This window comes from Schistocerca serialis, chromosome 5 (genome assembly GCF_023864345.2).
Source record: "Schistocerca serialis cubense isolate TAMUIC-IGC-003099 chromosome 5, iqSchSeri2.2, whole genome shotgun sequence".
NCBI lineage: Eukaryota > Metazoa > Arthropoda > Insecta > Orthoptera > Acrididae > Schistocerca > Schistocerca serialis.
Window position 1 is genome coordinate 566366743 of NC_064642.1, and position 72089 is coordinate 566438831.

At 41.6% G+C, this 72089-nt stretch overlaps 2 protein-coding genes across 2 annotated transcripts in view; both read right to left on the minus strand.

Moving 5' to 3' along the window:
- The window catches only part of LOC126482085 (putative defense protein), a 6818-nt gene extending 2090 nt beyond the window's left edge, over positions 1 to 4728 (minus strand). The window contains exons 1-2 of the mRNA XM_050106061.1: positions 4527 to 4728; positions 1282 to 1412 (exon numbers count right to left, since the gene is read on the minus strand). Of these exons, the coding sequence (XP_049962018.1) occupies positions 1282 to 1412; positions 4527 to 4728 (333 nt within the window). The remainder of the gene's footprint in view (positions 1 to 1281; positions 1413 to 4526) is intronic.
- A 21826-nt stretch (positions 4729 to 26554) lies between these two features.
- On the minus strand, positions 26555 to 36218 carry LOC126480842 (putative defense protein). Its single transcript, XM_050104190.1, has 6 exons — positions 36120 to 36218; positions 35123 to 35325; positions 31485 to 31615; positions 29727 to 29815; positions 27675 to 27741; positions 26555 to 26943 (listed from the first exon to the last, which is right to left on the minus strand). The coding sequence occupies exons 1-6, from the start codon at positions 36185 to 36187 to the stop codon at positions 26908 to 26910; spliced, it is 594 nt and encodes a 197-aa protein (XP_049960147.1). The 5' UTR covers positions 36188 to 36218; the 3' UTR covers positions 26555 to 26907.
- Positions 36219 to 72089: the final 35871 nt, after the last annotated feature.

Genomic DNA, 72089 nt, shown 5'->3' on the forward strand with positions numbered 1-72089 from the left:
ATTTTGCATCTCACAGACAAATTTACTAAGATAAATTTGTCTACATAGAATAGAGAAGAAATGCATGCTGTTATGTAAGACATACTCGTATTTGTGTACAACCTGTGGAAAAACTCAAAAATATTGAAGACTAATTATTTCCGTTTCAGAGCACTCATGGCGTAAATGTTGAATATGTAGGCTGCTGAAAAGCTACTGCTGTCTTTGTATGTAAGTCTGTTCTCCAGTTAGTTTGGTTTTTACAGTACAGTTTCAGTTTCGCATTGAATTAGATGAAAACGGCACGAATCTCTCATTCCCAAAAGGAGACTGCATCTCTTATTGTCCTAACATGTGACCAATAAGTGTTACAAACAAATATTAAGCTTTTGCACTAGTACTATCACGGGTTGCCTATGATCTACCGCTTTCGTTTAAATCACAAGGTGAAAAATCATTTTAAGAATATTTGGTGTCGGTTGAATGGAACTATATTTTGCTTAATACATGGATGGATTACCAAAACTTAAAAATAATATTCGTGTATGTTGTTTAAGGACAAAATCATTGACGCAGCAACAAGTCAAATAATATTTATCTGAAGCAGTAGCATAAATGACTTCTTGCAGCTTCCAGACAGCTGCGAGAGTTTCGATTTTACTTCCACGTCAGCATCGTCTATGTCACTTTCGCTGCTTATTACTGAAGCATCTTGATTTTTGGCCACATGAGGCTGTATAGACAACAGTGACCGTTCTCACACCAGGAAATGCTAATAGTACTTGCAATCGGCCTCAAGGAAGTCGTAATTTCAATTAAATAGTTATTAATCCGTAATTAGATTGTCTAGAGAGTGTTTTTCATTAAAGGAAATGCTGTTTTTTGGGGCAGGAGCTAGCGCTGGTTCCTCTCATTAAGTAAATAACCGTGTATGGAAATATAAAAATATAAACTTGTGTTTCACAGGCAGCAGAGGACGTCTGACTGAGTGATTTAAGGAATTCACTGGTATCACAGCATCCCCACAGTACTCCACAACCGTGAAGGTGCGCACAGCCGGACAGTGTAATACGTCAACCTGCGTAAATGACATCGATAACTCGGCCAAGACTAAAAAAGCCCATTATCTACGCGCGCGCTTGTGTGTGTGCGTGTGTGTGTGTGTGTGTGTGTGTGTGTGTGTGTGTGTGTCTGTGTGAGTCTAGCTACATGTCACAAGTTTCATAAGAAACGGGAAATACGTTATTCTAAAGGCAACGGTCACGTTACGTGGACCAGAGGCTGCTGAGGCTCGGTACTCACGCTTGTCCCTGGCGCGCAGTCGTCCAGAGCGACGCCGGCCACGTCGCTGGCGAGGAACTGCCCCACCGGCTGGTCCCCTTGGCGGGCCTGCACGTACACGCCCCGGAACGTCGTGTTGCCCGAGAAGTGCACTGCAACAACAACAGCATCAACAACATCGGTACTAAAATATTGGTAAGGCTCCATCAGTTATGGTACATCCAAAGCTGCACATTTTAATCAAGCCATATAATGAAAGTGGGACTTCGATCTTCTCACGAACATAAGACAATTGGTGTCTGGAACGCACCTCATTTTATGTATAGTTTACTCGATGATAATCAGTAAAAATCATTGCTTTAGAAGAGAACAGTCATGATGCAATTTAAAACGACAATTCCTCTTAAGATCCAACAATATCTTCAGCAGGCTCATTCTTTCATCAATAACTAACTACGCTCTTGACGCCTCTACGATTTCCAGAAGAGACAGTGGAAGATACCAGACTGCAGAAAAGTAGTTCCATAGGTAACAAGAAAAAATGATACCCATAACGAAAAAACCGTCAAGAAACACAAGTGGAGGCATAAAAAATTCAATGAAGTAGTTCGACATGTCAAGAGGATGGATCAAACAAGAATAGCGAAAATCTGGCTTGAAAAGAAAACTGCAGACGAGAGACGCAGAGGGTGGCGCGCTGGAGTGACACAGGATGTGGAAGGAATAGGAGTGGAACCCACCAAGGTGAAGAGGTGAGAAGTGTACCCGGACCGACAAAGGTGGATACCTCACCCATCCAACTGCAGATGGTCATTTATTTATGTGGCGTATGGCTTACAGAATTATATTTTACAAATGCAAACAATGAACCTGATACAAGATAAACTGATTTGCATCACAAGTATATATAACTAAATATCTGTTATTAAAGTAATACTGAAAGCTGGAGACCTGGCAGTAGCTAAAATCCTTCAGAGATATCCATTTCCCATCATAGTTGGTTATGAAAAGACTCCAGTTAACTCCTGGAGGTGTTGCGTGTGTTCCGAAGTTCCGCAGTCGCATTGGTCACCATCGGTAACCCCCACTTGCGTAGTGTAGCGTTGGTCATTGTGTGGCCAGCTTTGATACGATTGGCGGAGCTCCATATTTTTCTTGGTTGGTTTGCTCCCTGCGGTTGGGTGATCGAATCTGTTTTACGAAACTTTACACCACGAAAGGATGTCCACTAATTTCTCCATTCATCTCTTAGGTTATAGCTTTCTCGGTAGAGTTTGACACTGTTTACCCAGACAGGTTCTTTAGATTTTAATTCGGGTTCATGGTAAGCTGTTCAATGTTTCATGAACTGGTAAGTCTCCGGACCGTTTGAGTTTCATCAATTCATATGTTACTGCTTGTTGTTGTCGTCGAAGATTTTGAGGGTGAATATTGACGAGTACTGACAGCTTTGGTATTGATGTGGATGGGTCCTGTCATAATCCTCAATGCGTCACTTAGATGGGTATCTATTTTGTTTAGATGGCTGCTTCTACTCCAAGCAAGAGAAGAGTATTCGGCGACAGAATATACTAGTGCTGTTGTTCTTAAGTCTTTGCATTACATCCCTAGCTATCAGCAGTCAGTAAACGGACAGTTATGATGATGACGATTTGGCTGAAAACGCCGCGGTAACTTGACTCTTCTTAGTGCGTGCATAGTATTATGTAGATGATGTGTGTATGATTGTATTTTTTATAGACCGGTATTAGTTTCCATAGTACAGCTAAAGAGCTGGTAGATGAAATGATTGTGCTATCTTGACTCGGAAAGAACATAGGTATTGCGAATAATTTTGCTGATAATTTAGAACTGTCGATCTGTCATTTTACACACATCTAGCTGTGTGTTTCAGCTGAACATGTAGAAAAAAATCTGTCTTTGAATTTTACCCAAACTACCGCTATGACCAAATACTCTTCTTTCTTTGACATGGTTCAAAAATGTTCAAATGTGAATGAATTTCTAAGGGACCCCTGCCCGAGGGATGACTCGAACCTCCAACAGGAGGGGCCATGAAATGAATGTCATGGCGCCTCTAACCGCGCGGCCACTCGATGGTGTACTCATTTTACTTTTCCATACTAGTACCATTTTGCGTGTGTGTGTGTGTGTGTGTGTGTGTGTGTGTGTGTCAATGTTTATGGAGATTTTCGCACTTTCTTCCTTGTAATCAACTTCGGTCGCTTTCTATTACACTTATTTCTAAAAATTGTATTATGAGGGTTAAAATCCACGTTAAACTAACTGCATGTTTCTGTATAATTTACTGGGCAAATCAGCACACAGGTCAGAGGAAGACAACAGCATACCACCTCCAATAATATCTTGCATATAAATCACTATCTTGCTTAAAACAGCGTTTGGATGATTGACAGCTTATAAAGAAAATTCGATCATTGTAAATTGGCATCATAGTCGTCATCCCCTCCGTTATCCATATATAGAAACTCACCACAAACTTGTGTATGAAGTTGATCGCTTTGTGATGTCATTTGAGTAGCAACAGTGAGACGCGAATATAATTATTTACATGCTAACGTAAAAACAATGTTAGTTACTCTAAATACTGCCACAAGGCATTGCTATTGGCTGTGATAATTGATCGAAATTGTGCTACTGAAGAGAAATTTAAATTAATTCAGGACGAAAAGAGTTACTGTACGCAAGGTAATTTCTCAGGAAAATTCTTCTAGAATGTTAGCTTTTGAGGGAAAATGTGAACAGTAATGGCATGTCACATATGCAAGCGGTGTTCCTCAACACGTGTAGGGAACGCTATTGTAAAATAATTCCCTTCAGTGATTTCAACGGTTAACCCAGATTACGAAACCCTTGTAAAATTTGCTAATCCAGTAGGGTATAAAACAGGACGTTCTGTAGTTAATTTGGTATTTAACATACCATTGGAGATTTAATGATGGTAATTAATTAATGCACAGTATATGAATTATGACTCCCTTTGAATAAAATGTGGAGTAGTAAACTTTAATATGGTTTTGTAGCAATCTAGCATTCGCTCCACTGAAGTGTTGTTGGGTTAGTATGGTAAAATAGTATGATACGTGATTGTAACCGACTTGTCTGCAATATCGATAGACATCAGCCACAATGTCCAACATGTGATGTAGAAAGAAATTACTTCGGCCAGCACGTGTCTTTCCCGCACTCCGTGGCCCACAGAGTGAGCACGCCGTACTTGACACATGAAGCTGAGGTGCGCTCACCTGTGACGGTCTGTCCCGCGGTCACGGCTGTGGTGGACACGGAAATGGTGTAGGGCGCCGGCTCCTCGCTGGGCTGGTTGTCCCCGTGGATGGGCGCCATGTCTTCACACGCGATGGGCGGCACGTGGTTGCGGTCTGAGGGCGGCGCTCCAACCGCCAGGGGGGCCAGCAGCGCCACACAGTAGAACACCAACAGCTGCATCCTGGACACACACACACACACAACACACTGGCTCCACTCTCGGTATAAAACCTCTATTGCTGTGAGTGCACGTGTGCCTCTATTCCGAACTAGTGCCTCTCTACATTCAAGATAAAATTAATTTTAAAAATTAAATTTTACTTTTCTCCTAGGGTATCTCTTAACTGCCAGAGTAATTCATATATTATCTCGCACAGTTGTGTTTCTAATTTTGTAGTTAAGTCAGAATTATATCCTGTTTTTATATTGTGTGATATAATTAAATCTAATGAAATGGACTTTACATCAAAACCTGTACAAGAAAAGACAAAAGGATATATACAGATACAGACATTAACCGTTACATCACCCCGGATGAGTGGTACGCGTAGATGGAAAACTGTTACTGAAACTCCATTCAGTACTGCAACAGCAACATATTAAACAACGTGAGGACATAGTGTTAACCTATTAAGGCAAGGTGAGGTCAGTGTGCCATTTTGTTTTTATTTTCGTTGCTATGGCATGTAACTTAAGAAAAATAGTCTTTATTCTTATCGTTATCCTAAGGTCCTACTCGTCACAGACCTGTCCCTCATCTGGGGATTGGTAGCCTTGCTACAAACGAAACTTAACATGCTAAATTTGAAATTAATTTGTATAAAGGAATACAGAGAAGACTGCAGGACGTTAGCTACTTGCTTCCCGATGTTGCGAGACGCATGTGCATAGAGCAGCGGCGGCTACTGACCTGCTAGGGTGAGAGTCGTGGGTTGGAAGTCTCGTCGGAGGGTGCAGACGGTATGCAGCACTATTCACCTAAGCGGTGCCTTAAATAGCAACAGCTGGGGTATCCCACGCCACACGGCACGACACTCGATCGCCGCTACTTCACACCGAAACACTGTTTCAGAGATAACTCCTCGACAGCGGTACTCATCACTCATGAGGCACGTGTGTATCACAATCCAAAAGTCGAATCTTTTCAAACAGCCGACTGCTATGAGTGCCTGGTTATCTCTCAGTGATGTTCCAGGATGTTTTTCATTTAGAAAGTATCCGTAGTTCATATCTGCGCACTTCAAATTGTTAACAGCGGTGGTGAAAGTACAAGTGCACAAATAAACGAAATATCATTAATTGCGCTTCAGGAAGAAGTCACTCATCCTTTAGAAAGAAGTGGATAAAGGCTGTTATCTTTTACTTTTCGTAAATGAGCATTACTCTATTAACTTCATTGCATCATTTCTTCTAAGGGTTTGAACACTTCTATTTTACGTTGATGTACAAAATAATATGGAGATAACGGAAAAAACGCTTTTCTAATTTTTTAGTGACGCGCTGGAGCTCTCCTTACTTTTACTCTTGAACTTAAAACATACGAATGTCTCTGGGTCGCCATTTTACCTGAGACTACTGTGATGACGTGAGGATCGTGTATCTTCACACATCACAGATATTTATTATTTTTTAGCATGTTTTATAAAGCTTATTCTTTGCTGACGTGAGATGTGCCTTGTTGGCACAGTTGGTTATGCTGCCAAGGTATAATCTTAGCTTTCCAGCAGCGTTTAGTGCATTATCCTTGTTGTTCGCTGTACATAATATCTGAATGCTTTACAGTTGGTCGGTATCATTCATGAAATGTGGCCAGGTTGATATGAGTAGCAGACCTGTAAGAGTTTAAAGAGAAGTCCCATTCATTATCCTTATGTAAACAATCCAATCTACCATCATTATTTAAACAAACTAGTGTAGCTTATGACCCTAACGTAAACAAACCGCTCACTTGCTCTCTCAGTTTTGTTTTTACAAGTGTTACTTAATGGCCAAATACTTTTCACCTATTCTGATTTATGAACCATAACTATCACCGTAAGTACCAAAATTTGTGATCCAAAATGGCCACCAAGTAGAGCCTTTGCATTATAATGTTTATGCAACAATAATTTATGACGAAATGCTTTTAGCTTAATGATGATTACCTAATTTCTGATTCAAAATGGCTGCCTACCCTGCCTCAGTCCTGTAATATTTTTCTGTTGGTGTTCAACCACCACCAATCCTCAGGGTATCCACCATCGTGAGGTGGATTTAGCATTTGTGCTCTGTACATCAGTTAATCAACTCACCAGCAAATTTACGTGATATTTGCGATTCCATTTTTGCAATTTACAGCAGACTATTTTGCTCAATGGCGTTTTCAAGAAGCAGGCCAATATATGACGCTAATTACAGTTTTGAAGGCATTTCACCGATTTTATTCAAGTATTAGAAAGATGCACATAAATAAGAGAAACTAAATGCGTAACAGTTATCACCACATCGCATTGCTTAAACAGATACACTGACATTCAAGTAGTTTAATGGTTGGCCGACAGCAGATTCTAGTGACGTTTTTCGTTCTGGAGCAATTTATTACAATTTTGTCGATTTTCTCCCAGCATTCCACAAACAACTTTTCAAGAAGCCACACACATATACGAGACAGTTAATGATTCACAACCGCTAGCACAATGCGTCATTTAAACAGTCCATGCTGATATCGCCACAGTAGTCCGCGTCCATAGCACAGCGGTAGCGTTACCACCTAACACGCCAGGGGGCCCAACGTTCGATTCCCGGCAGGAGACTGGGTGTTGTGTGTTATTCATCATGATTTTCATCATCATTGACACGCAAGTCACCGAATTGGTGTCAATCAAAAAGACTTGCAATGCGACGGCCAATAAATGCCAACGATCATTACATTTCCCCACAATATAATGTTAACAATTAACCCACTACAACAAAAATACTGTTGTGACAAAAAATAAAAACACCAACAGCCGTCCTTATGATTTTTTTTATTTTGTCGCTACTAGTTTCGACGCTTCACTGCGTTATCTTCAGGCTGTTTTGATGTGGTACAAGTTGATACGATCCCCATGCATAACCCATCAGTTGCCAGCAATACTGGATATGTATTCGCTGAAACATATCTGTGGATGTCTTATTTGAATGGTTCTCGTGTCAGTTGACAGTTGATGGTTGCAGCGCTGACACATTATCGGCGATTCCAGTAATGCTGGCAACTGATGGGTTATGCATGGGGATCGTATCAACTTGTACCACATCAAAATGGCCTGAACATGACGCAGTGAAGAGTCGAAACTGGTAGCGACAAAATAAAAAAAATCATAAGGACAGCTGTTGGTGTTTTTATTTTTTGTCACAATAGTAAACGGCCGTCGTCCCAGAGACGTCCTGCCAAAAGGATCGACATACAAAAAATACTGTTAGTTCTTTTTCGCTGTAAAGAACTCGCCCCCTACATTATTGGTGTGTTAAAAAAAGACGATGGCACTGTCAGGTCGCCTAAGAGCAGTCTCACACTGTAAGATCATACTAACTGTGGGAAATGCAATTATGTACGTTAAAAGCTATGGCTAAATGACACTATAAAAGAATTTTCCAGTTTCACCTGTGGAACAGGGTGCTGTGCACTGAATTCCTATCGTCTTGGCTGAGGCTGTCTTCACCACAGCTACTCCATGAGTACCGAGCATGCCACTGGCACGTAATTCTTTTAAAAATTTGTTTTTTCTCATCTAAGGTGCAATAGGTATTAAACAAATAGATATTAAGGAGCAGCTACCACACGCAATTCTCCCACTTTATTTTAGCGAAGCACACTCGTTAGCAGCTGGCTAAAATGTGTGCAACACAGATGTAATCCATTCCAGCACCTTAACAGAATATCTGTATTCCGTTTAGAATATCAGTCCCGTGGGGCACACGCCTTCATAGGTATATGACATCAAATGTTTATGAAATTCACATCCGATAACAGTTTGTTCATTGTAGCATTTTTCCCTCATTCCAACACAATTATTGGCGACGAAGTGATAATCAGGAACTGAAGTTACAATTATGGCAGACGGCTCTGCAAGCAGGTTTCATCATGGTCAGAGATACCGTATGTCATTCCTCAGAGTCGTCAGGTACATTTTTCTGTGCTTTTTCGTTACTGAAATCTGTAGCAAGAGTCAACCCAAACAGAGACACTGAAATCTGTCCATACGTCTACTATAACACTATCGCAGTTCTGGTTTTCTGGTTCGGCGAGTTTGAAGGCCCGTCAGAATATGCTCATGCAACTGCGGGCGCTGTCACCGCTACTGCGAGCACCATTGTGAGGACACGCCTGCCTCGCCAGCCTACCAGCACCTCTGGTGGGTCTTTAAACCCAGCAACTCAGCAGTCAGGGGTGATTTCTCTTCACTATTCGATTGATCTCGTTACACATCGTTGTCCTTGTCCTGAATTCGATGTGTCTTAGGTTCTCGGTCTTGATTCCCGCTCGCTATTCTGCTGTGTCGTCTCTGTTGTTTGTCTTCCTCACCTTGTTGTCCACCTGCTGACTCTCTGGTGACTCCCTGTGACGCTCTCTGGCAGTCCACCTGTCTTGTCAGGTTATGGTCACTGTAGTAATGGTTCTACGGGGGTTGACTGAAAAGTAATGCGTAATGGCACACCTGAAGTTACGCTTCTGTTGAAGTCTCCCCATTCAGGACGACATACTGCTCTCTGTTTGTTAGAAAACTTTCTATCCAACCGCATATATCACCGGATATCGTAAGCGTGCACTTTTGGAGCAAGTGACATTGCGGAACGGAGTCGAACACCTTTCGAAAGTCGAACTATACACCTACATTACTAATTATACGTATATATTACTAATTACTGGTGCCAGTGACTCTCTGGCAACGTTAAGTAAACAAGGCGAAGTAAAAATAAGAAACTCCATCCTATTGAAGACTATTCCTACGGCTTCCCAAGATCGCTTCAGGCAAATATAGGTATCGTTCGTTTTTAAGGGCATTACCGATTTCCTTTCCCAGCCCTTTCCATTTCAAGCTTTTGCGCCATCTCTAATGACTTCTCTTTCATTTACCAACTATTCACTTAATTTTGCGAAAGCTGCCATAAAATTTGCAGATTGATAATGAATCATACAGCGTAAGCTGGAAGTTCATCGACAGTTGGCTGAATCCGAGAAACACGTGTCTAGAGAAAAGATACAAGAAAAAGGCGCAACCTCCTTATTCAAAAAGTTTTTTTTTTTTTTTTAATTTCGTAGACAGGTAATCGGAGTCGGTAATACTGCGGATTGCTCTACAAAGCTGACAATGACGATTCGCGCTACGACGTAACTGACAAACCGGTCTTTGATCTCCAAAGAATACTCTCGATAATTCTGCATCCAGAAACTCCTCAAGTTGTTCCAGGAAGATTCATCAGGTTTATCATATCTATTTAAAGTGGTCTTGTTGCACAACACCACAGCCACAGCCACTGCCACCATCAACTGATGACTCTGCACTGTTATGAGCACTGAACATAGCGCTGCCACCATAATGCATAAACACGTTAAGAGCGCAGATCTCAAATTATCTTGAATGCAGGCTAAGCTCTCCATCCGCGTTTGCCCCCCTCCCCAAACCAGTTCCCGGTGGCAGATAAGCGATGCGTCTCATCGCATTCTAGCTCAACATTTGTGAGATCTTTTCATACATATTATCACAACTAAACGAATAATGGTGGCTGCGATCACTTTATTGAGCTCTTCGCTTAAAAAATTACCATTTCTCGACACACCTAATGCGCAATATGCATTAAACAACAGATGTTACAGAGTATCCACCACACACAGTTCATCTACTTTATTTTAATGGAGTGCACTCGATAGCAATTGGTCAAAATCCATTTCGGCGCATAAATAGTGCACTGGTATTCCATCTATATCAGCTCTATGTGACACAGAGCCTTTATAAGCATTTGGCTTCAAATGTTTACGATTTCACATCACACAACTGTTTGGTGTCTGTAGTATTTTTTCCTCATTTTGACACAACGATTGTGGGGGAATACATGAGCCACAAACTGTCTTTTCAACTATGGCAGATTTCTCTCCCATCGTTTAAGTTACAGCATCGTAGCGATCAGAGACACAGTGCATAACTCCTAAGGATCGTCTCCGCTGTTCTGTTTTTGCAATTTTTAGGTATAGTCAACCCAAACGGAGACATTAATATGTGTCCCGACACCTACTAATAATACTAGCACTATTGTAGCCATCAGAGATACAGGCTCCCCCTACCAGAGTGAGGTTTCATCACTGCAAGTCTTGTACTGAAGCCATTTTTGCGTCAGCTGTGCCGTTTTTAAACGATTAATGACAGATATACCACTATAGCAGCACACTGCATTCATCCAACCAATTGTTATTCACCTTTTCTCAAAACACCAAAAGTACGATGTGTATTAAACAAGGTTTCCCATTGTTCACTTTTCCCTCTCATTTATTCGAGAGTGGAATGACTCCAACATCAGATTTAGGGTAGGGGTAGCATATGTCTCTTCCATCGGCTACAGGAAACTGGAAGAAATTTCTTTAATAGGAATCTGCCTATGTCTATTATGCATGTTGCCTATTTTTCTTAAGGCCTGTGAAATAGCAGTACAGTATCTGTGGGAACAGTTCGTGTTACTTTTTTCTTGAAATGGAGTAATAAGATCCACCCCAGGACTGTCCAACCCACAGCCTGTTGGCCATCAGACACGCTCGTCACTTATGGCTAATTCAGTTGTAACTATGAAACTAGAGGTTTAGAGATGTATTAGGAAATTAATTTATGGAAATACAAGGAAATTCTGTATTATTACGGAGACAATTGTGATAAAGAGCCTTATTCACGGTAGTTCTGATCACTGAAAGTGTTCTCACAGTAAAGAAAGTTCTTCATAACTTGGTTGTACTGTACCCTCTGGCTGCAACAGCTTGGCGCCCATCTGTGGTTGGTATTTGCTGGTAGATGTCAGAAGCCACAGTGTTAAAGTACTGGCAACAATTGTGAACTAACAGTAGATAACGCTGCTTTAGTTCCAATGTGTTTGATATATGACTGAAAATGAGGGATTACAAGTGAAGGTCAGTCACTATCCGTAATTTCGATGATGCCTCAAACATTAATCAATTCTCACATTTATATATATATATATAATATCAAATTAATTCTATCTTGCATTCTTTGAACGAAAATTAGGTATTCTAGATTACTTACATGTGTTAATTATGTACCTCTGACCATCCTTTCTCTTCCTTTTTTTCAGCAGTTATTGTTAGTGTTACATATATTATATATGGTCTAAAACATTTGCCTTCTTCCGAATTGGCCAACGTAAGCTAAAAGGTTGAGCAGCACTGATGTATTGTGTGCAGTCCACCATATGCTGATACAATGTTGCAATCCTTTTTTAAGCAAATAGGTGTTTCATAATATTTGTAATGAGGAATCTATGCTAAAAACCGATCTTACAGTATTTCTGTATGGTACCATTTTTCCTCATATTCTTCCCACTAAGAATTGTTCTATTAAAGCTACAGTCTTCAGTATATAGCATTTGTGTATTCAACATCCAACTTCCTTATTTTGAAATCCTATTTCCTTATTGCATCCCCAACCTCCATGTTCCTGATTTTGAAAATGCGACATGCTTATTATCACCATCACTTCTCTTTATGTAATTCCTACATTATAATTTGGTTAAGTGTTCTAATATATCGTTATTTTATTCTGTAGCAGTAAACTCATTCAGCAAATATGAAATTGGCTGTTCCTATGACTTCGGAATGACAATGAGAACCCCTACATATTATTATAAAAGTTCTTTCACGCTCCTTGATACCTTCTCAGGTCGGGGACTCCGACAGCACATTTAATGTAGAGCAGAGTGTAGCCTCTCGCACACAGGCAGTGCACATGCACATAGTGGTAGTTATTTTAAAAACAAAACACTTCTTTCCAACGACAGAATCGAATTGTAGCTTAGAATCTGTAGGTGGTACGTGGATGGTATTTATCTGGTATATACACAGGTCAAACATCCACATATGTAATTCTCAGTCACAGTCTCAGTTGAAAGCAGTTTATTGAAATTTTAGCCAGCAGCACATACCAGCGCATACATGTATATGTAAGGGACCCTTACCAGTTGAGTATCATTCAAGAAATTGAGAAGATCCAAAGAAGAGCGGCAAGATTAGTGACTGGTACATTTAGCCATCGCGAGAGCGTTACAAAGTTTGAAGTGGGACACACTTGAAGATAGACAACGCGCTAAACGGAAGGGGCTGCTCACTAAATTCCAAAATACGATCTTTGCCGAGGATGTAGAGCATATATTATTACCACCAACTTTCAAATCGCGCAATGATCACCATTCAAAGATAACGGAAATTAGAACTCGTATTGAGGCGTTCAGACAGTCAGTCGTTTTTCCCTCGCGGAATCCGTGAGTGGAACAGAGGGGGGAGGGGGGGGGGGGGGGAGTATATGCCTTTGGCGCGAAGTGTGCTCTCCGCCACACACCGCTAGGTGGATAGCGGAGTATATATGTAGATGAATGATTATAATAGCTGTCTATGTTGTCATTTTCCTGTCCACTGGTGATGGTGAATCGTTAGAAAATCTAAGCGCATCCAAGACATGCTGTACCTATTTGTACATCATTTGTAACTAATTAAATTTCCAAGGGAACTGAAATATTAATTTTAGTCTTCCAAGCAGTAATATTACACTTTACAATAGTCATATTAAACTATACAATCACTACATCCTGTGTTCCACACATGATTCATGGAGCTAGACGTCTCTGATGGAACATTCAACCAGCTGCTCCAACAGCTGTTGAAAGGAGAAACATTGCAAAACCAACAGTCAGAAACAAAAGTCTTTGACTGTGCGAGATGGAGTAATCATAGGACACTTGCCCCGCTTTCGAGAGGAGGGGTAGCTTAAATCCCTGTCGTGTCATCCTCGTTTAGGCTTATGTGTTTAGGTAAAACCCACTGGGACGAACTCTCGGTGGATCTTTTGAAACAGACAAGGTTGAATTAAATCCCTATATTTGATCTATCCGAACCAGTGCTTCGAGTCTGATGATCTTGCCACGGACAGTGACTTGGGACTTTAGGTCGCAATGACAAAAATTATTATCTGGAATTGAAGGACAAATTGTCTGTGCAATTCTTCTTCTAATTACTTTTATTTTCTCAATGAAATGTAATTAAATTAAATAATCTGTATACCGATATATTTAACTTGAAAGTGAAGACGCTAGAGGTACGGTGCTGCCAAGGATTAAGATCGAGTTACGAGTAGTCTTTGAATAAAATAAGTATGTCTCTGGACTGAGCTCTTCTTGTTGTGGTTGTTATTGAGCCCGGGCAGGCGTTACGGTCCGTCAGTCGTGAGTTGTCAGTTAGCGGGGCAGTATGGAGACGGGAGGCAATGTGACCTAATATTAAGTGTAATTGCTACTGTGCGTTCTGCTCTGAAGTTAATGTTAAAAGCATGTACTTCCGTGAAGTGAAGTGAAATAATAAGTTACAGAAGAGAAAAATGCGTGTCAGAAAGTATTTCAAGTTGTGTCCCAAAACAGCCTTACAGAAAAAGAATTCTGCGACAAGGAAATGAAGTCCATATCCTTGCACCGTGACCGAACTTTTACTCAAGATACTACAAACAATTCATACGTCATCGCCTCTTAGACAAAATAAGAGATACAAAGTACTGTCATACCTCAGTATCAAATCTTACGACAATAGAGGACAGCTCTGTATTAAAAAAATACTCAGTAGCAAGCCGGTTTAGCTAAGCTGGGGTTGGGAACTAAATGGTTCTTTTGTAGGACTGTATGTAAAGATATCACAACTTCCATTTCAACACATTTATACCCTCCTGGAAATTGAAATAAGAACACCGTGAATTCATTGTCCCAGGAAGGGGAAACTTTATTGACACATTCCTGGGGTCAGATACATCACATGATCACATTGACAGAACCACAGGCACATAGACACAGGCAACAGAGCATGCACAATGTCGGCACTAGTACAGTGTACATCCACCTTTCGCAGCAATGCAGGCTGCTATTCTCCCATGGAGACGATCGTAGAGATGCTGGATGTAGTCCTGTGGAACGGCTTGCCGTGCCATTTCCACCTGGCGCCTCAGTTGGACCAGCGTTCGTGCTGGACGTGCAGACCGCGTGAGATGACGCTTCATCCAGTCCCAAACATGCTCAATGGGGGACAGATCCGGAGATCTTGCTGGCCAGGGTAGTTGACTTACACCTTCTAGAGCACGTTGGGTGGCACGGGATACATGCGGACGTGCATTGTCCTGTTGGAACAGCAAGTTCCCTTGCCGGTCTAGGAATGGTAGAACGATGGGTTCGATGACGGTTTGGATGTACCGTGCACTATTCAGTGTCCCCTCGACGATCACCAGTGGTGTACGGCCAGTGTAGGAGATCGCTCCCCACACCATGATGCCGGGTGTTGGGCCTGTGTGCCTCGGTCGTTTGCAGTCCTGATTGTGGCGCTCACCTGCACGGCGCCAAACACGCATACGACCATCATTGGCACCAAGGCAGAAGCGACTCTCATCGCTGAAGACGACACGTCTCCATTCGTCCCTCCATTCACGCCTGTCGCGACACCACTGGAGGTGGGCTGCACGATGTTGGGGCGTGAGCGGAAGACGGCCTAACGGTGTGCGGGACCGTAGCCCAGCTTCATGGAGACGGTTGCGAATGGTCCTCGCCGATACCCCAGGAGCAACAGTGTGCCTAATTTGCTGGGAAGTGGCGGTGCGGTCCCCTACGGCACTGCGTAGGATCCTACGGTCTTGGCGTGCATCCGTGCGTCGCTGCGGTCCGGTCCCAGGTCGACGGGCACGTGCACCTTCCGCCGACCACTGGCGACAACATCGATGTACTGTGGAGACCTCACGCCCCACGTGTTGAGCAATTCGGCGGTACGTCCACCCGGCCTCCCGCATGCCCACTATACGCCCTCGCTCAAAGTCCGTCAACTGCACATAGGGTTCACGTCCACGCTGTCGCGGCATGATACCAGTGTTAAAGACTGCGATGGAGCTCCGTATGCCACGGCAAACTGGCTGACACTGACGGCGGTGGTGCACAAATGCTGCGCAGCTAGCGCCATTCGACGGCCAACACCGCGGTTCCTGGTGTGTCCGCTGTGCTGTGCGTGTGATCATTGCTTGTACAGCCCTCTCGCAGTGTCCGGAGCAAGTATGGTGGGTCTGACACACCGGTGTCAATGTGTTCTTTTTTTCATTTCCAGGGGTGTATATAGACGTATACTCTCAGTCATATAACTAACATCTCTTTATCATTTACTTTTTATAATTTAGTTACATTTTTATTAGATTCTGCTACAAGAAGACGTTAATCTTCCTTCCTTCCTAAAATGATAACGCAGAGAAAGCTCTTTTGGAATTCACTAAAGACTACTCCTGAAAGGACGACGTATTGATAAAACCAGTATGTCATTCACGTGATGCAATTTCCGGTTACTGCATAAAGATTAGATCAGGAAGGTCAGACGGCGATTCAGACCACACTCCTTCGCAATACGAATGGCCCTGAGGTAAGAATAGCCTGTTAAGTGCTACAAAATTACCAGTATTAGTGGATTTAAACGTGTACTCAAGAAGACCTCGACACGCATATGATTCCAAAGGCCAACTAAAGTAGAAAGGCTATGTTGTTGAGCAACTAGATAAAGAGGCAGAGGTGCCATATAAAATGTCTGACGCCACAAACGGTCGTCGAGCCACAGTCACTAAAACAATGAAATTTCTAAACGGTTGTTGTGGTCTTCAGTCCTGAGACTGGTTTGATGCAGCTCTCCATGCTACTCCATCCTGTGCAAGCTTCTTCATCTCCCAGTACCTACTGCAACCTACATCCTTCTGAATCTGCTTAGTGTATTCATCTCTTGGTCTCCCTCTACGATTTTTACCCACCACGCTGCCCTCCAGTACCAAATTGGTGATCCCTTGATGCCTCAGAACATGTCCTACCAACCGATCCCTTCTTCTAGTCAAGTTGTGCCACAAACTCTTCTACTCCCCAATTCTATTCAATACCTCCTCATTAGTTATGTGATCTACCCATCTAATCTTCAGCATTCTTCTGTAGCACCACATTTCGAAAGCTTCTATTCTTGTCTAAACTATTTATCGTCCATGTTTCACTTCCATACATGGCTACACTCCATACAAATACTTTCAGAACTGACTTCCTGACACTTACATCTATACTCGATGTTAACAAATTTCTCTTCTTCAGAAACGCTTTCCTTGCCATTGCCAGTCTACATTTTATATCCTCTCTACTTCGACCATCATCAGTTATTTTACTCCCTAAATAGCAAAACTCCTTCACTACTTTAAGTGTCTCATTTCCTAATCTAATTCCCTCAGCATCACCCGACTTAATTCGACTACATTCCATTATCCTCGTTTTGCTTTTGTTGATGTTCATCTTATATCCTCCCTTCAAGACAACATCCATTCCGTTCAACTGCTCTTCCAAGTCCTTTGCTGTCTCTGACAGAATTACAATGTCATCGGCGAACCTCAAAGTTTTTATTTCTTCTCCATGGATCTTAATACCTACTCCGAATTTTTCTTTTGTTTCCTTCACTGCCTGCTCAATACACAGATCGAATAACATCGGGGAGAGGCTACAACCCTGTCTCACTCCCTTCCCAACCACTGCTTCCCTTTCATGCCCCTCAACTCTTAAGATAACTGCCATTTGGTTTCTATACAAATTGTAAATAGCCTTTCGCTCCCTATATTTTACCCCTGCCACCTTCAGAATTTGAAAGAGAGTATTCCAGTCAACATTGTCAAAAGCTTTCTCTAAGTCTACAAATGCTAGAAACGCAGGTTTGCCTTTCCTTAATCTAGCTTCTAAGATAAGCCGTAGAGTCAGTATTGCCTCACGTGTTCCAACATTTCTACGGAATCCAAACTGATCTTCCCCGAGGTCGGCTTCTACTAGTTTTTCCATTTGTCTGTAAAGAATTCGCGTTAGTATTTTGCAGCCGTGACTTATTAGATTGATAGTTCGGTAATTTTCACATGTCAATACCTGCTTTCTTTGGGATTGGGATTATTATATTCTTCTTGAAGTCTGAGGGTATTTCGCCTGTCTCATACATCTTGCTCACCAGATGGTAGAGTTTTGTCAGGACTGGTTCTCACAAGGCCGTCAGTAGTTCTAATGGAATGTTGTCTACTCCCATGGCCTTGTTTCGACTCAAGTCTTTCAGTGCTCTTTCGAACTCTTCACGCAGTATCATATCTCCCATTTCATCTTCATCTACATCCTCTTCCATTTCCATAATATTGTCCTCAAGTACATCGCCCTTGTATAGACCCTCTATATACTCCTTCCATCTTTCTGCTTTCCCTTCTTTGCTTAGAACTGGGTTGCCATCTGAGCTCTTGATATTCATGCAAGTGATTCTCTTTTCTCCAAAGGTCTCTTTAATTTTCCACTTGACTAGTTTCGACGCACTGAGTCGTTATTTTCAAATGTTATCACAAACGTAGTAAACTGCATCAATAATTGCGACCACACTTCTTTCAAATATTACGAAAAATACAAACTGAAGCAAAGGCAGCAGAAACGGGTCACGAGAGGCCATGACAATTTTTGGTTGATTAGTCATTTCACACCTTAATGCAGTGTAGATGAAAACTGCTTCTTGATGAAAGACATTATATACTCCTGCATGACGTCCTGCACTGATGCAACAATCATTTTGGAAACAAAGGCTCATACGTCGTAACCTCATAACGTGCAGCAAGCCCAAAACTAGAACACAGCAAGCAATCGTACTGTGTTCTGGTAATGAAATCTTACAAAGGCGATTCATTACCATTTGGGGCTTGTGTTAGCCCCAAATAGGAGTGCATCGTCTTTGTATGATTACATTAGCAGAACGCAGTACGATTACGTACTCTCACAAGAAATTCTGGTCGTATGTAAAGGCTGCAACTGGCACCAAAGTTAATGCCAACACTCTCATAGATAACACAGGAACTGAAATTTAGGGTAGCAAAGCAAAAGCAAAAATGAAGAACCCGCTCTGAAAGTTCTTTGTCAAAGGAGACTCCAGGAGTTCCACCCTAGTTTACTTCTCGCGGAACTGCAAAGATCAGTAGTGCAGAGATTCCTTTTAGTGGCGTTGAAAAATAGCTGAATTCGTTGAAACTGAAGAATACTCCAGGGTCCGATGAATCCCAATCAGAACGTGTACGGAATTTGCCGGAAGTTGCGGCTGCGTTATCTCCTCACAATATACCACAGAGCTGTCCAACAAAAAACTGGGCGCAGTGTTTGGAAGAAAGCAGAGGGTATTGCCGTCTATATGAGATGTAGCAGAAGTGGTCTAAATTGCTCCAGTCGACAGTTTTAACATATATTTCGAGCTGAAATGTAGAGAGTTCCCTCAGCAGTACGAAATACTTCAGTCCTTCATGTTAATCGTCATGGACTCTGAGAACATCAATCGTGTGAAACGCAGGTTGCACTTTTCTCACATGACATTCTAAAAGCCATAGATCGAGATAACCGGATGCATGGATATTTCGTGACTTCCGAAAACAATTTGGCTCAGTACAGAACATATTGTTTCTTCCCTGTTACGGATTTGATGCTAATCGGTATAAGACCTCCCATAATCGGCAACTGTCAAATTAATTATTCCTGACCCTTCATATACCGGCTTACACGGAGAGGAAAAGTCTATCATTCAGAGTAATGAATAACAAAGTCCCTGGTACAGTAATCAGACGACTAACACCGGAGTGTCACTGTGTTACAACACAGACCTCCTACCTTCTTACAGTCCGTGTTCGAAGGCCAACTATGCACACTCGACCCGTTAACCTTACATGTAGTTCCCTATTATGTTGCTGTCCGTACGCTGCGCTCCCAAATGTGAAACCTGATTAAGTTTTGCATTAACACGACAGTACTCGAAGAGTGTTTGGTGTACCATAAATTAAATAACAAGCTAATGTGGCAAAAATTTTAATATTGGTTGAGGTCCCATGGCGTCAAGTTTGGTTGATGTACATTAGGTACAACAATCAGGCAAAACTACAAGTGGCTCTAATAAGAGTTTAAGAAGCTTATGCGACTGCAAACTAATCCCGATTAAAAAGATACTTCCGCCTACCGAGGCAGCTACTTTGTGACCCTCGCTTCGAACACCCGCAATAATGAGTTGCCGTTCTCGGCCGCTCAGCTGACCAATCACGCGGCAATGCATGCTTTCGGCTGTCGCGTGCTGCATCGAATTCTGATTCCGCTCTTAATCAAAACTGAAATATATCGTGATCCACTGCTTAAATCACGAAGCAGTTTGCACTACTTGATCTTAAACTAAAATACCACGGTCACGTAATATGTTGCAACATTATTTCTTATCTTAATCAGCTATCGTTATTCAAGAACTTAAGAATTCCGAAATGGTCGAGATGGTGAGATAGGATATCATCGTCAAGTCTCAAATACGATAGCAATGCTTGGCAATGAAAGTCCGTTTATGTGGCGTATCAAATGAAATTTGTGAATGGAGTTAGGATGCAACATTTTGTCTTGGATGGGAGTTACTGACAGATGTGGAAGTTACTTTAGGCACGTCTCAAGAAACTGTGCTGAACAGTCACTATTCGTATTGCATATTGACATAGTAAGTAATAATGATGGTAACATAATGCTGCACATACAATCAGATCTTGAAAAAATTTCAAAGTGCTGTAACAATTGGTAATTTCCTTATACGTACCTAAATGAAAACTACGCATGTTCCAGATTTGAAAGAATCAGCTCATACAAATATCTGCAAATTTTGGTTCATTGTTAGGATATTAACAGAATGTAGTCTGTCTGCTTACGAAACATTTGTGTCCTAAAAAAGTGATCAAATGTGAGTTAATCTTACCAGATACGACTAACAGGGAGAGTAGAGCCTATATAATATGAAGTAGCATAATTTGACGGGATTTTTTGCTAACGAAAGAGCATCCTGGAAATGTTAAAAAACCTGAGCTGGCTTGAAGAAAGACGTCCCGCAGAAAGGTATTTACAAAGTTTCAAGAACCAGAAATATATTACAAACCATAGGTATTGTTCCCGCAGCGATCACAAAGACAAGGTTGGACCAGTTAGAGCAGACACACTCTTAATATTACCAATCTTCATCCGATACACTGGCAAAGAGATTTCCAAAACCGCCCTGGAAACTGGATCTCGATAACGGTCGCCATGCACTGCTACCTCTGCGAGCGCGAGTATAGCCGTGCCACAGCGCTTGTGTCGCCCTGCCACAGCCCCGGACCTGTGTCGCTGACCAGTTCAAATGGTTCAAATGGCTCTGAGCACTATGGGACTTAACTTCTGTGGTCATCAGTCCCCTAGAACTTAGAACTACTTAAACCTAACTAACCTAAGGACATCACACACATCCATGCCCGAGGCAGGATTCGAACCTGCGACCGTAGCAGTCCCGCGGTTCCGGACTGCGCGCCTAGAACACTGACCAGTTAGTGGTCGTGTGGCAGTGCTGCAAGTTCCGCCACGCCGTGGTTCCGCTTTCAGTGGCTTCGCAGTCGCGTAGCTAGCCACAATACACTGTCGCTTCTTGGTTTTCATTTTGTGACGTCTTTATTCCTCTCTTACTCAGTGGACTTGTTTTTTGTAGTTCGAGCTCCATTGTCCGTTTCCTTCGTTCTTGTCTACCGTCCATACTTAGTGTGCCGTCGTGTGAGGTAACGGGCGAGTTGTGACACCCTGAAAATATTCTAAGTTCGGAGTCGGCGTGGCCGCATGGGCCGCTCTGCAAACCGGAGCTCGTCAGCAACTGCGTGGTGCCGAACATTAGCCAGAGCAAGAGGGGTAGCTCCAGCGCGTGGTCCAGGCTGACTACGTCGCTGAGAATTCCATGTTGACGCTGTGTCAAGGGCTGTTCTTTGTGTCGATGAAGGAGATTTGTATGCAGGGAGTGCCAAAGATGGAGGACTTTGTGAAACCATAATGACAGACATTTCACAGTTCATGTAGAAATTAATAATAGGCAGAGGTATCATGATACCTTAAAAAGAAACATGTAGATTACCATTATCTGCACGATGATTCTGATTGTATGATCAGATTTTCAATATCTTTATTAGTTTAAAGTTTAGTATCTGACTGTAAATTATACAAGTAACACCAAGCAACGAGTTTCCAAAATCTAAACGGTTCATCCGATTTTGTCAATCGACGTCTCTCTAGAAAGCTACTAGTATAAACCTAAATTGGTATGAATTACAGGCTTGTAACTTGAATAATACATGAGTTATTGGAGGTCAATGTGGCTGATTACTATTGATCACGTCAGGCCGTAAGTACTCCACAGTTATACGAAAAATCGGTAGCAGCATCAATATAAATATATTTATTATGTTTTTGTTTATATCCAATATATACTATTCGTGAAGAAATCGGTCAAATATTTACTGTGTTTTAGAGAGCACAGAGACATTAGGCTACTGGGCTACTTTTGTTTCTATTCCTTTGATATATATTCATTTAATTTGTTTATGTATTTAATAATGTTTGGTAGAGTGTGTTTATGGTAAAACCATGGGAATATTTATTTAATTTCAAGTTATTCAAATGTAAATCCAGTATTTCGTATGCGTTTCATTATGTTTGTGATTGTGCATTGGTTGGAGATATGGCGGGAGCGCTTTAGCCAATCACACCGCTCGTTACTACGGTAGGCGATTACCGAAGTCAATGGAGAGACTATGGAAGTGGGGGAGGAGCATCGGGTGGCACAGGCCACGGGGGAGTGCTAGACGGTGAGGCGCGACGGACGGTCGCAGGAAAGACTTGGAGTGTGTTGAGCAGTTTGCGCATGGTCCTGATAGATAGAAATATTTCGTAGTGCCGGCTTGTGCACTTGTGAGATTTCCGTGGCTTCTGTAGTGAAGACATAGTGTCCGTTTAGAAGTAAATAACTCGCGAGCTGTGTTGTTGCTTATAAGTAATCACGTGAAGTAGGAATCTATTGTTTCCCTGTTATTCATCTTATATTTTATTTAATTGCTGGACCGTCGACACCAATAAGTGTTTTACAGTAATAAATGGCATTCTTAAAGGTACTTCTGCTATCGAACTCCCGGCCGCAGTGGTCATGCTGTTCTAGGCGATTCAGTCTGGAACCGCGCGACCGCTACGGTCGCAGGTTCGAATCCTGCCTCGGGCATGGATGTGTGTGATGTCCTTAGGTTGGTTAGGTTTAATTAGTTCTAAGTTCTAGGGGAATGATGACCTCAGATGTTAAGTCCCATAGTGCTCAGAGCCATTTGAACCATTTTTTTTTGCTATCGTACTCATCATTAAAAGTCGTAAAAATAGTACCTGCAGATTTTATTTAATTGAAACCTTTCATTTATATATGTCTATGTTACATTCAAAATTCGCAATTGCCGAATGATAGGAACCTTCGACCATTCGATTCATGTGTGTATTTATATTGTATACTGTAGACTCAGAAGTATACGGCACGTAATGCGGCAAGTGGCAAATACGTATCCCAGCCCCTAAACAACGAAACCAGCCAAAACTTTTAATATTTCGGCTCTGAGTCTGGAGGTAAGTAGTTGAGGGCCATCATTATTATTATTATTATTATTTTAAGCCCACAGTCGTTACAGCCCCAGGCCAGTCAGCCGGCCTTAGCCGCTTTCTAGACACATATCCGATCACTAGTTAAAACCAAGTCACACTTTCTCCAGTCCATACATGAATGGCGTAGGGAGAACTGTATATGCTACGAAGAGAAGTACCCTCTACAATCCACATTCGATTTGAAGAGTATAGATATTCATGTAGTTTGGCCGTGCAGTTCTAGGCGCTGGAGCCGAGCGACCGCTACGGTCGCAGGTTCGAATCCTGCCTCGGGCATGATGTGTGTGATGTCCTTAGGTTAGTCAGGTTTAATTAGTTCTACGTTCTAGGCGACTGATGACCTCAGAACTTAAGTCGCATAGTACTCAGAGCCATTTAAACCATTTGAACCATGTAGATTCAGATGTACCTTATCCAAATTATGCAGTAAATTGCAGAGACCACCAAGGCTGCAATATTAATTTTCTTTCTTACTTGATGGCTAGTTTCGAGCCTGTGATCATTATCAACTCGTCCGCTAAGCTGTAAGGTAATATACGTTACGACAACCATATGAATTTTCATTGTAGTCAAAGAATTTCCAGTATAAAGCACTACAGGACTTAACTTAATTCATCTAGGTTTACCAATACATCGTGATGTGTTGGTAGACTGTAGAATTGGATCGTTTGCGAGACAGCATTCGTTTTGTCCAAAAACCGCCAGTAATCTTAAACTAAGTTATTCAACGAAGGTTACTGTAAGAGATCTAGTGTGTAAGTAAGTGTGTACCTACATTATATTTCTTAATATAGTTAATTAGGTTGTAAAAAGTAAAACAGAATTTCTGCAGATCATCAGATCAGTAACTGTGAATGGAAGTGTCATACGTTTGAAAATTGTAAAGCCCGAAACTGATTTGACCATTCACACACGATTGTTGTTACTTAGCAGTCAGCTGTCTCGGCAGACAAGATCTGATAAACACATTGCTGAGTATGCTGCCTTTACTGAAGTGGACCTTATACCTTATCTCGTATATTTTTAAAACGTATTGTCTTAATCAATGGCTGTTAAGTCCCTAATTACATTCAATTCACAGAAAAGATGCTGGTCACTACTCACTATCGTATTAAGTCATATTCCTCAGATCACTGAATAGCTCTCGTAATATTTGAAACTAGAATGCACTCCATGTAGATATCAACTCTACAACACGAATCTGTTGAATATAATGAGGTGATCAGTATAAAGCAGAGTGCCTGTCAAAGTAACTTTTAGTAAGTTGTTTAAAAATACATTACCTCTAAGAATTCGTAATGGTTTGTGTGTGTGTGTGTGTGTGTGTGTGTATGAGAGAGATAGAGAGAGAGAGAGAGAGAGAGAGAATTTATAGATCTGTGTTGGGCTTAAGTGTTGTTCATATTGTGATCAGATGCTATGTGGCGAATGATAAATCGCGCTTTTCCTGCATTCTCTTCTCCACAACAGTTTCCAAACAGATTTTTTATGTACTTACGTTTTACAATATGCAACCATATTAATGTGTGCTGAAAAGATCTACTTCTCAGTCGATGCTTTAAGTATAGTTAAAAACAATACATTCTTCCCGATTGGTGGCATTCTCGTGTGTTCGCCTTTTATCGTTGATAATACATTCATCATCAGCGAAGTTCTTGAAATACACAATTTGGATTTCTCCTCCGGTGCGACCGGAATTGTTTGAGAACACTACAACCCAAAAATATTACTTCGGTCTAATTCCTTCATTACCACATACAGGGATGTGTAATGTTGTTCATGCAAATGTCGCTTTCAGTTGTTACCCCAGAACGTCAAAAAGTTAGAGACAGAAGTCAAAAGACTGGCTGGTATGTGTATGAAACAGAAAGATCAACAAGTGCCTTAAGTCCCACCGCCCTTTGTAAAGTCATTTACGAAGAAAATAATTCGCTTAATGAGTTCCATTAGTCTGACGCTGGCGTCAGTAAATGATGTACACTCTACACATTTTTCTCTTATCTTGAGACGTAGGCACTACCTTTCCTATTATTTTATTCTCCTCATCTAAAATGACGTACTGTAACACATTTATGCTCTTTCTGCTACCATGGCCGTAGATCGACTTTGCTCACTAAACAGCAAAAATCATTTTGAGATCAGGCAGAAAAATTTACCATTCACTGCCCTTTATTATGGCTTCAATGGGCTTTATGTGTCAGCCACAATCGCGATCAGCTTTTGCCATCTCGTTAAGCTAAGTGGACCGTTGGTTCTTCCTTCGAGTTTTGAGTTAGTGGTCATTCAAACAGCGTTTTTGTGACATTTGTACCACAACGTTTTCAGATATATATTCATAATGCAACATTTTTCGAAAGAAATCTTTCTGACCGATGGAAACTGCGTGTCCGTCTGAGACCGGATTTCTTGCTGTCCGTCCATTTCCCAGCAAGGTTTGCAAACTCCGCAGGTCTTTGATCCCTTCAGTGCGCAGTGTACTGCAAAATGGAAATTTCATTGTGGAAGTTTCACAGGGCTGTGGCTAAGCCATTGTTCTCTACGATCTGATATCCGTGCAGCCTTCGCGAAAGCGCTAAAAGCTTCAACTTGTCACTGGTTTCGCCCCATAATTCGCAATATAGGCAGACGCGCCCCGATGACAGCCAGCAACGCGCTGCCTGCGAAACAAAAAACTCTTGATTCGAGTTGCCGCCTGCCTCTCAGTTCTCATGTGTGACAAATATTAGCGGTATTGTGTGCTGCCCTACGAGCAAAGAAGAAAACCCCTGTGGTTCAGATTAAACGTGAATCCATAAGTCCTGTTATAACTGGCTCTTTTTCAAATTTATCTACGAATTGACGACAGTATTATGTTCGCGCCTCTTCTGTGTGTAAAAGCTGCTTAACGCATAAGTGAAAGTTTCCTTTGCAAATAAGATTTGCCCTGACCACTTGAGAAAACAGACTGGTCTCCTAGTTACTTAGTAGCTATATCTTGACTGTTAAGAAAATACCAGTTCCTTCTGCCGTCATTTCGCTGTCTGTTTTCAGCAGCCTACACCGATTTATAATCGATAGCTTTCCATCATATGTTGACTGTACCGCTGACTTATTCTATAAAAGTACACTGCCCTTTTATGCAGTTAAGGGTGTATGGACCTTTTGTCGTCCCATGTGGGGTGGGGAGTTGGGTAATGGGTTCCGAAAACAATGAAACAACTTTGCTTAAGTGTATCAGAATACAGCTGTCTTTATTTTTTCTTTAAAAAAGGCACCAAGTACAGCGTCGGTGACGAGATGCAGCTGTCGTGGACTTGTCATTACCCTTTGATTCAGTTCACCAGAACACAAAGCAGATTTTCTGACCTAGCTTGTACTTTCCACTTGTGGGAGGCGAGAAATCTTCTTATCGTATCCCTGTGTTATCGTTGAACTTCTTCAGGCTTAGCACATGGACTGGTCTCACAACATTAGTCTAAATGTTCCAATTACGTACTGCATCACTTTATTATTAGCAGCGCTAATTATCAAATTCTTATTTAATTTTTGTTATGTGGGGCTTTACACCACGGCCTAGCCACCGACATAATGTATTTCCGATCTTCATGCAGCAATGATGCTGGAACCCTTCTTCACGGTCTGTAAAGAATCACAAAAGCAATAAAGTCACTGCACTGAAATTAACTGCTAAGCCAAAGATAGTCGCTACTTTTACACTGTATTACTTTTTTTCCTTTATCACGTTATTACGCAAGCACAAAACTCAGTTACTAAAGAAAATATCAAGCTGATGAGTTTTCTATTTACACCTATATTACCATAAGCAAGAAAAATAGAAGATTACAAACTGAGAAAGTCATGTATTAGTTAATTGTGAAGGATAATTTAGCTTTCATGAAATAAATCAAAATAAAAGAGGAAGGTGATTTTCAATTTTCGCGTGCGGTACGAAAACGAGTTCGAGAGTTTGTTTTGTTTTCAGATATGACGTGAAAGACGCGACAATAACACACTGAAAGTAAACTCATTGTGCTAATCCGCAGGATTTCGTAAGAATTATCATTGAATGTAAAAGATTATAGGATGATAACTGTGTTATCTTCAGTTTCTTCTACACGGTCGACCTTCCCAGCAACCGCGAATACCAAATGATCCTCAAGAATAACCCAATGGAGGAGTCGAAACGTCGATCGTGAAAATGAAAATGAAGATGCCTAACATCCTACAACATTTAACCTTCAATAAGTAAACTTATTGTTGTCATTTCCATAACTAACTGATATGTCAATAGCCAAATAAAACAATTTAAATTTGTAGTAACTTAATATTGACTTACTGGCTGAGGAAGAGTTGACTAGCGGTGTACTTACCCCGACCGTGACAGTTTCTGACTCGACGCCGACCCAGAACTCGGGGAAGGTCTTCACGAAAGACGCTCTGCAATAGACGTGAGACAGCGTTAGAAACTAGCTCGTTAGTCATGCTGTGCTGTGCTGATGTGCTGTCAGCCTTGCTATACACGCCAAGAGCACGAAAAGCAGTCGGTAGATTGTACTGACTCAGTATCAATGCTTGTCTTTTACAATGAGTATCTCGATGTGAAAAAATGTAGCCTTATTTACTTTCCATTAATTTGAGTACTAAACCCGTTCAGAAATAGCAAAAGGATATTATATCCGCCAATATGTTAAGTATTATGTGCATACAACATTCCTGATAAAACTGTAAAACTTTTCACAGGATTCCATTCAACAACGAACTAATAACTTGATTCGAGATTATGATAAAAGTTTGATAACGTAAGTACATCGGTGTTTTTCTGCTAATAGGACAGAGTTCATGAAATGAAATTTAAGTTTTATCTTCATTGTGATAACAGGATGACTCCAAACTGGTAGTACCATGATTTCATTTCATTATTGCAAACTGATAAGCTTACAATGTCATACATTACATTAGATTTCTGCGGCTTCTGCATAAAAGGGCTTCATGAAAACCACAGACGATGTAAAGGAAATTTTATGCAGTAGATAAGTGGCTCAAAGAACAACAAAACAGAAAATCAGTGTCACAGTTAACAAGAGTTTGTATACATTTGAAAATAAAGAAAACAAACGTTAGAGAATAGTCATTGGAGGTTTTCAGCAGTTTAGGAGAAAGAATTGACCAAAGATGTGAATAGCAATCCATCTCAAAATTCGTTAAAAATGCTGGTAGTGTAGGAAAACTAAATCATGGTCACTCATTTAGATCTGACACACTTCGAAATCTTTCATCGTCTTGACACAAGGCAAAGAGAGGGAAATTCATCTTGACGGATAGTGGGATTCTTTTCAGTTTTGTACTCTACTTTCTACCACTTTCTCGACTATAAATTCATGTCTGGTGCTGTTAGTTTACCCAAAAACTAAGGTAAACGCTTAATAACAGTGAATTGTCGGGGTAGAAAAAGGAAGGAAGGACATGAACAACTGACTTTGAATGGCGCATGGAGGAAAGGACATTTAGGACTCCCTTACTGAGAATTAAGTGTGGCAAATATCGGTCTCTTGGAGCTCACTGCTACGACTACTGTGAAGAGTAGGAAACTACAGTGGAAAAAATGGTTTGCATTAAATGAATCGGAATGCGGCTTGTAGTATGTTACACCGGCCGGGACTGTGTGAGAGACAGCGTAGCAAGGGAAACAGCGTTGACGTAATAAATTTTTTAATACGTCGACTATAAGTAACTGCTATGGTCTATGTTAAAAGAAGCACAGAAATGCAATAAGAAGCTCTTGGATATCGGACCAGAAGAAGGGCACCAACATCCAGGTCTGTGCCAGAATTTGACAAGTATTTATAAAGATGAAATTCGACGAGGTCTCTCACATTAAAGACGGCTGGGAACTGGAATGCAGCAACGGCAGTAACAACGCACCAAAAAAATTAAATAAAAAAAATAAAAATAGAAAAGAAGGCAAATGTGAGGAACAAAGAACTTGACATCTGGAATGAGGGTGCTTCCAGCTTCTGTACTAACAGGCGTTCCAGGAACTGTTTATTTGCTCCTCTGATGGGACAATACTAGCCACAACCAGTGCACCATTAGACTACGTATACGTATGTACTCCGCAAACCACCTTGCAGTGTGTGGCTGAGGGAACTTTGCATACCAATCTGTGTGGGAGGCATGTAACATAGCTGTACTTATTTGTGATAGATAACACTAAGAGGCAGATTTTATGCAAACGACACTTATTATTATTATTATTATTATTATTATTATTATTGCTATTATTTGGTGAAGAAGTAGAATATTCAGAATTTTTTTTGAAGGGAGACAGTAAATTCAGCATAATAAGTTAGCCATGTCGCAAACACTGGTTAAGGGTGCAGCGTGTTCAGTCTAGTCCCTGCGTAGTGTTCTGAAAATCTCACCTGAAAACGATGACGTCGTTAATATCCGGCGCCACCCACTCGACATCCAGTTCCTCAGTGTCTTCACTCGAAACGTATTCCAAGGCATTCTGAAAGCAGTCACAGGATTACGCATACTCATACTAATTACCTAAAACTTGATAAATGTTTCTGCAAACATAAATTTCTGACGTACTGCAGTTTTTCACTGAGCGACTACAAATTCTCACTTGTAACTGAATTAGGAATAGTGATTTAAATTAATGGTCTTCGTTCTTCAAATTGAGAATTCTACGTCTCAGACAGATTTGCTGAGAAATATTTGATTGCAAATAATTCAGAAGAAATGCATGCTATTATCTAAGACATATCTGTTAAAACTTGTGGAAGAAAGCTCAAAATACTGAAGATCAATTATTCTCGTTTCTGAAGCACAGATGGTATACATGTCGAATACATACTGTTAAAAAAATATTACTATCTTACTAGGTATGTCAGTAATTTCCAGTGCACATTGGTCGTATTTTTAGAAGGAAACACGCAGTTCTGCTGCACCGTGAACAGATTATCGACTTACTTTTCGTTTTAAATTGCAGTTTGTTTCAGACTGAATTAGATGATAACGGCACTAATCTCTCTCTCACCCACAAGTATACTGCATCGTCTATTGCCTTACCATGTGAACAATAAGTGTTACAAACAAACTATAAGCTGTCGCATTGTCATTGCAATCACGGATTTGCAATGTGTCATCTGAATCAAAAGGGACAACATCGTTTTAAACATAATTAGTATCGAACTAATCAGACTAAGTCTTACTTAATATGTGGACATAATACGAAATTAAAAATAAATGTTCATTGGCATTGTTTAAAGACAAAATCATTGGCGGACCAACACGTCACGTAATCTTTATCTGAATCAGTAGCATAATTAACTCATTGCAGCCTCCAGACAGCTGCGAGCCTTGCGATTTTACTGCCACGCCAGCGGCGTGCATTTTACTTTGCTGCTTACTTAATGAAGCGTCTTTCTTATTGGTCTCATACGGCTGTATAGAGACCGTTGCATACGTCCCCACTCCAGGAAATGGCGGTAGTTAGTTGGAACCGACATCGAGGATTAGCTAGAGAGTGCTTTTCTCTAATATAAATGCTGTTTTGTAGAGAGACAGTAGCACTGGTATCTCTCATTAAATAAGCAATAGTGTATGAAAGGCTAAAAATGTAACTTGCCTTTCCTCGGCACCAGAGGGCGTCCCACTGAGTGATTTAACCCATCAATGCCTCACTACCGTCACTCCAGTCAACTCAGAAATCCACAATGATGAAACCCTTTAGAGACAAAGGATGCAGTGTGTGTGTATCTACATCTACATCTACATTTACATTCCGCAAGCCACCCAACGGTGTGTGGCGGAGGGCACTTTATGTGCCACTGTCATTACCTCCCTTTCCTGTTCCAGTCGCGTATGGTTCGCGTGAAGAACGACTGCCGGAAAGCCTTCGTGCGCTCTCGAATCTCCCTAATTTTACATTCGTGATCTCCTCGGGAGGTATAAGTAGGGGGAAGCAATATATTCGATACGTTATCCAGAAATGCACCCTCTCGAAACCTGGACAGCAGTGTGTGTGTGTGCGTGTGTGTGTGTCTGTGTGTGTGTGTGTGTATCCACATGTCACAGCTAGCTTCCGTACGAGAGGTGAATTAAGTTGCTCAGAACGTATTAGTCGGGTAAATTTAAGTAAAGGAAGCTCTCAGCTGAGAGCCGGTACTCACGCTGGTGCCGGGCGCGCAGTCGTCCAGAGCGACGCCGGCCACGTCGCTGGCGAGGAACTGCCCCACCGGCTGGTCCCCTTGGCGGGCCTGCACGTACACGCCCCTGAACGTCGTGTTGCCCGAGAAGTGCACTGCAACAACATCAGCGTTTGTAGTAAAATACTGATACCCTCCGTCAGCTAAGGTACATCTATAGCTCCACATTTTAATGAAGCCATATAATGAAAGCGGAACTTCGAGATTCTCACGAACATAATACATTTGGTGTTTGGAACACACCTTATTTTGTATATATTTTACTCGATGAAAATCAGTAAAAGTCAATCCTTGAGAAGAGAACAGTCATGATGCAATTTAAACCGAGAACTCCTCTTAAGATCCTACAACACTCTTCATCAGGCTCATTCTTTTATCAGTAACCAACTATGCTCTTGACGCCTGTACGATTACCAGAAGAGACAGTGGCAGATACCAGACTGCAGAAAAGTAGTTCCATAAGTAACAAAATAAAATGATATCCATAACGTAAAAAACCGTCAAGAAACACAAGTGGAGCACCCACTATGTGGAGGCGTAAAAAAATTCAATGAAGTAGTTTCGACATCTGAAGAACATGGATCAAACAAGAATAGCGAAAATATGGCTCGAAAAGAAAACTACAGACGAGAGGTGTAGAGGCTGGCACGCAGGAGTGAAACAGGATGTGGGAGGAAGAGGAGTGGAAACAACCAAGTGGAGAGGCCAGAAGTGTACCTGGACAAAGGTGGATACCACACCCAACCAACTGCAGATTGTTGTTTATTTATTAGGCGTAATGAAGCTGATACAAGATAAACTGGAATGACTTATACAAGCATATATATCTAAATATCTGTACATGTAAGTAATACTAGAAGCTGGAGACCTGGCAGTAGCTAAAATCCATTTGAGATATGCATTTTCCATCATAGTTGGTTATCCAAAGACTCAAGTTAACTACTGGAGCTGTTGCGTCAATGATATTTTTCTGGGTACCCACGAATTTTCTTTTTGGGCAAATGGTTCGAATGGCTCTGAGCACTATGCGACTTAACTTCTGAGGTCATCAGTCGCCTAGAACTTAGAACTAATTAAACCAAACTAACCAAAGGACATCCCACACATCTATGACCGAGGCCGGATTCGAACCTGCGACCGTAGTGGTCGCTCGGTTCCAGACAGTAGCGCCTAGAAACGCACGGCCACTCCGGCCGGCCTTTTTGGGCAGTTGTGCTAAATGTGCTCCAGTGTTTGTTCCGAAGTTCCTCAGATGCATTGGTCACCGTCGGTAACCCCTACTTGCGTATTGTTGCGTTGGTCATTATGTGGCCAGCTTTGATATAATTGACGGAGCTTCATATTTTTCATGGTTGGTTTGATCCCAGCGGTTGGATGATCGAATCTGTTTTACTAAAACTTCTTACAACCACGAAAGGATATCCACTAATTTCTCCATTCGTCTCTTAGAATATAGCTTTGTCGGTAGAGTTGGAGATTGTTTGCCCAGACTGGTTCTGTAGATTTTAACTCGGCTGTATGGTAAGTTGTTCAATGTTTCATAAACTGGTAAGTCTCCGGACCGTTTGAGATTCATCAATTCGAATGTTACTGCTTGTTGTTGCCGTCGAAGATTTAGAGGGCCAATATTAACGAGTACTGACAGCTCTGGCATTGATGCGGATTTAAGGGTTCCTGTCATCATCCTCAGCCAGTAAACGGACAGTTATGATGATTACGATGATGATGTGGCTGAAAAAGCCGCGATTACTTGACTCTTCTTAGTGTATGCATAGTGTTATGTCGATGGTCTGTGTATGGTTGTATTTTTTCTACACAAGTATTAGTTTGAATGGTACAGCTAACGAGCTGGTAGATGAAATGATTGTTATCTTGACTCGGAAAGAACGTAGGTATTGCGAGTCATTTTGCTGATAATTTGGAACTATCGATCTGTCATTTTACACACATCTAGCTGTTCCAGCTGAACAAGTAGCAAAAAAATCTGTCTTTGAATTTTACCCGTGCTACCGCTATGACTAAATATTCTTCTTCCTTTGGAATGGTTCAGAAATGTTCAAATGTGTATGAATTTCTAAGGGACCGAACTGTTGATGTCATGGGTCCCTCAACTTACGCACTACTTAAATTACCTGACGCTAAGAACAACACACTCACCGATGTCCGAGGGAAGACTCGAACCTCCAGTGGGAGGGGCCGTGCAATCCGTGACATGGCACCTCTAAACCACGTGGCCACTCCGCGCGGGTTGGCATAGTTGTTAGATGGTGTACTCATTTTACTTTTACACACTGGTACAATGGTGTGTGTGTGTGTGTGTGTGTGTGTGTGTGTGTGTGTGTGTGTGTGTGAATGTTTATGGAGTTTCTTTTACACTTAGTTCTAAAAATTTTATTATGAGGGTTAAAATCCACGCTAAACTAAGTGTATGTCTCTGTATAATTTACTGGGCAAATCAGCACACAGTTCAGAGGAAGACAACAGCATACCATCTCCAATAATATCATGCATATAAGTCACTATCTTGTTTAAAACAACGATTGGGTGATTGGCAACTTATAAAGACAATTCGATTATTGTAAATCGGCATCATAGTAGTCATCGCCATCGTTATCCATGTATAGAAACTCACCACAATCTTGTGTATGAAGTTGATCGCAATGTTATGGCATTTCAGTAGCGACAGCGAGACACGAATATAATTATTTACTTGCTACCCTGAAAACAAAGTTAGTTACACTAAATACTGATTCAAGGCTGTGATAACTGATGGAAGTTGTGCTACCGAGGAGAAATTTAAATTAATTCAGGACAGAAAAGAGTTACTGTATGCATGGTTATTTCTCATGAACATTCTTCTAGAATGTTAGCTTTTGAGGGCAAAAATGAACAGTAATGGCATTTCACATATGCAAGCGGTGTTTCTCAACACATGTGGGAAATGCTGTTGTAAGACGGCCGGGGTGGCCGAGCGGCTCTAGGCGCTACAGTCTGGAACCGCGCAACCGCTACGGTCGCAGGTTCGAATCCTGCCTCGGGCATGGATGTGTGTGATGTTCTTCGGTTAGTTAGGTTTAAGTAGTTCTAAGTTCTAGGGGACTGATGACCTCAGAAGTTAAGTCCCATAGTGCTCAGAGCCTTTTTTTTTTTTTTTTTTTTTTTCTGTTGTAAAATAATTCCCTTCATTAATTTCAGTGCTTAACCCCAGATTACGAAACCCTCGTAAAAATTTACTATTGCAGTAGTGTGTAAAACAGGACGTTCTCTAGCTAATTTGGTATTTAACAAACATTGGAGATTTAATTATGGCAATTAGTTAATGCGCAGTATATGAATTATGACTTCCTTTGAATAAAATGTGGAGTAGTAAACTTTACGATGGTTTTGTAGCAATCTCCACGGAAGTGTTGTTGGGTTAACTATGTAAAATAGAATAATACGTGATAGTAACCGACTTATTTGCAATATCGTCAGACATCAGCCACAATGTCCAACATGTGATGTAGAAAGAAATTACTACAGCCAGCACGTGTCTTTCCCGCACCCCCTGGCCCACAGAATGAGCACGCCGTACTTGACACACGAAGCTGCGGTGCGCTCACCTGTGACGGTCTGTCCCGCGGTCACGGCGGTGGTGGACACGGAGATGGTGTAGGGCGCCGGCTCCTCGCTGGGCTGGTTGTCCCCGTGGATGGGCGCCATGTCTTCACACGCGATGGGCGGCACGTGGTTGCGGTCTGAGGGCGGCGCTCCAGCCGCCAGGGGGGCCAGCAGCGCGACACAGGACAACACCAACAACTGCATCCTGGACACACACAACACACTGGCTCCACTCTCAATAAAAACACCACTTTCTGTATTTGATTATAGCAACACCAAATATTTACAAATATAATATTGATGCACATACGCAGACTGAAGCGACAAATTTATACCAAGGTCAGGATTGAACCTGGGTCTCCTATTCACTAGGCAGATGCAGGAGCCACTATTTATGTTGGAAAAACGGTAGTCTGTGTAGTTCTACAAAGCCACTGTGCCAGGGTTGTGTAGAGGTTAGTGTACCTGCCTAATGAGTAGAGAAATGTTCCGTTTGTACCATTGTCTGACATAATTGAATATGATGAAATGGGCTTTTCCTGAAAGATATAAAAGAAAAGAAAATAAGAAAAGGAGCTAAACGTATCGAAACATTAACCATTTCATTTCCTCACATCAGCAGTACGCATAAATGAAAAATTATTTCCGAAGCTTCGTTCAGTAGTGCGACAGCAACTGTACACCGTTTGCTAGTGTGAAAATGTCTCACAGGATGATGTCATAGGGCACGGTGAGGTCACAGTGTTTTTATTTTATTGTTAGAAGATACTACATATAACTTACGAAAAATAGTTTTTATTCTTATTGTTATCCTGAAGTACTACTCCCCACAGACCCACCTCTATTGTGTGGATTAATATCCTTGCTATAAACGAAATTTCAGATGCTAAATTTCAAATAAATTTGAAAAAAATGTGCACAGAGAATACTGCAGTAGGCTAACTGCTTACTTCCCCATTGTTTGAGTTACATGTATGTAGAGTCGCCTCGGCTACTGACCTGCTAGAGTGGGAGTCTTGAGCTGGTCGTCTTGTCGGAGGGTGCAGACGGTATACAGTACAAGTCATATAGGCGCCGCCTTAAATACAGCCTGCTGGGCCATCCCGCGCCACACGCCACTCAACTCGATTGCCGATACTTCACGCCGATTCACTGTTTCATAGATAACGTCTCGGCATCCGTATTCATCACTCTTGAGGCACGTGCTCACCACAATCTAGAAGTAGGATTTTCTCATTTACCAATTGGTTCAGGGTACCTGATTATCTCTCAGTGATGACATAAGAGATTTTCGTCTACGTACTATTACTACCCATAGTCTTTGTTCTGCGTCATAGGCCAGAAAAAGCACGCAAAACATGTAACAATGATGGTGAAAGCACAATCGCAAAAAGTTAACAAAATCTCACTAAATGCGTATCTAGAAACTTCAGCCCTCTTTGAAATACAAATGGAGGAACGTTGTCTACATTCAGTCAATATTTTTACGTATCTACTCCTTACTTCATATCATTTCGTAGCTGGCGTCTTACCCATTGTGTAAATGACAGTAGCTGTTCTATTTCTGTAATACACCTCAGTGTGTTCCGATACGCCTCTGTACCTGTAAGCGATGCGATGTATTGCTGCACCATCGTGTTGACTTTAACACATGCTCCTTAATAATTTATGTAAAAACGTTATCTGTTACATGATATAACTGAAGAAAGATTAAAGTACCTGACGGAGAATCGAGACGACAAAAGAAGATTGTTTACTGTAAGAATAGGAACCACTGTCAAAGAAAGTGGCTGCTTGGCTTTATGTGCATCCTGAAAACACAATATACACGCTAGAGCATATCTCTAGAAAATCATGAGTATGAAAGTAACAGAATTCAGTGGTTCAGGAAGGGAAAAAACTTCATTACAGTCAATTGAACCGACATCTGACAAGTTCAGTTTCACACCGTTTTACCCAACAAAAACGTGTCAGAGTAATGAAAACACAAGGGACACACATGGGTCGTAGCGTGGATAGGTGAATATATTAATGGATGGATTTGGAATTACTGGACGCTAAACAGAGTGGTCATTAGCACCCTTTCTTAAGATTATGGGACTGTTGCACGAGTAGTCACTCTTTTTAAAGACAACCGTCGGTCACCAAAATTTCTCATACATTCCTCAGTATATCAGTTCATACCGTGGTCAGGTATTAATAAAACGGCGTTTAGCATAAATATGGCTGACTGACGGTGAAACTAATAGGATGAACCAGCCACTCAAAAATAGATTAAAATATTCATCCAATTAAGTGGGGCAGGAGCACTGACACCATATAAAATGGCGACATCGCCTGAAATTGAGAGTAATTCCCCCTATAAACCAAAGGCTTTCATCCTACCAGCATACATAATATACATTAGAACATATTGCACTGTGAATGTGACTCCACAAACACTGCATTTCTGCGCATCTTCTTCCCGCAAGAGATAAGTATGCGTCATTGGGTAATTTGCGATACGAAATTTGAATGAGAACTGCTTCTTCCCTTCTTCTAACTCGAAAGGGTGTGTGCCATGATCGAATAGTTATCTTGATCTACCGCGGCTTGTTGTTGGCTAATACTTCCAAGAGAGGAGTGTGTTGGAGGATCTATAGAGGTCTTGGCATTCATGATTTTCAGAGGATTTTAGTTTTACGATATACATAATGTAGCTATTAAAGGCCATAAAAATCATATTACGGTGTCTTCAAGCTTCTGTGTTACAGAAATTACTCCCATTGTGTGGTTGCAACTTCTAGTATGAAAGTAGACCCACTCACACAGCTGAATGTGTGAAACTTTGACTTCATAAGCACTAGCATATGAAATAATGCTTTTATAGCTTCCACACCGCCGTTTGCTATAGGGCACTTTAACTAAAAATGGCTACTAAATATGAATTAGTTTTTTCCATCATCAGTTGAAGTACTGAAAAGTAAGTAAAAAAAAAAATCCGATTTATCCTCATCGATTCGCAGGACAGTTCCTAGAGATCTATGTCTAATGTACATCTGTAACATACTGGATGCATATCAATATTCTTCTTTCATCTCTTATAGCCTGTTCCATTTTTGTCATATCTCTCTCTCTCTCTCTCTCTCTCTCTCTCTCTGTTTGTGTGTTTCGGGGAGGGGGGTAAGTGTGTCAGAGAGACCGAGTGAGTGAGTGAGTGATAGAGAGAGAGAGAGAGAGAGAGAGAGAGAGAGAGAGAGAGAGAGAGAGAGGAGGGAGCGAGTACATATGCAGTGACAGTTCCTGGTGTTGTCTCGGGAAAAGTGAGTTAGAAATCATAATCTTTATCTTTACGGTTCTGTTGTGAAGCACAAACAATTTTACTGATTCACTTCATAATCATAGATTTTCACTATTATGTTTAAACCTGGCAATTTTGTCTACGATGTAGTGTCCAGGAGGGAGCGGGCATATGGCATGGAGTCACTTCCCTGCAGGAATCTATCGAAGGCACTTCCTTCTGTGAACTGACCTACAGACTTCGCTGGCGAGACCCACAGCGGAGAATCTGGCAGTTAGATTATAAGAAGTGTAGATTTCGCCACAAGGAGCGCCTGAAGTCATTTCTATGTGAACAAAGTTATTATTCTTTTTACTTGAGTGACGATCTTTACCTTTTTTGGAGTCTGACGCATACTAAAGTGCTCATTTACGGAAGAATAAATGAGTCGAATTTCTGTTCCTGGCTAGGGAGCAAACAGAAGTCTTCACTCATGTTCTGCCATGTAACGAGGTAATTTCAGCCATGGGAGATTGCAGGCAGCATACTGTGTCCAGAAAATTACAGATACGCCACGTACATTATCTGCACAGCGGCCAAAGCTCCAAGGAGCAGATCATCGATGCAGTACAACTGCTGCCCATGCTTCTGTAGGTGATACGCGTACTTCGGATCGGCATGTAGGAAAAAATTCACAGTAAATATTTTGAGTTCCATTTGCTTGTTCACTGCACCATTTCTGAAAATGCCGGTCAGCGTGTACGTCTTCTGTTTCTGACCGCGAACATTTCATCCATCTAATAACAGGACGAATTGTCTAAAGAAAGTCAATTATATGTTCTACAAGCCTAGAAATTACATTTAGGGTAGAACTTGACGTTGTGTACTTCACATTTACACAATGTTTTGCACTTTACATATTCTTTGAGAATAAATCATTTACCGTATCCAAGTTGTGATTCATTCTAATAGCAACCCAAACGTGTAATTAGTTTCATTTGCTATACCGAAGTAAAACCACATCATGATACTTCGTTTTATGGAAATCCCTAGGTGTGTCAACGGCAGGGTCGTTTTAATCATTTGAAGGCGTGAGACTTCCATAATGGTCACAGTGTTTATGGCTGGGTCCTCCCCCCTTTGCAGAGTTTTTCAAAAAGTCGAGGGTTAGGCACTTGTGATGGGGAAGCTACCTGGAGCATTTGCCGTCCCGCTGCAGCGTAAGAGAGACTTGCATCCTGTCGCAGAGCGAAAAAAACTTCTAATTCTGACGCCAATTGGGATGCATACTTGCGGAGTTTTAGGTAAGTGTCGCATTTCGCATTAGAGCTACTCACTTTCTAAGTAGTTCGCAATTTGCGGGATTTGACTTGTGTTGTCCTATTAATTGTATTGTTTCGTAGGTCAGGGACTCATTTACTTTGCATTTGAGAGCTACACGGATTAGCAAAGTTTGTAGAGTTTCCCAGGCAGTCTTTCACATAGATAAGATACCTTCCCACTGCCCTAGCGAGACATCCACGATTAAATTCAGCTTCTAGAGAGCTTTGAGTTTCTATACTTTTAGGTGACGTTGTGTTCGTTGCATTGGAACAATTTCTTAGAGACTTTGTGTTCATTGCGTAGGAAACTTATTCTCTGTCATATGTGTCGAGGTCTGCGGGTAGATAAATGTAAATAAATGAGTTATTAAACTCATACTTGATTTAATCTCAGAATCCGACCATTTTCCTAAAAATAATCCTGGTTAGGCAATCGTCTAAGAACAAATATAACCTCTGCATTCCTAATTTATTCGTCCCAGTAGATGCCATATCTTTTATTTAAATATAAAACGTGTGATTGTTTCGAAAAGTGATTACTATCTACGATTTATGAGCATTGCACTGAACTCATCACAGATGTGTTAAAGGCTGGTCTTAGAGAGACTAAAATAAGATAGGAGAACAGGTTCTATTCGTGTCGACCCTGATCTAGGATAATCATAAAAGGTATTGTTCATGGCGACCCTGCCAGCATAATCATAACAGCAAATGTTCACATTGCTTATTATCCCTTTGCCATGAAAACAAGAGTCACATGTCGTTAAAACTTCTTTCTTTAGGCGTTTTGGGTATGGTCCATCATCAGAATATGTGTCAAAACAGTCACAGCAATCATGCTTGCACAGTTTATAGATAACACATTAAAATTAAACATACATAGGTTCATAAGCAAACAACTTTACATACTATAGACAATAACGTAATCACAGCGCTGTGTCAAGTGATACAGGGGATATTCGGAAAGTAAGTTCCGATCGCTCAAGAAATGGAAACCACTGCGAAAATCTAATAAATCTTTGCACACATGTGTTTGACATCGTCTCTAGTATGCCTGTCGGTTACATCACTTCGCTCTTTTCAGTTCTGAGCGCATGGTGAGCACATAAAGATGCGTAGTGTCTCCCGCCAAGTATAAGGTCCTTGTGAGAGATTTCGCCTGATGTTATGCAGCCCACATTACAGGACTGTCATACGGTTCCTACATCGTCACAATTGTCGGTCGCAATCTGCAGGGGCAATGAAAATGCTCCTTTCGAGCCCGTAATTGGCTCCCCTCTGCTCACATTAACTACTGGCTATGAAGACATTTTCGCATAGACAACGCGCTATAGATGAACGTAGAAAATTGGCGGAAGCACAGGCAGTTGCCTTCTATGGCGAGGGTATTGGAAAGTTGGTACAACGCTACGACAAATGTCTAATTCGGAGTGGTGACTATGTAGAAAAGTGGCTGGAAGCCGTAGCTAACTGTTGCAGACAAAATATTTCTGATTTTCAAAGTGGTTTCCAATTCGCGATCAATCGGAACTGTCGAATAGTCCTAGTATACCTCGTAGGACTAGTTCTCGAGAGAGCTGACAAGATGCTTCGTATTAAGGTTTTCTGTGGTATGCAAACTTGTTTGTCGATGAACCTTTTCTCTTAATGTGTCATCAGTAAGTTGTCCTTTTATGATATCGGTGATGTTTTTGGCAGATATTCTAATGACGGAGAATGCCCGAAATGCGTGAATAAAAAAGTTTTTAACAAGTGGACTCTTGTTATTAGCAGCCTAAGACGATGATAAGGGCGTGCCCAGCTGCATTCTTTGTGTCGTGGAAGGCATATTTGACATGTTTATTTACATTTTTCCGTTCTTTTCCTAAATAATTTACGTAGATTACTGGAATGGGTCTGCTGCGAATTCCATCAGTTGTCCTTCTTACAAATTGCGGTATTATTACATCTCCGATGACGCTGTCGGTGTGAATTCTGAGTGTCCTTTTTACAAAGTTCATCAAGTATTTATTATACGTTGAACTGAAAATACACAAAAAGCAGGTATATTGTCTATTATACATCCCGAACGCCACGTAGCCAGTTAACGCAGAAGCAATGAATGAGGAACAGAAGGTGTTTCACAAAATTAATGATACAGTTGCGGCATAGTTGTATTGTTGCGCAAGTTTTCAACCTCAGACAGACATCCGGTTGACCAGTACCACGTGGTCTGCGCGTGCGGCGTGCCTGCAGTATCTCTGGGTAGAGGATAATTGGGGCATTCCCAATTCATGCGTTACGAGTGTCTCCATTACTAGTTTACTTCTTTGATTACGCTCAAACAGACGTGATAAACCCTGTGAATCTTTTCAGAACATTTTCACGAATTTTGTGGACGTAAAAATTCAGAGAGAATTAGAGGAAAAGCAAAAATCAGTCATCAATTACAACACAGAACGGTTCGTCACTGTAAGCTTGACAACTAAATACTGTATGTTGGTTGTAGCCATTAGCCTATTAATCCAAAAACTTGAAATATTTGACAAACACACATTATTTTTTTGCTCATTGCACACTTTTTTCCCTTCGAAAGAATTGTTGTGTCAATAAACCAATTTATACCCTCAATAATAAAATCTTAATACTTTTGCAATTTATAGTACTACATTCATTGACAATCTGCAGATGTTATGAAGACTTTCGAAATCACCGAAAGCGGAGTGATAGCAGCATGAGGTTTTGGAAGTCGAGGCGACGTATTCGGTAAGTAGCAATACTTGACTGTAGTTGGCAAACGAATTGTTAACTATATCTTGATATTCCCGGTCACTGCAATATCGAATTTTTAAGAAATCTAAATACATACCGTGTTTAGTATTTCTGTTTGCATATTATATAATGCATATGAGAGTCTCGTCGACAAAATAATAAGTTCGCAATCAGTAAAGACTGTCACAATTTTGAAAGAGTTGAAAAATTCATATACCTTGGGTCAATATTGTCGAATAAATGTAAGATAGAGAAGTAAATTCGACAAAGAATAAATGTGCGAAACGGATGTACTACGGTTAGAACCACCTATACATGTCACGCATCGTGTCCCAAGAAAGCAAGATACAGCTACACATGTCACTAGTTCGACCGGTTGTATTGTATGGTGGTGAGACACTGGCAAGTACACAGACAATGGACGAGCGCATTCGTGCGTTTGAGAGGCAGATTTTAAGGAAAATTTATGGCGCGGTATACAATGCAGAAACTGCAAGGTGGAAAGAAGGCACAATGAAGAGCTGTATCGGCGGTTTAAGAAAGTTGATATTGGGAGAGCGAAAGAAGGCTACAGCGGGCGGTACATGTTCTACGAGCAGACGGTAGTCTGGTAGACGACGAAGAGGTCGTCCGCGAACGAGGTGGAGACACCGGACCATAGTGACCCTGGAAGGAGCAGATACCACAGCCAGCACTGAAGATATCGAGACAGAAGTAAATCGGCAAACATATGTAATAAATTTCTGTGATGTTACAACCATTTTGTCATGATTTGCGGACATGATGTGTTAATCAATTCATTATGTTCTATATATGTCTTGTATCTGTATTTTTTTGTCTCCTGCCATGGGACTAAAAACCTGTACATGTGCAGTAAATGACGATGATGATGATGATATCATATAACAGCGAATTTGATTCCAAGGTAATGAAATAATTATTTTTAATCTCTTAAACCCTCATATTACACTGAAACTTCTATATAATCACAGGTTCCATTGATTATTTAGGGAGCTTACTATTCTAGATTTCCCTAATGGTTCGAGTAGTTATCTGGTCTAATATTTTCTGAAAGAAGAAACGCCAAGAGAGCAACAATTACGAGCAAAAGTGTCACACTCACTGGTCAGAGGCGCAGTATGCGCTTCTGGGAGAAGTGAATTTTAAATTTCCCGTTCAGACATTAAGAGCAAATAAAGCTAAGGCCTAAAACGCTTTTTAAAGGAATAACATTAGTTTATACTTATTTTGACATGTTATGTAAGAGTTATTTGAGTTGTTGTTAATACTGATCTAGCCTTCGGTTTGAGGACTTGTTTATGCAACTCTCCACGCTATTTGATCCTGTGGAAGTCTGATTAAATTCTCTGACTATATGCAGTTTAACCTGTCTACTGTAGGGAAGCCTTTGTCTCCATCTACAAGTTCTATACCCTGTCCCCCCCTATCCACAAATCCCTCCACTAGCAAAGCGACAGTACGCTGATGGCTCACGATGTGCCCTACCGACGAAACCCTTCAGTTTTTTTTATCGTTATGCCATACGTTTTTATTCTCTTTGATACAATTCAGTACCTCTACATTAGTTATTCATTCTCTCCATCTACTCTTCAGCATTCTCCTCTACCACCAATTTTCAAAAAATTTTGCTCTCTTTTTTGCTCTGAACTCTTTGTTCTCCGTCAAGCTCAGCGTCGGACACTAAATAGTGTACTGCCAAACTGTATACTTCTATCGTTGCGAAATTGCTACTTACCGCCTACACAGACGTCAAACACCTAAGTATCAGAACCGTAAAGACAAATAAATCATTCCACAAAGTCATACCCATCATGAACTGGTCTTTTCGTACATTTGAGAACGGAACAAAAAGCAGACAAGACGTACCGTTACTGACGGTGTATTCCAGATTACAAATTAGGTGGTTGTCTTATGGGTCGGAAAGAGATCGATAAAAACCGTTTTGAAAGGTGCAAGAGCAGCCACACTAAAGTAGAGGCGCTGCAAATTTTTTTGCGCCGATAAGCGTGACTTCTGCCCTCTATCATGATGCGGAACCAGTAACCATCACTCTGTGGGCTCATTGACAATAATGGAAACAAACTGATGCAGAAGCATAGCAACCGGCACTTTGTATGTTATGACCGTCATGATAATAAGTAATATATTGCACTCTGTTGTGATACTTATAAGTAATAGGACACAATGCCAAAATGCCGTTAGCTGCAGCACTAATACTGGGAACTGTTTGTCCTTTACGAGCACTGGAAGCAACAGGGCGTTTGCGAAACACCTTCAGCGGAGAGCTGCAGCGATCGAAAAGCAGCTATTGTAATCGGAGAATGTGGAGTGTTCAAATGGTTCAAATGGCTCTGAGCACTATGGGATTTAACTACTCAGGACATCAGTCCCCTAGAACTTAGAACTACTTAAACCTAACTAACCTAAGGACGTCACACACATCCATGCCCGAGGCAGGATTCGAACCTGCGACCGTAGCGGTCGAGCGGTTCCAGACTGTAACACCTAGAACCGCTCGGCCACCCCGGCCGGCAATGTGGAGTGCATTAAAGATCACTTGAAGCAGTAGAAGTTGTCAAAGATTGTGTTTCTTCAGTCACACTGCGACGAGACTGGACATCCGTATCAGATGGTGATTTCCGACCGAAGATCACTACAATGGTGCTGAAACCAAACATCAGGGACCAACTGTGATTGGAAGAGAATGATACCATACGATGAGCTAACAATCACATTCTTTCCAGTGGTTGGAAGTGTCAGTTTATGAGAGAATTCTGAAGCATATTATGTTTCACACTCACTGCTACATGCAGTCAAAGGTAGAGACATTTCTGTATGGGTGACGGCACCCAGTATGTGATACTGTTAATTAGTGTTCCTTCATAAAAAAGTAAATGTAAACCATAATTAGATGAAATACGAACCATTTGACACAGATATGTCTTTCCATATGATGCTCTGATGGACAATGCTAGCTCGGTTCAGGTGCCCACGAAACACATGCTGGAGATTAAACACTACCACAGCTGAACACACTCGAACATTGTTTCTTTTTTAGCTTGAAGAATACAGTGCGGATTTTACTTTTCCATGATTACCGATTAAACTAAACTCTAAGCCGCGTAACAAACAATTCAAAATTCTAAATGAAAGAATTCGCGGTGGGATGCATCAATTCTGAGCCGTATTTTCATTCTCCTGTTTCTATTACTTTGATAAGTTGTACTTCACTCTGCTCCCTGGCTATCTGAAATGCAATATACCAAAATGATACAGAAATATACGCTTATGTACTCTAAAATAAAAGGATTGTCCCTACGCCAAGTGCGAACAGGGAGAAAACAAATGTTTGGTGTCAAACATCAGAGCGAAGTTGTGAATAGTGGTGGATGAAAGCAATTTGCTAATGGTTAAGCCCCAGTCTGATACGATCACTCACACACGGTGGACGTGAGACCACCGTCAGCTATCTCAGCAGACAGGATCTGATAAACACGTTGTTAAGTGCGCTTTCTGTGCTGTATCTTATCACTCTAATTTTAAGACGTATTGTCTTGATGAATGGTTGTCCAGTTCTCACTTACCTCTTTCATCTGAAACCCAGTCCACACAGAAAGATGCTACTCACGTCCCACTACCTTACTAAGACCTACTTCTGAGGTGACTGAATACCACTCGTAAAATGTGAAGCTGAAATGCACTCCAGCATGGAAATTGACTCTACAGCTCGGTCTTTTGAATTTAATAAGGCTATCAGCATGAGTTAAGATGCCTCTTAAAACCGTAACACTTTAGTTACTGAAATGCACTCCAGCATGGAAATTCACTCTACAGCTCGGTCTTTTGAATTTAATAAGGCTGTCAACATGAATTAAGATGCCTCTTAAAACCATAACACTTTAGTCACATAATAAACTCTTTATATCATCAGTTCTAAGTGTACTTGCAGATATGTGGGTGTGTGTGTGGGGGGGGGGGGGGGGGTGGACGTTATGTGGTATAAGTTGCATGTCTTAGAATATGAAAATTCGCTACTGTTTGCGTCCACACGTAATTTTTTCCAAGCAGTTATTTTTTCAATGGCGATACGGAAGCTAATAATGTAGGGTTGGTTTTTCACTTGAAGCTAAAATATACTAAAAGATCGTGGTGCGATTGCCATTATTTCAGGAGCAGATCCTTTCTGCTACCAGAAATATATTATTAGAGTCTAATTCACCTACGTGATATTGCGGCATTAGCGAGTGTGTAATTGTAATCACACAAATAGGGATTTTCTTTGTTACCACAATTCTTTAAAATTTTACAAACGAGAATCAAATACTGGCTCGTATGATTATTAAACAGCTTACGGGTGTACTTTAAGTATACTGAGAATCGCAGAAAAGAAAGAGCAAAAGAGCAGATACTTTTTATTTTTTTTATTTTTTTTTAAGTCATTAGTCTTCTGACTGGTTTGACGCGGTCCACCACGAATTCCTCTCCTGTGCCAAACTCTTCATCTCAGAGCAGCACTTGCATCCTACCTCCTCAGTTGTTTGCTGGATGCATTTGACTCTCTGTCTCCCTCTACAGTTTTTACCCAGTCATACCACAACATCCCACTGAGGACTTTAAGTCTGAAGAGAATTCCTTTGCTGCGGCTTCCTTCGTATCTCCTAGAAATACCCGTCTTGCTTGCAAAAATATTTTGTGACCCTACTGAGATTTAGATCATATCAAAGAATAAGTTAAAATTACCTAGATAATCAGTAGACGAAACAAACATCCAACGAAGAGTGTACCTATTATTTTGTGAAATTTACTTACAGTATCGTTTCGGAGTAAGTGAAGGTCAGAAGACGTTACATAAAACAACGCTTTCGTGACACAAACTCAATCAAATCGTCAGTTATGACATCATTTGCGGAGAATGTTATTTCCTCTATGAGATCAGACATTAAGAGTGACTCTGCGGCTTGTAAGTGATGTACTACTCCCTAGATACGTTTATCCTGTGATGAGACGTCTGCGGTAGATTTCTTATTATTTTATTTTATTTCATTGTATTCGTCGGCTTGAATCTCTCTCGTTTCTCTTTATCTCGTTAAGTAAGTGGTACGGTATAGCAACCGACCAGTCTTCCTTTCTGTTTATCCTTTGTGGTCTTGCGAACGTCATCTTCGTGTAATTCGTACCGCAACATTTTTCATAGATCTATACGCTCCAGAACGCAGGTTTCGTCTGAATCGAAACTTTTCAACTTTTATAAAATAACAATTTGTCAGCTTGAGACAAGTTTATTTTCTAATATTCATTCGCACGATGCTCTTCGGTATTATCAGGTCTCTGTTAACAATACACCAATTATTAATTACTAATGCATGTGCAGTGAAAAGCAGATTTTCTGCTGGGTTTTCCAGTGACATTATGGTTCGAATGTTATTGCCCCTGAGAAGAAAGGTTAATTTACTTTAGTGTTCACCATTATTATGTTGTATAATTTATTAATCTCAAATCTTTGTGTTCATGTAATGAGACTATATTTTCATCTGGCAAACGAAGCATAACATCTTCAATTCATTCAGCTGTTTACGTGTCGAAGATTCTTCAACTGCTTAAGTAATAAAGTCACTTATAATAAACTTCTTAATCAGGATACTGGCGAAAGTATATGGATATTTCTTATGAAGATTGTCGGCGGCATGAGATGATGTTCTTTCGAACGAAACTGCTCTTGGCACAATAAATATGTATCCATACTGCTGTGCTCTTTTTCTTACTAATATTTACAAGAAACATCGGTGGAGCTCTCCATGATCTATACAGACATATCATGGCAGATGTTATAAGGTGTGATTATTCAGTATTTAGGAATTCAATCATTATCATTCAGATAATTTAATTATTGTTATTAATAGAACCAGTTGTAGATATTTACCTTTGGAATTATTGGGTGAATTTTTCCTTCTTTACTAATAATCGGACAAGCCTTCAACACTGAAGCTATGTTGAAAGAAATTTATATTATTATTTTCTAATCTGTCAGTAGGCACTTGTTACAATTTGTCTGATGTTAATTTTTAAGTTCCCCGTACAAATGCATTTGATGTCTCTTGTCCATTTTATGTAATATCTGAAGATATTATCTGGCCTACATAAATGGCTTTACACGTACCACAAACTACCTTTTATACGTCTGATTGTGTGTGTTCATCTGCATGTGTGTGAATTCTGTGTCTGAACGTGTGTTGGGATTACATAAATAAGGATGCACACTTAAATAAACTAATCTTTCTGGACAGGGCAATAACGTTCGGAAGATAAGGTCGCTGGCGCACCTAGCAAAATATCTACCCTTTACTTCACATGAATTGTTAATTTAAAAGTGAGACGTTAAGTACCTAATGATTGCAGCATTCTGCTGAAATGCATCGTGCCGATAGATAGTGTCAAAATAAACGTAACTTAAACTGTGAAATCGTTATTTCATAAATTTCGTAATATAGTCGCAGACGTCAACGAACTGCATGTAATATAATCTTTTTGGCTGATTGAAGATGAGCGCCGGGCCGGGACTGGATCTCTTGCTTTCCGTGGACGTCTCTCCCACATTTCTAAACTCCACAAAAGGCCTTTGTGTTCGCTACAGCGCACGCTCCACTGCAGAATGGAAATTTCATTGTGGAAGTTTCTCAGACTGCGGTTAAGCCGTTGTTTCCTCTAATCAGCATCCTTGCCTCTCGCAAGCAGTGCCCTATAGTTTCCGTTGTCTGTGCACGAGTCTTAGCCTCTGTCCTGTTCCCTTACATACTACAAAAGAAACACAGATGTACGCTTCCTTCGAAGTTTGCTATGCACTGCCTGTCAAATGCGAGCGTCCGGTTTTGAATTCCGATTCGGCGTACAGTTTTCAGGTTTCTCAAATATCTGTCGTAGCGTATACTCCCCTAAAGAGAAAATAAGTAGCATCGTCGTTGAGGTTTCACGTTTTCTTTATTATTTGGCTTAATTTTATTGAACCATTCTGCAACACCTAAAATCATATATACAGAGAAATCACTATATCTGTTTGATCAACGACTTAAGATTATTTTATAGTGTCCACAAAGACGCAATACTTATATCCAAAGTAATATTGACGTTATATCAATTATAGACAAAAAATAAGATCAGATTTCATACAGAGATTTACAGATGCACAGATTTCGTATATACATGTTATTAGATCATATGAAATGAAAAAGGGGTTTGCCCGGACATTTCAAAACATAGAACACTCCGCTGCAGAATGAAAATTAATCCTGCGGTTACGATTTCCGTTACGACAACACGTGAGGCAAACTGTTCACATCATTGTCTTTCTGATCCAGTACGTCACAGAGCTCGGGCTGTCTGGCAGTAATGCCACTTACAATTCTGGCAGGCGATTTTTCTGTAATTGCGGCAGAGAGGTTTTCTTGTAGTGCCTCGTTGTTATCAGTCCGCTTCTTCAATCTTAGGACGCTGAATATTACAATTTCTGTGTAAATGAATTACTCACACGTATTGGTTAACAGCATGAATAATCAGATTGTTACTTAATTTTGTGGTGAACTTATCGTGAAATGTACGAAGAGCGGAAATGGAATACGTCCGAAGTCCCAAATCTGACATTTGTATCTCCGTTTCTAGATAATTGATTTGTCTGTAAAACGACTGAGGCGATATTCCGATAACACATAATTATATTGCTCATCACTTCACCGCAAATAAATTGAGACAAATTAGGGAATAAATACTTTGTTAAGAACATTTTAAATACAGTACCAGGAAACTAACTGGCTCTGAGTGCCAATAAGAAGCTTTGTACATGTTGATTCTTGCAAAGGAGAAAACAGCAACCAGCCACTGTTAATAATGCTTTTTGTTTACACAAATAACGTCGTTACCGGTACTGAAATGTCAGGTTCATCTTCGACAGAGTTGCCGAAAAAAAAAGCCAGCAATTAATTTAACATAAATATATGTAATGTAAGCGTAAATAGCCGTCTGACGATGAACCTGTCCGTTACAAACTGTTATCGAGCTATTTGTGTAAGTAAGTACAGTGAGTGGTTACTGTTTTCTTCTTTGCAAGAATCAGTCTGTATTTCTACACAGCCACGGTCTCAAAAATTATGATCGCAAGTAAAAAATATACAAATAAAAGTAATTATATAACTAAAGACAAGAAAAATAATAATAGATATTAGCCATGTTATTAAATAAATATAAATTATGTCGTATTTTTTATCTCCAATACATTTTAATGTAATATGTGTATTTCGTTTTCTTCTCACCTTTCATCCCATTTCATAGCGGAGTCCACTTTTTTGCACCTAGCTTCCATCTTCCGAGATCTTTGGCAGTCTGAGCGTTAACACCCACAATGAACACATCATTCTGAAGTGTGACAAACCAGCGCTTCTGCAATTAATTCAATAAATGATAGGATAATATTAGTTACACAGTTTTCGAGTAACATTTGAAGATAAATGTACGGGGTTTCAAAATCTATCCACTGTTTATGAAACGTTAGTTCTTAACTTATACGCGTTGTTTACGTCTTACAGCGAACCCAGTCCAAGACAAGTGAAAAAAAAATGGTTCAAATGGTTCTGAGCACTATGGAACTTAACTTCTGAGGTCATCAGTCCCCTAGAACTTACAAGAACTACTTAAACCTAACTAACCTAAGGACATCACACACATCCATGCCCGAGACAGGATTCGAACCTGCGACCGTAGCGGTCACGCGGTTCCAGACTGTAGCTCCTAGAACCGCTCGGGCACTCCGGCCGACCAAGACAAGTGAACAGCCCCCAACAGCAGCTTTCTATATGCAACTTCTGGTTTATTCGTTTACTCGTGTTCTGTGAAGAACTGAACGGCAACTGCCTCTTTATCTGTGTTGAGCAGTGTTTATTTTTTCTGAGCGTTTGCGTATTTTGTGTACGTTAGCGTCGCGTCAACTGACTTTGTAGTGGAGGTCCTACAGCCCTTGGCGAGAGCACCAATACTTTGTTTGTACAGTGTGTAATTCAGTGATTATATTACGTTTTTCTACTGCCTCGTGTTAAGTAGTGCTTCTTAATAGTTCGCTTATTTTGCCGAAATGCAGTGCAGCGCAGCTTCACACTGCTAAAGTGCCCTGTCCCCAGTTTGAATTAGTGGCCTTTACAAATACAGTAAAGAACCAGATAGTTACGATCATCTAATCAGTAGCGTGTTGGTCCCCTTTGGAACGCAATGCTGCAGCGATTCTGTGTGGAATGAGTTCGACGAGTCCTCGGTAGGTTTCCGAAGGTCACGCAGTTCCCGTAAATTAAGGGCCTGTGATCTGCGGCAGTGGAGCTGGCTCCAGAAAGTGTCCAAGATATGTTCATTTGGGCTCAGGTAACAAGAATTGGTCGCCAAGAGCTCATCGCCGGCATTAACAAGGTAGAAAATTTGTACACCCATTTTTTATTGGCTTAAAATGCTCCTAAGAGTGTCTATTTTTAAAATTCATTCATCTAAAGTGTACCATAAACACTAAAAATTGTTAAAACCGCGATTTACAGCATGGGGGGTCTAGAGCATCCGAGAGCTCGAATGCAACCAATGTAATATTGTAACAGTTACCGCCGATACGGGGGACCTGCTAGTTAAGGGTAGTAGTATCATAAATGGCTTTAGTATCAACTAAAATACTGTTCTCATTAAGATTTGTATCTGTCCCCGGTAGCTGAGTGGTCAGTGCGATAGAATGCACAATCCTAAGGGACCGGGTTCGGTTCCCGGCTGGGTCGGAGATTTTCTCCGCTGAGGGACTGCGTGTTGTGTTGTCCTATTCATCATCATTTCATCCCCATCGACGCGCAGGTTGCCGAAGTGGCGTCAAATCGAAAGATTTGCACCCGGCAAACGGTCTACCCAACGGGAGGCCCTAGTCACACGAGGAAAAAAATGAAAAAAGATTTGTCTTCAAATTGACGTTTCGCTTTTTTTTTCTTTTTCTTTTTGGAGGCATCCTCTCCTTTACCAGCCTCTTCATCTCAGAGTAGCACTTGCAACCTTCTGTCTTCCTTTACATTTTTTGCCCTCTATAGCTCTCTCTAGTACCCATAGAAGTCATTCCCTGATGTCGTAATAGATGTCCTATCATCCTGTCGCTTCTCCGTGTCAGTGTTTTCCACACATTCCTTTCCTCTCCCATTCTACGCAGAACCTGCTCATTCCTTACCTTATCAATCCACTTAATTTTCAACATTCGTCTGTAGCACCACATCTCAAATGCTTCGATTCTCCTCTGTTCAGATTTTCCCACAGTCTGTGTTTCCCTACTACACATTTCTGTGCTCCAAACGTACATTCTCAAAAATTTATTCCTCAAATTAATGCCGATATTTGATATTAGCAGACTTCTCTTGGCCAGGAATGCCTTTTTTGCCATTGCTAGTCTGCTTTTGATGTCTTCTTTGCTCCGTCCTTCATGCGTTATTTTGCTGCCTAGGTAGTAGAAATCCATAACTTCATCTACTTCGTGAGCATCAATCCTGATGTTAAGTTTCTCACTGTTCTCATTTCTGATATCCCTCATTACTTTCGTCTTTCTTCGGTTTACTCTCAGTACATATTCTGTAATAATTAGGCTGTTCATTCGATTGACTTTCACTCAAGTTAGCAATGTCATCAGCGAAACGTGTCATTGATATCCTTTCACCTTGAATTTTAATTGCACTCCTAAACCTTTCTTTTATTTCCATCATCGCTTCTTCGATGTACAGATTGAACAGTAGGGGCGAAAGACTACATCCTTGTCTTACATTCTTTTTAATCTGAGCTTTTCGTTCTTGGTCCTCCACTCTTATTATTCCCTCTTGGCTCTTGTGCATGTTGTATTTTACTCGTCTCTCCCTATAGCTTACACTTATTTTTCCCAGCATTCCGAACATCTTGCACCATTTTACATTGTCGAACGCTTTTTCCTGTTCGACAAATCCTATGAACGTGTCTTGATTTTTCTTCAGTCTAGCTTCCATTATCAACCGCAAAGTCAGAATTGCTAACTGGTGCCTTTACCTTTCCTAAAGTCAAACTGATCGTCATCTAACACGTTCTCAATTTTCTTTTCCATTCTTCTATATGTTATTCTTGTCAGCAACTTAGATGCCTGAGCTGTTAAGCTGATTGTGTGATAATTCTCACACTTGTCGGCTCTTGCAGTCTTCAGAATTCTGTGTATGATATTTTTTCCGAAAGTCGGATGGTATGTCACCAGGCTCATTCATTCTACATACCAACGTGAATAGTCGTTTTGTTGCCACTTCCCCCAATCATTTTAGAAATTCTGATGGAATGTTATCTATCCTTTCTGTCTTATTTGATCTTAAGTCCTTCAAAGCTCTCTTAAATTCTGATTCTAATAATGGATGCCCTAGCTCTTCTAAATCGATTCCTGCGACACCTGTTTCTTCTTGTATCACATCAGACAAAATCATCCCCCTCATAGAGGCTTTCAATGTATTCCTTCAACTATCCACTCTCTCCTCCGCATTTAACAGTGGAATTCCCGTTGCACTCTTAATTTTACCACCTTTGCTTTTAACTCCACCGAAAGTTATTTTGGCTTTCCTTCCGACAATCATTTCTTTTTCGATTTCTTCACATTTTTCATGGAGCCATTTCTTCTTAGCTTCCCTACCTTCCTATTCATTTCACTCCTCAGCGAATTGTACTTCTGTATTCCTGAATTTCTCAGAACATTTTTGTACTTCATTCTCTCATCGAACAAGTGGAGTATTTCTTCAGTTACTCATGGATTATTCGGAGTTACCTTCATTGTGCCTATGTTTTTCTGTCCAACTTCAGTGACTGCCCTTTTTAGAGATGTGCATTCCTCTTCAACTGTACTCCCTACTGAGCTATTTCTTATTGCTGTATTTATAGTCATAGAGAACTTCAAGCGACCACTACGGTCGCAGGTTCTAATCCAGCCTCGGGCATGGATGTGTGTGATGTCCTTAGGTCAGTTAGGTTTAAGTAGTTCTAAGTTGTAGGGGACTGATGACCTCAGATGTTAAGTCCCATAGCGCTCAGAGCCATTTGAACCAAGAACTTCAAGCGTGTCTTGTCGTTCCTTAGTACTTCTGTGTCCCATTTCTTTGCATGTTGATTCTTCCTGACTAATCTCTTAAACTTCAGCCTGCTCTTCATCACTACTAAATTGTGGTCTTAGCCTATATCTACTCCTGGGTACGCCTTACAATCCAGTATCTGATTTCGGAATCTCTGTCTGACCATGATGTAATCTAATTCAAATCTTCCCGTATCACCCGGCCCTTTCCAAGTATACCTCCTCCTCTTGTGATTGTTGAACAGAGTATTCGTTATTCCTAGCTGAATTTTATTACAGAACTCAATTAGTCTTCCTCCTCTCTCATTCCTTGTCCCAAGCCCATATTCCGCTGTAACATTTCCTTACACTCCTTCCCCTATAACTGCATCCCAGTCCCCGACGACTATTGGATTTTCATCTCCCTTTACGTTCTCTATGACCTTTCAGTATCCTCATATACTTTCTCTATCTCTTCATCTTCAGCTTGCGACATTGGCATGTATACTTGAACTGCCGTTATAGGTGTTGGCTTGCTGTCGATTCTGATTAGAATAATCCTATCACTGAACTGTTCACAGTAACACACTCTCTGCCCTACCTTCCTATTTATAACGAGTCCTACTCCTGTTATACCGTTTTCTGCTGCTGTTGGTATTACCCTACACTCATCCGACCAGAAATCCTTGTCCTCTTTCCATTTCACTTCACTGTTACATACTATATCTAAATTGAACCTTTGCATTTCCCTTTTCAGCTTTTCTAGCTCCTGATATCCAGACTCGTGGAACGTTATCCTTTCGTTGGTTATTTAATCTTTTTGTCGTGGTCACCTCCCCCTTGGCAGTCCCCTCCCGGAGATCCGAGTGGGGGCTGTTCCGGATTCTTTTGCCAATGTAGAGATTATCATGACAATTTTTTCAATTACAGGCTATATGTTCTGTGGATATACGTAATGTGTCTTTAATGCAATGGTTCCCATTGCCTTCTGCATCCTCATGCCGTTGATTACTGCTCATTCTTCCGCATTTCTGCTTGTTTCTTATGCGAAATAAAAAGTGAATGGTTGAAAATAACGAACAGACAAACGCTGATGGGCCAGAACACTATGTCCTCCTACCTACTAGTGGGCATGCCTACCTTAGGCAAGGATAATACCGGCGACGCGTCGTGGCATAGAAGCAATTTGGCCTTGATAGGTCGCTAGAGGGAGTTGTCACCACATCTGCACACACAAGTCACCTAATTCCCGTAAATTCCCGGGAGAAGCTTGATGAGCTCTTGTGCCACAAATCACATCCCAGATGTGTTCGATCGGGTTCAGATCTGGCGAGTTGGGACGCCAGTACTTCAATTGGAACTCACCACTGTGTTCCTCGATCCACTCCATCACACTCCTGGCCTTGTGACATGGAGCATTATCTCGTTGGAAAACGCATCTGCCGTCGTCATGAAGGGGTTATGTGATCTGCAACCATCATACGGTACTCCTCGGCCGGCATGGTGCCTTGTATGAGCTCCACTGGACCCATGGGTGCCCACGTGAATGACCTCCAGAGCATAATGGAGCCGCCGCCAGCCTGTCTCCGTCTCGCAGAACAGGTTTCAAATACTGCAAGACGACGCACTCGCGCTCCCCATCGGCATGATGATGAAGGTCTCGGGATTCAAATGGTTCAAATGGCTCTGAGCACTATGGGACTCAAATGCTGTGGTCATCAGTCCCCTAGAACTTAGAACTACTTAAACCAAACTAACCTAAGGACATCACACACATCCATGCCCGAGGCAGGATTCGAACCTGCGACCGTAGCAGCAGCGCGGCTCCGGACTGGAGCACCTAGAACCGCACGGCCACCGCGGCCGGCGTCTCGGGATTCATCAGCCCATGCAACGCTCTGACGCTGCGCCAACGTTCAGTGCCGATGCTCAGGTGCCCATCTCAGTTGTAGTTGCTGACTTCGTGGTCTTAACACTGGCACGTGCATGGGTCGTCGGTTGCAGAGGCCCCTCAGTGCTCAGTGTGTTCAGACGCACTTGTATAGGGTTATTACAAATGATTGAAGCGATTTCACAGCTCTACAATAACTTTATTATTTGAGATATTTTCACAATGCTTTGCACACACATACAAAAACTCAAAAAGTTTTTTTAGGCATTCACAAATGTTCGATATGTGCCCCTTTAGTGATTCGGCAGACATCAAGCCGATAATCAAGTTCCTCCCACACTCGGCGCAGCATGTCCCCATCAATGAGTTCGAAAGCATCGTTGATGCGAGCTCGCAGTTCTGGCACGTTTCTTGGTAGAGGAGGTTTAAACACTGAATCTTTCACATAACCCCACAGAAAGAAATCGCATGGGGTTAAGTTGGGAGAGCGTGGAGGCCATGACGTGAATTGTTGATCATGATCTCCACCACGACCGATCCATCGGTTTTCCAATCTCCTGTTTAAGAAATGCTTCTGCTTTAGCCTTTTCAGTAAGATTTTCCAAACCGTCGGCTGTGGTACGTTTAGCTCCCTGCTTGCTTTATTCGTCGACTTCCGCGGCTACGCGTGAAACTTGCCCGCACGCGTTCAACCGTTTCTTCGCTCACTGCAGGCCGACCCGTTGATTTCCCCTTACAGAGGCATCCAGAAGCTTTAACTGCGCATGCCATTGCCGAATGGAGTTAGCAGCTGGTGGATCTTTGTTGAACTTCGTCCTGAAGTGTCGTTGCACTGTTATGACTGACTGATGTGAGTGCATTTCAAGCACGACATACGCTTTATCCGCTCCTGTCGCCATTTTGTCTCACTGTGCTCTCGAGCGCTCTGGCGGCAGGAACCTGAAGTGCGGCTTCAGCTGAACAAAACTTTATGAGTTTTTCTACGTATCTGTAGTGTGTCGTGACCATATATCAATGAATGGAGCTACAGAGAATTTATGAAATCGCTTCAATCATTTGTAATAGCCCTCTACTTTGCCCAGCATTAAAGTCTGATGTTAGTTCCGCCACTGTTCGCCGCCTACTCTGTTTTACTAGTTTGCCCAGCCTATGACGTCCGACTTGTGTAAAGAGGGTGCTGACCAACCCGACGACGTCTGGACTTGGTTTCACCTTGGTTTCGCCACGTGTTGAAGACATTCACCATAGCAGTTCTCGCGACACTCGACAATGATGCAGTTTCCGAAATACTCGTGCCGAGCCTCCTGACCATCGCAATCTGCTTCGGTCAAACCCATATAGATCGCGCGCCTTCTCCATTCTACACACGGACAGCGCGCATGTGTCTGACATGCAGTCATTCCTCGCCAGGTGTCGCTGCTATCGCCTGGACTGGTTAATATCGACAGTACTTCGGTTGAATGTGTTCTGGCTGGTCAGTGTGTTTATACTGATAGGAAAGGTTCGGAAAGTAATCCCAGTCGCGCAATAAATGCTTCGATTGGTAATCGGGAGCCAGTTAATCAATACAATTTCGTCGAAATGAAAGTGTTATCGAGATCGGCGAAAAGGTGAATTGTGCGGTGTTGGCTTTGCCCGTTAAAGATTTGTTCAATTTGAGCATTAAAAAACAGAAGTTTAACCTTTAAACGCTTTTTTTTCAAAAGAACATTTTTCAGGTTGAAAATTACATGCAGTTATATTATACCTTTTTGTATCTTGTGAGTTGACATTTTGTTTACCGTATTACATAGGATTTTTGGTACACGATTTTATAACGACTTTTTTGTCAATTATTTAGTTAAAAAGCGTTTTTTCAAAGATCTCTACGTACTACGGTATATGATCATATCAGTTGTGTAACACGGTGTAGATTACTGTTAAAATTTCGAGAGATTACTGAACCGAAAGAGTCAACTGCACACATCTTTCTCATGCGTATGCAGTATGTGATCAAAAGTATCCAGACACCTGGCTGAAAATGACTTAACAAGTTCGTGGCACCCTCCATCGGTAACGGTGGAATTCAGTAGGGTGCTGGACCATCCTTAGCCTTGATGACAGCTTCCACTCTAATGTTACTTAAAATCCGTCTTGATTGCAAATTTTTTTATTATTCATGTGGACGGGTTACTCCTGTAACTGAAATATCAGATCTGAAGATGGTTCTGAATGAACCGAAACCGGTCATATGAATAATAAAAAAATTTGCAATCAAGACGGATTTTAAGTAACATTATAAAATCACTGATTCCTGTTATCCCATAAGACATTATGTCTGTTTTTGCAAAGCTTCCACTCTCGCAGGCAGACGTTCAACCAGGTGCTGAAAGGTTCCTTGGGGAAACGCAGCCCATTCTTCAAGGAGTCCTGCACTGAGGAAAGGTATCGGTGTAGGTCGGTGAGGCCTGACACGAAGTTGGCGTTCCAAAAGATCCCAAAGGTATTCTGTAGGATTCAGCTCAGGACTCTGTGCAGGCTAGTCCTTTACAGGGATGTTATTGTCGTGTAACCACTCTGCCACAGACCGTGCATTACGAACAGGTACTCGATCACGTTGAAAGATGCAATCGCCATCCCCGAAATGCTCTTCAACAGTGGGAAGCAAGAAGGTGCTTAAAACATCAGTGTAGGCCTGTGCTGCGATAGTACCACGCAAAACAACAACAGGTGCAAGCCCCCTCCATGAAAAACCCGACCACACCATAACACCAACGCCTCCGCACTACACACGCTGGTAGATGTCGTTCACCGGGCATTCGCCGTACCCATACCCTGCCATCGGATTGCCACATTGTGTACCGAGATTCGTCTCTCCGCACAACGTTTTTCCACTGTTCAATCGCCCAATGTTTGTGTTCCTTACACGAAGAGAGGCGTCGTTTGGCATTTACCGGCGTAATGTGTGGCTTACGAGCAGCCGCTCGACCATAAAATCCAAGATTTATCACCTCCCGCCTAACTGTCATAGTACTTGCGGTGGATCCTGATGCAATTCGGAATTCCTGTGTGATGATCTGGTTAGATATCTGCCTGTTACACAGTACGACCGTCTTCAACTGTCGGCGGTCTCTGTCAGCCAACAGACGAGGTCGGCGTGTACGCTTTTGTGCTGTACGTGTCGCTTCACGTTTCCACTTTACCATCACATTGGTAACAGTGGATCTATGGATGTTTAGGAGTGTGGAAAATGTCGCGTACAGACGTATGACACAAGTGACATCCAATCACCTGAGCACGTTCGAAGTCCGTGAGTTCCGCGGAGCGCCCCATTCTGCTCTCTCACAATGTCTAATGACTACTGAGGTCGCTGAAATAAAGTACCTGGAAATAGGAGGCAGCACAATGCACCAAATACGAAAAACGTATGTTTTTGGTGTGTCTGGATGCTTTTGATCACATAGTGTACCTCCCGACAAGGCTTCACGAAATAACACGGCACCAAACTCCAGAACCGGCTTGCAGAGCGTAAATATAGATGTTTCCCCATTATTTTCCGCCAGTTTTCCACACTCACGTTTCAGTAGGGCATAGCAGCGACGATTTACCGTAAAAAAGGACATTTCTTTAGTAGGGAAACAGGGAAACAGGGTGACAGGATGAAAAGACCGGAGAGTCTTGAAGATGATAAATATTCCTAAAAAGAGCTCTATTAATTTTGTAAGCTTAATAGCTGAAAACAACCCTCTTCACTTTATCATCTTCTTCGTTTGTTTTCTGAAGTGGAAAAAAATGTGTAACTTATCGCAACATTTGTGTAGCATCTAACTTATTGAAAGTGTGTTCCTATAAACTATATTTGGCGTTTCATTTCAAGTACAAAGACGAATAAGTTTTGTGGTTGTCCAGCACGCGAATGGCTATGCATGACTGTCTGTGCGACAAGCACACGTTTTTTTTTGTTTTTTTTTTCTTTTTACTCTCCAGCTTCGGAACGTTTGTGTTTGTGCTTTATGATAATCTTACTTTAAGTTGAATGGTAAATTAGTTGAAACGAGTGGAATTCGTGATATAAATACTAACTTGCCTTTTTCTTTTCCGTGTGATATTTCCTCTCCAATAGTGTTGTTTAGGAGCTTTTTTGCGAGAGCATGTAGGAAACATTGAGCGAATTTAGGACCTCTGTTGGGAAGTTTATACTGTGTTTGTAGTACGTGAGTGTATCAATGAATTTGGTATTTGAAGTATGCCTTTTTTCTGCTGAAACTGTTCGCTCAAACAACCATACTTTGTTTACGTAGTTACTTTCTATAAGAGAACACACTTTTTCCATGAGTTGTTCCTCTGTCTTTACTATGTACAAAGAGAAATCAAACCGAGACAGATGCAAAAAAGTAAGTAAACTGTTTATTATTTCAGCAGTAATCGACGTAACTGTTAACATATTTATCCTTCATGGAAAAAAGTTTCTGGCTGTCTACGGAACCATGATTCTACCAAGACGTGCACCTCTTCGTACGGAGAAAATCGACGGCCACGGGTGTCTTTCTTCAAGGATCCAAAAATATGGAAACCTTAAGGAGAGAGATCGGGACTGTGTTGTGGATTAGAACTTCCCAGGGAAACTTCTGCAGCGTAGGCACAAGTAGAGGACAGCTGGTGACGCAGTTTTTGATGATCGGGCTTGTACATCAATTCGCTGGAGCTAATTCCAAACCTTCCGCAGGGACTCGTCGAGTAAGGGCACGTAACACTACTGATGCTGATACGTCTGTCGGGTGGGAACACTAAGCTCGGCTTGGTGATAGTCGAGACACGTAAGTTGTGTCAGTACCAGATTTCACCCTGTCCTACCATTCATCTATGAAAACGCGGAACACTGCACTGTGGAAACCCTCTTCAGTAGTTCACCTGTACAGATACACACTTCATAATCGGCCTGAGGAAGACAATAACAGAACATTTCAAATGGTTCAAATGGCTCTGAGCACTATGGGACTCAACTGCTGAGGTCATTAGTCCCCTAGAACTTAGAACTAGTTAAACCTAACTAACCTAAGGACATCACAAACATCCATGCCCGAGGCAGGATTCGAACCTGCGACCGTAGCGGTCTTACGGTTCCAGACTGCAGCGCCTTTAACCGCACGGCCACTTCGGCTGGCACATTTCCACTTACTAAGACCTTATACAGAAAGGCAATGTGAGTACCTGAATTTGCCCACAAATCCCGTTTGCTGAATATGAGTATGACTTTGAACTTCGTTCTTCGTCACGTGGACTTTGCGTTGTCCCTCATCGTCATCCTGACGGGTCACATAGTTCATGTTCCATGTGCGAATAGTGCCTCACTCAACATTTTAGGCTTAAAATTATGATGCTGTGCTGATGAAAGTAGATGTTAAAGCAACGTAATACTTTATGTTAGGTGTGGAATGTCCTGAAGGAAATTGCAAACCTATTCGCAGTGTCTTGTGGAGTGAGTCCGAGTGACACTGCTGATGAGGATCTGTCTCGTCATGATCATTCCGTGACACTTACCTGGGAGGAAGTAATATGTTATTCAACTCACCTGGGATCGTATGCTCTCCGTTCACAACGTTTTTGTAGCACTTGCCACTGGGCTTGATTGACCATCTCCGTAATGCTATCGCGCTTGGTCGACTATCCCGTGACGAAACGCTCTGCGTTTGATCTTCTCTATCTCTTTTGTTAATCGAACCTGACAAACGTCCCAGACTACGAAGGACACAATATTTCGGCAATCGGCCTTGTTGCCATTATCAGGTTGGCTGATGTACTGTACATCAGCGCACCTGATGTTGGCAACAAGGTCGATTGCCGAAATATTGTGTCCTTTGTACACTCACACCAGGCTGTTCACCCGAAATTTATTTCCTCATGAAATATGCCTCGAGAAATTGAAGAATCATCATCCCAAACTAAATGTGAAATAGTCAAGAATCGGTCTTCACCTGCATCAAAATACATATTCCCCACGCCACCGTACAGTGCGTGTCAGAGGGTACTCTACACCACTATTGTTCATTTTCTTTCCCGATCCACTCGCCAATAGAGCGAGGGAAAAACTACTCTCTATCGTATTTCCGCGATCCTTACACGAAATGTGCGCTGGCCACAGTAGGACTGTTCTGCAGTCAGCTCCAAATGCCGGTTCTCCAAAATTTTCTCAGTACTCGAGAATAGGTCGCACTGGCGTCATATATGCTCTCTCACAGTACATTTGCTCAATAATGAAGTTTTTTCTCAACAACATGGACCAGTTTAAAATCGCCAGCGACATTCGTGATTACAATACCAGAAAAAAGAAGGACCTACATTACCCATTACTTAGTTACCTTTGGCACAGGAAGGGGTAAAATATGCTGCTATAAAACTTCTTCATAAATTTCCAAATGAAATACGAGTAAAATGTCTGACAGACAGCAGTAATAGTTTGAAAACCAAATAGAAATCATACCTTCTTGGCAATTACTTCTATACCATAGATGAATTCTTGAATGTGAGTAAATAAATCTGGAGAAACAATATTTGCATTTTGTGCCATTTAAGGGAATGGGATAGATAACAGAAATATTTAGATATAACACTACAATGTAAACAAAAAAAAAACTTGTTTCCTGTGCGCATTTCTTGTGCATTTGATACGTCCCACATCATAACGCTTTTCCGAGCTATTGACCAATGGAACACGTAACTAACTAACTAACTAACTCCTTCAGAGATAAACCACACCGTCCCAGAATTTCCCATTAAGCGAAAGTCGACCATCCGCCTTCCCCACCACAATCCTCACATGCTCGTCCCACCTACTTAACCGTCGTGATTTTGTCAAGCAGGATACTGCTACTGCTGTATTCGAACATTGCGGGCTACTCATCCGCATTAACTTACATTTTTCTACATTCACAGCCAGTTTATATTCGTCACCAACTAGAAAATATGTCTTTATAATCTCGTATCATCCCACAGTCACCCATGCAAACAACCGCAGAGTGCTGCCCTCCCTGTCCGCCATATCATTTATGCATGCAGAAAATGATAGCGGCCCTGTCACAGTTCTCTGGGCCACTCCTGACGATACCCTTGTCTCTAACCAACACTCGCACTTGAGAACAACACACTCGGCACTTTAACTTAAGAAATCTTCGAGCCACTCACATATCTGAGAACCTGTTCCATATACGCGTACCTACTTTAACAGTCGGCAGGGGGCACCGTGTCAAATACCTTGCGGAGCTCTAGAAATCTGCCTTTTGCCCTTCATCGACAGTCTGTAGTATACCGTGTGAGAAAAAGGCAAGATGAGTTTCGCACGAGCGATTCTTTCTAACGCCACACTGGTTCTTGGACGTAAGCTTCTCGGTCTCATGGAAATTTATTATATTCGAACTTAGAATATTTGTAAGAATTTTGCAGCAACCGATATTAAGGATGTTGGAATTAATTTTGCGGATCCATTCTTTTACCCTTCTTATATACAGAAGTCACCTGCTCTTTTTATCGAACAAGTGTTTTGTAATTCACTCCTTCCGCAGATGAGTTACGTTTTCTTAAGATGCTTTCAGTGAATTTAAGCGTGGAATCTACTTTTCCTACAATTAACTTTAGGTCGCTTCGGACAGTTACTCCTAGATGTCTGCCTTACGGCTGTTAATGTTTACAGCGTTACTGCGAAGTGAAGGATGTCGTTGTCTGTACGAGCACACTACGTTACATTTATTTACGTTCAGGATCAACAGCGAGTCTGTATGCTTGTTTTCAAACCTCCGCAGGCCTTGTTGCATTTTACTACAGCCAACTGGAGCTGCAACTTTCCTGTGGACAACAGCATCATCACCGAATACTCTCAAATGTAATATGGATAAATACAACACGAAATCGTTGTAACATTCAAAGTCCGTCATCTTCAGTAAATGACAGTGAAGTGTAATGCGTAAGGCAGTAAAATTACAAGCAGAACATTTAAAAAAGCTATCAAATTCAGTGCACAGGAATAGATACAGAGAAGTAAAAAATTCAATTGGCAATAAAGTCACGTTAATTATACCTTCATGTGTTCTTTTAACCTGAATCATCTTCACTAAACCGTTGGTGGAACAAAGTTCCAAGTTTATATATCAGATGAACTGCAACGGAAAAAGTTTCCTTTACTGCGCAGAAATATCACAGTGCATAAATGCAATTGTTTCAGACGGCATTAGCTGACCGTTGTGGCCGAGCGGTTCTACGCTCTTCATTCCGGAACCACGCGACTGCTACGGTCGCAGGTTGGAATCCTGCCTCGGGCATGCATGTGTGTGATGTCCTTAGGTTAGTTAGGTTTAAGTAGTTCTAAGTTCTAGGGGACAGATTACCTCAGATGTTAAGTCCTATGGTGCCCAGAGCCATTTGAACCATTTTTTTCAGACGGAATTAGAGAAAGAAGTTCCCTTAAGGCGCAACCCACTTGTGATTTTCATTTGACTAATGGAAATTGATTTAATTTCGTATTCTTATCAGGCTGGTCAAAAAGGCCGAAAGTGAATTACTGATATATTGCGAAAAATTGCGTAACAGTGTTAAACAATTCGAACAGATGCAGGTTTATGGGTGTAAGCGATCTAATAAAAACCCTTTGTTAGAGTTACGGTCATGCATCAAGTCGCCAGATATACATGTAAGAAAGTCCTTAAAACGGACAACTCGTTTGTAAAGAAAGCTTTATTATTTCCTGCTGGAACTTTCCATTTATCTCCTTTTCGAGACGGTAGTACATGAACTTTGTCCCCATTTCAGTAAGGACATCAGCTTTCAAGTGTTACCACTTATAATTAAAATGAAGCACTCTTGAAAAGTTTCAAGAAGGTGGAATTTCATCTCACAGTTAGCTTTCAAGAAGCATGTATCACTGTCATAATAACACTCTCGTCTCACCAAGGACAAGTCTTTCAACTGTTGTGACTAGTAATCAAACAGAAGTAGTTTTGGACTGCTGCGATATATCTCGGGTGTAGATCATGAGAATAAGGTGAGAGAGATTTGAGTTTCTGTAGAGGCATACAGACAGTCATCTTTCACACGCTCAACACGGGAATGGAATACGTCAGAAAATCGTTAATAGTGGAACAAAATACTCTTCACTGCGCGCCGCAGTGCTTGGAGAGTGCATACGTATACATCGATAGTAAATAAAATGAAACAGGTATATTATGTTTATCATGTAATTTTGAAACAGTTTGCAGTTGATGCTATAGGGGTTAGCGTCGCAGCATCTAGACCGCAGGGTGTTGGGTTGTATTCGCGGCCGGGTCGGAGACTTTATTCGCTGGGGGAGAGAATGTGTGTGTTGTCAAATTCATTTCATTTCTTCTCCACGGACACACAGGTCGCCGAAGTTACATTAAACAGAAAGTCTTGCTCCAGAATGCCCAACAACCCCTGACGTAATGCCATACGATCATTTCATTTCGTATTGGAACAGATACTTGTTTGGGCAACATCTTTTTACTAACACCCACGATCCTTTTCGAGGGTCTCCAAGCTCATCTTACATTTCCACTGAAATTTCGAATATGTTTTTCCGTTTACTGCAGCCTGAAACTGGTAAAATTAGTTTGTGGAAAAGTGGGGAAAGAAATTAGCTAAGTGGAATATGTTATAGAACATAATATTGTTTAGCAGCAACTTAATAAACTGTAACTAAATACTAGACGGCTGGCAGCTCGGCACTGAGACGGCTGTCAGCAGCTTTCAGACCGACCCCGTAGTCATGGCAACTGGGGTGAATAAGAAAACAACTGTTGCAGATGGCGGACAAACTCCTGCGTCATTAAGCTGCGAACCGGAGTAGATCTATGTACTGATGTACAATTTTTGAGACAAAATATGTAGGAAAATTGCAAACATAAAATGTCGGAATACGATAGTACTTTCGTCAATATGATTTCCCCTCATTACATTAACGGACTTAGTGCTTCAGTAATGCAGCAAGTGGATGTTCTCCATATTGCAGTTTTTGTTGTCCCATTATTTCGTTCATGGTATAAAACTGTACAGCACGCAAGAATTTTGTAAACATCAGTTTTTATGTCATTTTCTTATTGGGTATTATTTACAGTCTCTTTGACATCGTCGATGTCGGCTGAACGAATATATTTACTGAAACAGTGATGGTCAAATAAATGTGTCTCACGTTTAAAAATGTCTGCCTGCTGTTGCTAGCTTCATTGCTTCTTCGGCGATGTGTAATCAGTCAGTAAGTCCTTTACTGCATCTCATATCATATCTCCATATTACATATGACAGAGAAACAGAAAGAAAGGTTTCATGTGACGTTTGTAATCGATAGCACACGAGAGATTGCAAAATTTTATTACTGTTAGTAAAGGTAGGGGCTTAGACATTTGATACCAGCTTGGGACGTATAGTTTAAAGCAAACAAGTACTACTTTGGACGGTTGCGTAAAACAAGGTGGTTTCTCTGACGGCAAAACACGTATCTCTTACTGTCAACTTTGATACTGAAGCGCCTAGGAAACTGCTATAAGCATGCGTATCCAAATACAGAGATATGGGCAGAATACGGCTCTGTTATCGGCAATGCCTATATGAGACAACAAGTGTCTGGCGCAGTTATTAGATCGGTTACTGCTGCTACAGTGGCAGGCTCAAATGGCTCTAAGCACTATGGGACTTAACACCTGAGGTCATCAGTCCCCTAGAACTTAGAACTACTTAAACATAACTAACCTAAGGACATCACACACATCCATGCCCAAGGCAGGATTCGAACCTGCGACCGTCGCAGCAGCGCGATTCCGGACTGAAGCGCCTAGAAGCGCTCGTCCACAACGGCCGGCTACAGTTGCAGGTTATCAACATTTAACTGAGTTTGAAAGTGGTGTTATAGCCGGCGCACGAGCGATGGGACACCGCATCTCCGAAGTAGCGATCAAGTGGGGATTTTCACGTACGACCATTACACGAGTGTACCGTAAACATCATGAATCCGTCAAAACATTAGGCCTCCGACATCGCTGCAGCCGTAGAAAGCTCCTGCAAGAATGGGACCAACGACGACTGAAGAGAATCGTTCAAGTGGGGATTTTCCCGTACGACCATTTCACGAGTGTACCGAAACATCAGGAATCCGTCAAAACATTAGGCCTCCGACATCGCTGCAGCCGTGGAAAGCTCCTGCAAGAATGGGACCAGCGACGACTGCAGAGAATCGTTCAACATGACAGAAGTGCAAACCTTCAGCAAACTGGTACAGATTTCAATGCTAGGTCATCAACAAATATCAGCGTGAGAACCATTCAACGAAACAGTATCGTACCCCTGATGACTGCGCAAAACAAAGCTTTATGCCTCGCCTTGGTCCGTCAACAACGACGTTGGACTGTTGATGACTGGAAACATGTTGCCTGGTTGGACGAGTCTTCTTTCAAATTACATCGAGCGGATGCACGTGTACGGGTATGGAGACAGCCTCATGAATCCGTAGGCCCTCCATGTCAGCAGGGGACTGTTCAAGCTGGTGGAGGCTCCGTAATAGTGGCGCGTGCGCAGTTGGAGTGGTATGGGACCCCTCATACGTCTGTATACGACTCTGACAGGTGACAAGTACGTAAGCATCCTGTCTGATCACATCCTTTCATGTCCACTGTGCGTTCGGACGGACTTGGGCAATTCCAGTAGGACAATGCGACACCCCACACGTCCAGGATTGCTACAGAGTGGCTCCAGGAACACTCTTCTGAGTTTAAACACTTCGGCTGGCCACCAAACTATCCAGACATGAACATTATTCAGCATATCCGGGTGTCGTGTAACGCCGGCCTGAGTGGCCGAGCGGTTCTAGGCGCTACAGTCTGGAACCGCGCGACCGCTACGGTCGCAGGTTCGACTCCTGCCTTGGGCATGGGTGTACGTGGTGTCCTTACGTTAGTTAGGTTTGAGTAGTTCTAAGTTCTGACCTCAGAAGTTAAGTCCCATAGTGCTCAGTCATTTTGTCGTGCAACGTGCTGTTCAGAAGAGATCTCCACTCCCTCGTCCTCTTACGGATTTATGGACAGCCCTGCAGGATTCATGGTGTCAGTTCCCTCCAGCACTACTTAAGACATTAGTCGAGTCCATGCCACGTCGTGTTGCGGCACTTCTGCGTGCTCGCGGGGGCCCCACACGATGTTAGGCGTGTGTGCCAGTTTCTTTTGGTTCTTCAGAGTAGTTAAACTTTGACTATTCTATGCAGGTTTTCACTGCTGATGTTTACGTTAGTGATGACATTTGATTCCTGGGTATAAGGAAAAAAACGATAAGCAAAAAACATTATTAGACCACGGCCTAATCCCCAGAAAAGCAATGTGAATAACGAATTGGAACTCTAGGTATTTCAATGCCACGCATGATTATCCGTCAGTATTTCGCTGGTATTACCACTATTATGCTCAAGTGAGCTGAGTAGACCACATTTTTCTTTTTTGCACAGGCAACAGCAACAGTCACGAATTCTGACAGTAGAGGAAGTATGTGCCAAATTCATATAACTGAGAACAGTATAATATAGTTTTTGTGTGCAGGTTCGTGAAAGATCTGCATGTAGTAACTGTTCCTGAAAGAATCTTTGGATAATAATTTTAACTGCAAATACGGAGAAGGCTAGAGCAGTAAGTCTAATTGATGAACATACTATCATCTTGAAAACCTGAAAAATGGAACAGAGCAGGAGCAGCAAATAAGTTGTTTGACAAGCGGCTACTCGATTTTAAGGACTTTCTCACATATATGTCTCGAACTGCAATTTGCTGCGTGATCGTAACCTCTAAGAGAGGATTTGTATTAGCTCAGTTACAGCTGTAAACCTAAATCTGTTACGTAATCTTTTGTAATATTTCAGTACATCCTTACCCGCTTGTTTTATCGGACTGATAAGGCTACGAAATTAAATGATGAAGTTACAACAATTTCCATTAGCCAAATGAAAATCAGAAGTGGATTTCGCCTTATGAGAATAGTACTCGTAATACTTTATAATGTGCTTCACGTGGACTATATTAAAATAAAAGTTAGTAAGGTTTGCCAAGACGTAGTTATAACTAAGCCATCGCAGAGCCTTAGAATAAAGAATGTGGAACATCCTCTCTTCCATCATCCCTGCAGATAAAAAGCATCCGGTCACCTATTAGTGGAGATTCATACGTTAATATGGGGTATGTCCACCCTTCGCCTTTATAACGGCTTGAATTCTGGTGGGGACACTTTCACTGAGGCGCCTGACTGTCGGTGGAGGAATGGCAGCCCAGTCTTCCTCAAGAGCCTAAACAAAAGAGTGATGTTGCCAACCGATCTCAGGAACAGACGTTCCGACTCGTCCCGAAGGTGTTCCATCTGGGAAGGCCACTCCATTTCAGCAATATTATTGCCTAGACACACAAATACGTGACGAATGCTGCCTTCTGACAAGGTGCACTGTCTTGTTTATGCAAACGATTTACGTCTCTGGACTGTTACTCTACTGCACGCAGCATACAACATTGTAAAATTTGCTCGTACCCTTCTACATTTAGCGTTCTGTTATGCGCAATAGGGGGTCGGGCACCCTACCACGGAAAACACCCGCATGTACAACCACCTCCTGCATACTTCACTGCTGGCAGTTAATGTTATTCAGAACTTCGCTAATCCCAAACCCTTTCGTAGGGTTGCCACAGGGTACAGCGTAATTCATCACTCCAGCTCACTACTTTCTAATCATTCTCTTCTAGTAAAGTCGCACTTTACTTCACATAAAGCGTCGCTTAGCATGCATTCACTGCAGAAATGGAGAGCAGATCGGTCATTGTACCCCATTACTTTTAACTCCGTACGTATAGTCATTGTGTTAGCAGGGCTGTTGACAGCATTTTGTAACTCTCGTTTGATTTCTTGCGATTTTTTACAACCACCGACCACAGTGCTCGACTGTCTTTCCGTCAGTTCACGTGGTCTGCCTGGTCTCGGATAGCTGTAGATGTTCTCTCGCACTCCCGCTTCACGATCACACAACCAACAGTAGCTTTGGAAGGATTTAAATTTCCCTATGGATTTGTTACTCAGGTGACACCCAGTGCCTAGTCCACGCTCGAAGTCACTGAGCCGTCCCGGCGGAACCATTCTGCTGTCAACTGTTCCTCTACTGACAACGTAATCCTCCCCTGCTTTTATACTGGTGGGTCCGACTCTCGTAACATCTAGTGGTCAGTTTCGCATTACTTACCAATGTCCAGATACTTTTGATGAGTAGTACTCAGCACATAGAGTGGCTGACGACCAAGTAGCTCTTGAACTCAACACCACAGCCGTGACGTGCTTCTCTCCGTTCAGAGAGATGTTAGGGAGCACATTCTTCACACACATGCGTCCCTCCATCCGGGAGGTGACCCACCATAATACTATGCCGACCATTGGCATACCACTATGGGTACGCTGTATTTTGGTTAATTGTGCTTTATTGGCTAACATGCTAGTCACGAAAACCGACAACGGTTGGCAGAGAGGTGTGTTGACCACATGCCCCTCTGTATCAGCATGCTGTGACGCCTAAGGGCTGACGATGCGATGACAGCGGCCGGTCGATAACGTTGGGTCTTCAGGGCCTGTCCGGATGGTGTTTGTTTGCTTTATTGGCTAACATGATGGCATCGCTACAATTAGAATCGAACTTGATCTCCGTTTTGACGGCTGGCCGATTGTAACACAGCGGTTTTTTTTTTTTTTTTTTTTTTTTTGTTGAAAGCCGTATAGATATTTGAAGATTAGTTTTACATTCTATTTTATTGGGCAAAATGAATCAGTAGCGGAATGTTAGCAGCTGTGAAACATACTCTCCAGCCCGGTGCCTTGTCTTTCGTGGGCAATTTGCTTACCAAATGAATTGTCCAGCAGTAGCTCGTAACCTGCTTTCAAAATCTCAAGAGCTTTGACTTCAAAAGATAAGGATGTGTAATGGTCTTCCATTCCGTTAATTAAAAGAGAAGATAAAACTCTCATAAACCAAGCGGTTGGTTTCAACATCACAATGTTTTGGTAGGCCCGGTACTATTGTTTGTTGCTTAGCTGTTTATAAGTTACGTACACCATTTTAATTATTTTTGAAATGATCTGGGACGAGACAGTTTATATTGTAAACACGATTATTTTCAGTGGACAGCTACATGCTGGCCATTTCAAAGCACCAAAATGGCACATTGGCCTAATTTTAACGTTAATGAACACATTATTTTACGGTTTTACCTATGCAAGCACACTTAAAAGTATGGGCTCTCATTTTTACAGGCTACTACTTTTAAAATAAAATTGAATCTGTGGAATAGAAAAATTTGCCTACAAGAAATGATTTTAGATTGGCTTTAACACATTGTTTACTACTTGTCAGACACATTACGTCGTTGAGAAAATAATCAAAAATTTCGTTGGTGCATAGTGATCTCCACCTTGGCCCACTGATAGCTTTAGTAATGTGTAATATACACTGAAGTGACAAAAGTCATCGGATACCTCCTAACATCGTGTCTGACCTCCTTGTTTCCGACGTAGTACAGCAACGCGACGTCGCATGGACGTCGTTGGAAGTCCCCTGCAGAAACACTGAGCCACGCTTCCTCTA

Coding starts and splice junctions, on each gene's coding strand:
- LOC126480842 (XM_050104190.1), bottom strand. CDS start 36,187: ATGACTTGTACTGTATACCGTCTGCACCCTCCGACAAGACGACCAGCT. Junction 31,616..35,122: donor CGCGGGACAGACCGTCACAG/GTGAGCGCACCG, acceptor ATGTTGTTGCAG/TGCACTTCTCGGGCAACACG. Junction 26,944..27,674: donor CAGAAACTGTCACGGTCGGG/GTAAGTACACCG, acceptor GATTCTTTACAG/ACCGTGAAGAAGGGTTCCAG.